Consider the following 67,278-nt stretch of genomic DNA (forward strand, 5'->3'; position numbering starts at 1 on the left):
CTTCAGGGGGAAGTAATCGAAAAGCTGGCAAGAGAGTTCATGTCAGAGAGAATGCCTACTCCCCTTATTAAGGGACCCACATGAGACCTGAGCTGCCCATCAGCTATAACTTTGTAGGAGGGCTAGGTTCAGTCCATGCAAGGTCCTTTGTTGGTGCTTCAGTCTCAGCAGGCCTTTCTTGCCCCTGGTTTGTTGTCTCTGTTGGTCTTCTTGTGAAGTTCCTATCACCTCCAGGTCCTTTTCTTCTTCCACCCACTTTCCACAAGGTTCCCTACACCTCGCCCAATGTTTGGTTGTGAGTCTCAGCATCTGTCTTGAGGCACTGCTGGGTGGAGCCTCTTGGAGGACAACTCTGCTTGACTCTTGTCTGCAAGCTTAGCAGAGCATCATTAATAGTGTCGGGGTTTGGTTATCTCCCATGGGGTAGGTCTTGGGTTGGGCCAGGGATTAGTTAGACCATCCCTCAATCTGTGTTATATCTGCTCTATCTTTAGCTCTGCATAGCTTGTAAGCAGGGTGAATTTTGAGTCAAAGATTTTGTGACTGGGTTCTTGTTCACCTCCCTCTACTAGGAGACTTGTCTAGTTAGAGGGTGTCCCCTGCCACTAGGAGTCTCTGCTAGAGTTCCTCTCTTACCTCCCCACCCCACCCCAAGGAGCCTACCGTGACTCAGGTCTCAAACTTGTCATGAAGATACCTTCACCACAGCTTCTCTTTTCTCTACAGGCCTTTTGACAACACTCTCCCCAGGTCTGATCTCCTGTCATACCCTCTGTGTTTCCTCTCCCACTTTGTTCCCTCTCTTCACCCATTACCTCTGTCTATTCTGTTTCCCCTTCTGAGTGAGATTTAAGCATCCTCCCTTGGATTCTCATTTTTACTTACCTTTTTAGAGTCCATGCATTATCCTATGTTTATCCTATACTATATGGCTAAAGTCTACTTAAAAGTGAGTACGTGCCATGTATGTCTTTCTGGGTCTGGGTTACCTCATTCAAGATGATATTTTCTAGTTCCATCCAAATTTGCCTGAAAATTTCATGATTTCCTTGTTGTTAATAGCTGAGTAGTATTCCATTGTGTAAATGTACCACAGTTTCTTTATTCATTCTTCAGATGAGGGGCTTCTGGGTTGTTTCCAGACTCTGGTTATTACAAATAAAGCTGCTCAGAACATAGCTGAGCAAGTGTCCTTATTGTATATACCTTGTATATATACCCAGGAGTGGTAAAGCTGGGTCTTGAGGTACAGCTATTCCCAAATTTCTGAGAAAGTGCCAGATTTATTTCCAAAGTGGCTGTACAAGTTTGCCTTCCCACCAGCAATTAGGCTATGGAAAGTACCCATCTTGTTTTGATCAGCTAGAAGTTCAGGTAAGAAAACATCAAAGCTTTATTTTTAACCTCAGAAAACTTGGTTGATATACCACAGAGTAATGTCAATGGTGTGGTTTCTCTAAAACCCGTACCTTGTATCTTAACCCCTTCTGCCTCTTTCCCATCTTTAGATTGTTGTCTGTCTTTCATCTTTGTCCAATAAATTACAGGCATATCTGTATTCTTTGTGTGGTAGTTGATTGACTTTATGACAACAACTTAGGTACTTGAGGTGTCCCTCAAATAAAACAGCAACACTAGTCTCCATCCCTGGCTATGTTTATTGTTTAAAGGGTTGTCCCATATCTAAGCAGATTATATCTGAGAAAATTGTATTTGCGTGGAATATTTATGCACGATGTGTGGCCAGATCCCAAAACAAGAAGGTTCCATTATCTGGTCTGAGCAGTGCAGGATAACCAAGAACAATAACATCACAAAACACTATCGAGTACCTAGTTATCTCTGATGCCCCACTCCCATCAGTACCTCCTAGAGCACAGAGCACTAAGACAGCTTCACTTTCTGCTCACACTATCGTGGCTGAAGAAGCTGTACGGATCCTGCGATTCTGCATCATCACCACCAAAGCCGCTGTATTCTGCCAAGCCCGCCTTGCTGCCTGTGAACATCTTTCAGTAATAGAATTGCGGATGCGGTGACTTCTTGATTAGACGGGCAGGTTTTCCTCCACTTGGATGTCTTTTGCTCCCTAGTCAGGTCTCCTTTCAGATGCTCCATCACCATCAGGCTCCCATTCATTCCAATGCCGGGGTCACTGGTATTCCTGTGCTCTCAGGAGGCTCTGCTTTACCACGCAGAGAACACATTCGCCACCATTCTGATGACATGCTATTTGTTAGGTGTCTAAATTCCCCTGGAGCTTATTAAACGCCTTGGGGAGGAGATTTTGTGGATCATTTTTAATCATTTTATCTGTGGCCATAGTATTAGTCATCCATGATAAGCTTTACCTAAGAAATGTCGGTTAAGTCATACAGATGAAGTTTGATCCCCAAGGGTTCATGCGATAGAGGCTTTGATTCCAGTATAAAAATGGTGAGGTAACAGTACCTCTAAAACAGCACATCTCAACTTATGGGCTATGACCCCTTTAAGGTTTGAATGACCTTTTCTCAGGGGTTGCCTAAGACTATCTGAAAACACAGCTATTTACATTACAATTCATTACTAGCAAAATTACAGTTATGACACAGCAATGGAAATAATGTTATGGTTGTGGGTCACCACAACCTGAGGAACTGTATCAAAGGGCCACAACATTAGGAAGGCTGAGAACCACTGCTCCAAGAGCGAGCCTGCAGGTACGGCAGCCCGGTCACTGGAAGCCTTCCTTGCCTTAGAAGAGATGAAGGTAGTGTTGTCCAACCCTGGTTAGTTCTTGTGAGGACACATTGTGATACCAAGGGAACCTTGGGCCTTGCTCGCTCTCTCTCTTTGCCATGCAGTAGTAACCTCTCTCGTTTCCAGCATTTGACCTTTTACATTGTGACTCAGCCGGATAACCTTCACGAGAGCTGCCAATTTCTGTGGTCATGCTTTTGGTTATGCCTCCACATAATGAGTTAAATAAATCCCCTTTCTTCATAATCGCTCAGCATCAAACAGTTCATCAAAGTAATGTGAAGACTTTTGATTTTATGTGAAGAACCTTAGACTAACAAGAACATGCAATAAATGACTGTGGTTGAGTTTGTTTTAGAGGATAGGCCTTTTCTAGATGCTTCCAAGACCCAGAAAAGGACTGTATTCATCGTTGCTATGCAAAGATGATGCTCTCATGGTGAGTCTCCAAGAGCAGAGTTTCATGCACACTTAACGCATTTAAACTCTCTATACACAGTTCTCTAGAAAAAACCACTTAACAGCAATGTGTGAATTTTTGCAAACAGATTTTGAAAGGCCATGTAAATGACATAGTCTGAATATGTTGTCTTTAAAATTATATAGTTATAATATTTTGGTATGTCTGCCTTGCTTGGTTTTGATTTTGCTTTTTATTAATAAATAATATACAAAATAATGGGTCATACAACATATTTGTATATCATAATATTTTGTTTATATTCCCTTGACAGAGTTCTACAAAATGTAAATCTTCAAACTTAACACCATAATAAGCAATATTATTTTCTTTTGGAAAACAAAAACAAACAAACAAAAAAAAAAACACTGTTAGTGGGAGCAACCTCTTTTGAGTATATTTCACATTGAATAAAACCCCAGGTGAGAAATCGAAAGTTAGTTAACAGGAAGTAGCTGTGTTTTTTCAGAAGTTCATTCCTTTATAATCTACAGAGATGCTAGGAGAAACACGCACATTTAAGCCGAGTGAGGTGCTGGGTGTGGGGTGGTCTCTAGCGCTGAGCAAACACTCTGAGGTGCTTTCCCAGAGCCTGGCCCTCTGCAGACACCGACAGCAGCACTGCAGCCTGGAAGGAGGTAGGTGCAGGATTTGCCTCCCTAGCCTTTCAGCATGATGGCTTTAAATGTAATGGGTGAATATAGGACATCTAGATGGAAATATGAGAACAAGGAGATCACCTTTCACTACACAAACTAGTGTTCTGAATTGGGGTAGAGTGCACTTAAGTGCACCTGAGGAGGCAGATTTTGATGCAAAGAATAAGGACAAGGAAAAGATAAAGGCTTGGAAAAGTGACACTAATACCTTCTCCTCCAGGGTCTAGGACCTCACCAGCCACAGGTGGGTGGTTAGGGGTACAGTACCAGACATGAATTTCCTCCTATTGCATATTCTTTAAGGCCGTTTAGACAGCTCTTGACTGCCTCCAAGGTGTAAGTGTTACTCCTGTGTTCTTGAAGATAGCTTGTCATGTTCACTCTTAGATTAAAAAAATATATATATATATATAGGCAATTATTGACTACTAAAGAGGAAGAATCAGTCTTCTCCAGCAAGAAAGTTCACTGATTGGGTTATCCAGTCCTAACCCCCCCCCACACACACACAAGCAGCATTAAGTAGAGCTGTGTGTGTAATCATATACATATGTAACAATAATAATTAAAGAAAAAAGAGATCATGAATATGAAAGGGAGTGGGGGAAGATAGGAAAAGTTGGAGGGAGGAGAAGGTGAGGTGGAAATGATGTAAACACAGCACTCAAGTATGAAATAGTCAAAAATAAGATGAAGAATAATATACAAAAGAAAAGAGAAAGGCTTTAAGAAGGCCCCAACTGAGTACAGTATAAAGTTGTTTTACTTTCTATTCTTTCTCTGTCCCCAGGGCATCAAAAACCTGAAAGCAATATTTAAATTATTGACTGATCATTTCACACACATTCTTAATAAACCTCTTTTGTGGTATTAATCTGCCTCCTACATATTATTTCAACAATCCACCAGTTAAGACAATCTGCTCCACGCATATTTGGTGGAGATGCATAGGATGGAGGCTGAGCCCCAGCCTAACATGCTTAGTCTGCTCCTGAGATGGACTGTGACCTGGACTAGGTCCCAAAGCATTGTTGGCTTTACTGGGAGACACACAGGCCAGGAGCTGAAGCTGCTGCTGCAGATGTTTATCATTGGAAGATACTGGGAGGTTTCTCAGCAGTGTGAAGGTCAGAAAGAAGCTTGGAGGCAGATGCGCCCAATGCACTCTTTCACAGACAAAGTCACAGTAGTCCAGAGAATGTTAATAACTAGAAATTCACACCTCAATGAAAGGACCAGGAGAACACTCCAAATTATTGGAGCTTTTATGTGTACAGGTGTTTTGTCTACATGTATGTCTGTGTGCCACATGCATGCCTGCTGCTCAAAGAGACAAGAGAATACCAAGAATTAGTTACAGATGGTCGTGAGCAGCCACATAGGTACTCGGAATTGAACCTGGGCACTCTGGAAAAGCAACCAACTCTCTTAATCACTGAGCCATAACTCCACCCCTAGAATGTTGGATCTTAGATCAGGCCGTTCCCTGCTCAGATTTTATTTTTGTATCACCATTAATTACCAATAACCTGTTGAGACTTAGGCTTTTGGAGGAGGTCTTTATTTTCAGTTTGACAAAAGAGAGGCTCACCTTTTAGATTCCTCTCTTTATTCTTCCCCTTAAGAAAGGACACCTGAGGACATCCCTGAAGTCTAAAGTTATTCCTGAGAGGCATGCCATGGGCTCTTTGTAAAAAAAAAATGAATAAGTTGTGCACTTGAGTGTATTCACCTTGGGTTCCCTTAAGAGCAGCTTGGTCTTCTGGGGCAGGAAGGGGGAGTACCAGACTTCCCTTGCATTTTCAGGTGGAGTAGTTCACAGGCAGAGGGAAGCTGTATCTGCTGAAGCCAGAGACTGTGTGAGGAGAATGAACAGATATTTCTTTGTTGTGGGAGCAGATCGTGAAGTTGGGGAACACCTTCCAAAAATGGGGCCAACTTGTACAGATGCTCCAACTACTGGTCTAAAAACTGAAGTCCAAAATATCTGTGGCTGTATGAAGAAAAAGTGTGAGCACTGAAGATACTGCTAAGAAAATATAAATGGAAGAGCTTCTCTTCCAAGGCATTAAACTATTTTTGTAACTTTTCAAAACTAGATTATTTTTAAAAAATATATTATTTTAACATAGGATGATTTCATAAAGCCAGAGCCTGGAATTGAGCCATTTCCAGCCATTCTAGTTCATCCAAAATTTCATTCATATTTTAGCACTGTTTCTGCTACCATGGAAACCATTCAAGGAATAGAACAGACCATTACAGGGGTGGTCCCTGGAGGGACTCAGCCCTCGAAGAAATCTGTTATAAGGTCTCAACTGTGGAAGGAGAGCACAGAGAAGTTCATAAAGGGGGAACCCAAAGTCCTCGGGGTAAGACATCTTTGGATCTGGGGGGAGAATGATACTGTAAATAAATGATAAAAAGAAGGTACCCCCCATGCTCTGTTCCACTAGCCAGGTGGTATATCAACACATGTACCATGGTACTTTCCTGGGGCACTAGCATTCGATTTTCTAATTTATCATTTGAAGTTTGATATTTTAGTCTATCACATCAGACTTGCAGCTTAATTATTTTTAAAACTTAGATATGTCAGGTGTGTTCTAGGCTGTGGATCATCCAAGATGATCACGTCTAACTCGGTGCAGAGAAAAAGCTGTGCAAAGTTGCTCTGTGGTCCAGCCGCTGGCCTGCCCACTCATGGACAAACCCATCGTGTCCCTACACATTTCCAGTACCTTTCTTTAGCCTGCTACTCAGATGATGAGAAATCCTCTATCCCCCATTCACTTCTGTCTTCAGGGGAGTATGCCCAAGCAATAGAGAACCTCAAAGAGTAACATCCTAGGCAGGTTAAAGGTCACGGAATGCAGAAGATGCTCACTGGGCCAAGCTTCCAACCACTGGGCAGCTGTCTTTAGACAGACATGTTTCTTTTCTACTTCACAATTCTAAATCTCATATTGTGAAGAATGGTCATTTTTCATGACCATTTTAAACATGGAATATGGATATCTAAAATATATCAATAAGAATTTTAAATTGAGAGCAGTTTTACATGTACAGTGAAATGGAAGGGGAGATAAAGGTAAGCACACTCTCCAGTGCTATGAGATTTGAGCTTGGCGCATTGTTTTCTATTAATTCTTTCAAATATTAATTAAGAAAAATCATAATAACAAGCAATATCAATTCTTTTCAAATTTCAAGACTGTTCACAGTGGCTACTTCTTTTTCTGAGGTTTGCTACCTGGTCTTCTCAGGCATTTCTCTGTTTCCTCTGTTATTGAATTGGTTAGCCTCTTCTCTTGAGTTTCCCACAGTGCTAACCCTCGAATGATTTCTGGTAGAATTAACTACTTGTCTTCCAGTTAGCTTGGCTAGCAAGTAATAGATTTTATCTATTTATCTGTAAAGAAAAATAAAACTTGGGTTTTTAAGTTCCTTCCATTGATTCCCTGTTTTGAATTTTAGTGATTTTTTTTTTGTTGTTGTTGTTCCATTAAATTTTTTCCTTTGGATTAAATTACTGACCTTTTGTCTTTGTCTTTTCTCTTTTAAAGAGTCATAGAAAAACATATTACTTTTGTGTGTTTAAAAATATATTCAGTAAATATTAAAGAAGTCTTTACTTTTAATTCATTTATTTTTTTATTAATTACAGTTTATTCACTTTGTATCCCAGCTGTAGCCCCCTCCCTTATCTCTTCCCAATCCTAACCTCCCTTCCTCCTCTTCCCCTATGCCCTTCCTCCAGTCCGCTGATAGGGAGGTCCTCCTCCCCTTCTGACCCTAGCCTATCAGGTCTCATCAGGACTGGCTGTATTGTCTTCCTCTGTGGGCTGATAAGACTGCCCCAGTCCCCCAGAGGGAGGTGATCAAAGAGCAGTCCACTGAGTTCATGTCAGAGACAGTCCCTGTTTCTAAGGAATACACTTAGACACTGAGCTGCCATGGGCTACATCAGTGCAGGGGTTCTAGGTTATCTCTATGCATAGTCCTTAGTTGGAGTATCAGTCTCAGAAAAGACCCCTGGGCCCAGATTTTTGGTTCTATTGCTTCCCTTGTGGAGTACCTGTCCCTTCCAGGTCTGTCTGTATCCCCCTTATGTCATAAGATTCCCTGCACTCTGCCCAAAGTTTGGCTATGAGTCTCATCATCTGCTTTGATACACTGCTGAATAGAGTCGTTCAGAGTCCCTCAGTTGTAGGCTTCTGTCCTGTTCCCTGTTTTTCCCTATTCCAATGTCCATCCCATTTGCCTTTCTGAATGAGTGACCTTTCTTTCTTGATTGCCACTAATGAAAACATAGGGAACTAACTCATTTTCGATGGCTCTCTTCATTTTAAAAAATTATTTAAATTTGATTACATGCTTTCCCTCTCCCTTTTCTTCCATCAACCCTCTTGTTCTGTCCCCTCCTTTTCAAATTCATGACTTCTTTTTCTTTAAATATTATTGTTGCATATACACACATATGAAAATAAATATGTTTTCCAATCTTTCCATATGGCCCTATACCTTCCCCCTATGAACTCCTCTCATTTCCTCCAACACATCTTCATAAGTTGTTTTCATTTTCTTTGAGTCCTTACTAAAGAGGAAATTATACTCAAATTTCCACCATTTTTAGCTCACCATATTCAAACTCCTTCCTCATACTCCAAAGAGTATGTGTACTCAAAGAGTATGTGTACCCAAAGAAGATCATGTATACTGTTCATATTTTCCTCATTCTGCATATAATTTTATTTATTCAAATTGTTTCTTGCTGGAATAATGTCTTCCTCGTTCTCAAGTCTTTCTTATGTGAGCATGTGACAAAGGATAACAACAGTGGTAGAGATGCATCATGGGTATGCACCTCTGGGAAGAACTTCATAAATTCCCTCTAACTTTGAAATTGCTTGAACAATTGTATGTGTTTGTGTGTGTGTGTGTGTGTGTGTATGGTGTGGTGTGTGTGTATGTGTTTCCAAGGGATGATTTACAAGTTAGAACATCCCATCCATATATGTATGAAGACAATTGACAAAATAGTATTTCAAAATTTATCTTTGACTATTAAAGGATAGAGGTAACTTAGTGCTTTGATAGGACTTTCCATGGACATCATTTTGTAGTGGATAATGTTTTACTTTCTTATGTCTAGGCTGTACAAGTTATGATTGCTCTCATAAACCTGAGCATAGGAATAATATTGATCTGCGCATCATTACATGTTCGACCACCTATTTCAGTGATGTTAGGGGCCCCAGCTTGGGGGTCACTGATGGTGAGTAACATACCAACTTATGTGGCTGGAGGTAATAACACCCTGTTGAGACTATACTAACCCTGGGTGGAACCTTCTCTCAATGCTTTCAAGCAGTCTATGAGGTTGAGCACAACATACTTAAACCTTATTCGGTTTTTCCTTGTTCATGTTTCCAATATCAACATACCATTCATGTAAATGAGGTAGACTGATTATTTAAAATGTCACTTAGGATATATTGTGACAGCACGTAGTCATGCACTCCCCCAAGAGTTACTTAAACCTTGACACAACTGATTTCCTCGGGAGTCTATGGCTAGTCATTCCTAGGGATGGTTATTTGGTGGTACAAGAATGTCACCACATCTTTATGACAGCAATTTGACTTGTTGACATATCTGTTTCACTGTTACTAAGACTTTCACAAACATATTCTCAAACCAAGGATAATTGTCTTGCTGTCCTTAAGTTGAAGAACTGAGATTCACTTTTCCAGCTGGGAAGAGATCTCTAACTTTGAAGCTCATAAAATAATGAATGAAATGAGGAAGGGTGTTGTTAGCAAGGAGGAGGAGACAAAGCTGAGCAGGTGGTTAAGAACTAACCAATCTCAATAAATGCTTAAGAGAAGAGGAAACTGTAGAAAATTTTGTTTCAATTTTTTAATAAAATAATGAATAAAAATGAATAAAAATTTTTAAAAGTTAAAAACATTTTCTCTATAATAAAACCTAAGAGAGTTTTTTTAGTTCAGAGTGTCTATTACATATAAAATATCAAACATTTTATACTTAATGTATTATGAACTGACAAAATGCACAAATCTGGCTATTTGATACTGGAGAGTCCTATTCAAGTGTTGCAAGGTTGTTATTTATTGATGAATTTGATAATGAGAAAATTTAGTTATTTTGTAAACCTGGTACTTTAATTTTCTCTTCCTATTTTACAACAGGTTTTTAAGATTTGAAGAACAAGCCCCCATGCTTTTCAAAGTTGCATAATACTCTAAATATAAATAACAATAACAATGATAATAATAATCCCACAAATAATACCAGTAATAGTATTTCACTATGATAACTTCATTTCACTATAATCAGGGCACATTACTAGATGTTTAGTATGTAGTGTTCCACCGTGACCAATCATGACAATTTCTGAGAGATTTGTCTTCGTCATCATTGTATAATTGAAAAAAAAATGAACTAGGTAATGTTAATTTACTCAATATGACTAAATTAATGAGGACACAAAATCTCACTTACCTCCTCACTATACCTTTCCGCTTCAATCATGATTTCCTACTCAATACTATCTAGGAAAACAACTTCCATCATCTATAACGAAGGACGGAACTCAATGGCTCAGGCATGCATGGGAAGCAATCCATTGACAACCATTTCCCCGTTTCCCCTAAACTGAAACTTCATTTTAGTTTCAATGATGTATTCTTCATGATGCTCCCATTAACTTTTAAATCTTCTAAACCAAAATGTGAAAAGCAAATAACAACATCCATATATTTAGCTGAAGAGTTTTAAGAGGTCAATTCAATCAAGTTGACAGCAATAATTTAGAACGAATTTTTGAACATTCTCAAATTGTTGGACTCAAATGATCTATAGTAATCTCATCATCATCATAATTTTTCCATTATTTTATTTACATTTTTCAATACGCATTTTCAACAGGATAATTTCTTTTCTGTTTTTCTTTGACTAACTTCTTCAGTTTGGGATCATGTTGACAAAATCTTGTCCTAAGAATTGGGGAGTTTTAGTCTACATTGCTCTTAAACCATTTTAATAGGATAACAGTTGCATAAGTTTTTTTTAAACCTTGATTAAAAATATGCAAAAGAAACTGAGAATATAAAATTTCAAAAATTTCTCAGTTTGTCTTCAAGTCTATGGAATCTTATCTCCATTTAAAGTGACCTAAATATAAAATAAACTTTTCCCTGGAGTGAGAGACTTCAAACTGCTTTATCAGTGTTATTAGGAAGATTAGTATTCTAGCCACAGATGTCTAGCGGGTAAAATTACACCAAAGAAGGACATGCCTTAGTCCTCTTTACTAAAAGCATAGAAAAATATTCACATGTTGAGCAAGAGCTGGCGGCTCACACCTGTAATCCCCCTTCTTGGAAGGCATGAGCAGGAGAATCACTTCAAGAACAAGACCAGCCTGTTTTAAGTAGCAAGCTTCTGGCCAACCAGGACTACACAGCAAGACCTTGTCTCAAAAATCCAAAATAAATAAGTAAAATAATCTGCCAAAAACAAACAAACAAACAACAACAACAACAACAAAACCACCTCATTTTACTTTTACTCTCCACTCTTATGGGTAAGGGAAAGGTAGGTTTTTAGACTATTGCTCCCTTTAATAGAATCAGTTGATTTAGAAGTGAGCTGTAGTACGCTATGATTTATACTGTTTGAAGACTTTTAACATGGATATTTCCTCTTGCTACCAGTTCATAATCTCAGGATCCTTGTCAATCGCTGCAACAGTAAAACCTACAAAGAGACTGGTATGTATTTCGTTTAATTTTGCTATCAAAAGAGAATAACTTCATCAAATACGTATTCTGCTAAGATGTAAAAGGGGTTCATTCTCTTTTCCTAAAGCCAAGCCTATTAGTTTTAGAGGACCTGATTTTCAAAAGTGTAGCTGAATTACTGGCTCACAGTGGGTTTCATCACATCAGACTGGATATCGTGTCAAGGCAGTTGTTGGAAGAATCTCTGAGCTGGTGCAGTGATTCCTGGGGGAAAAATGTCAAGTGGAATTTACACAGTTGAACCTTGAATCTTCAAGGTTCAAGGATAATGACATCCAAATATTTGCAATGGCAAAAAAATAATCATTGGTTTACAGATTAAAATGGCTTCAATAGATATATTGAAAATAAGAGGTTTAACATTTTTTTACAAAGGACAGAGGGATAGCTCAGTTGCTGTTACAGAGGACCCGGACTTTGCCCCAAGCACCCACTTGGTGTCTCACAGACACCCATAACTTCAGTTCTATGGGATCTGAAGTGCTCTTCTGACTTAGGCAGGCACCAGGCACGCACATGCTACATATACATGCAGACAAAACATTCATACACATAAAGCAATAAACAATTTAAAAAAGACATTTACAGCGAGATCTCTGTCACAAAGCTGATGAAAGGCAATAACCAAGAATTCAACAATTATTTCATTAACTAAAAATTCATTTGAATTTCACTAATGGCAATAGCTAAACATCAGCTTCTGTAGCACAATCAACTCGGGCTCCTGTCTGCCTCCTTAGCATCTTTAACCAACACTGACCCCTAAAATGTACCTCATGTTATAGATGAGGCAAACTTTCAGTTTCCTAAGTAGTTCTACTTCTTACAATAAAGCTTATTTTAGTGAACCATGAGAAGAGAATTGTGGGACCAGATCCACACCATACGGGAAAATAGGCAAGAGGGACACCAGGAAAACACTCAGGCATTTGCAGCAGAGTGTGGTGTAAAATGACACACGGGGCTTTCCAGATAATGTATCAAAGATTTTGAAACAATTTATTCCAGGAAATTTGGAGAGCATCTTGTGCCCTTGAAATTCTCACCTGGAGAATTTAGTCTTAGGAATTACAGTACTGTTTTTATGTTGGCAAGGGACTATAAGTGAAGGCAAAAAGAGGAAGGAATGCATTAACAAGGTCATGATGTACTTTGAATATTGGAGGGGCTATTCCAAAGGATGCTGTGGAATTAATTGACTTTCATTCCTTTCTAGGTCACCGTCAGTCTAGTTTTCAACACCATCAGCGCTGTGCTGGCTATAACTGCAAGCACAATGGGTATCGTCAGTGTGCTTGAGTGTTTGTATTCTTGCCATCTTAATTTAATAGCAGTGAGTACTTCCTCTGATGATGGGATGCCCTGGTGTGGGAAGGGCTCATTGGCTCTTGCAAAAGCAACAATCAACACTCTGATTCTAGGATCACTTTGGGAAGTTGGAAATGATAAGGAAGTAGGACAATAATTTTTAGGGATCAGGTGACATCTCATTGTTTCTCTTCTCTCTATAACTAAGTAGAAAGAAAACCACTAATGTGGTTGGTTCTCAGACTTTGGGCCTAAGTGCCTAATGGTGGGAGCCTCCAATCCTTGTGATAAAAAAGATATACTGTATAGCTTGTCATTTTACAAAACAGGTTTAAAAGAGTGAACTCTTTGTAAGAATGAACAGATAGAGTGCATGCTATCTGGAACCATCAGAACAAGCCACATGGAATTGCCAAGGATAAGCCAAAGTGAGCTAGAAAAATAACAAATTCCTACAGGTTAGAGTAGCATATTATAAACACATATACATCAGCTTCTTATGTTGAAAATCTACCTTTTGCTTGTTTCTGTTGCTGTTTTCAGTGTCTGTGTTTGTTTCATATTTCCAGAGATAGGAATCTTGCTATGTAGCCCAGGCTGACCTTGGATTAAAAATCCACCCTCTCCTCTCAGTGTTGGGATTATAGTTATAAGGCTCCAGGCTCAGCCTGTACTTATTTATGTAAGAGTCAAATTATATCTTATGTGAGATTGCCTATGGATCATCAGAGAGTGCTTGAATGTCTATAAGGGAGAAGATGAAGCGTGCAGACCTAACATCAATACCCTCTAATCCTCAGAGGATCTCAACCTACCTATCTAGATGGTCACATTGCTCAGATTAAGACTACCATATCTTCTACTTGCTGTTCTCTATTTGTGCCTGACACAACACCTGCACAGAGACACTATTGGATCTGTTGAGGCAGGAGCAAGGATAGCAACAACAAATTCAAATATTCCCAGGGCCTATGAACCAGTATGTCTCATGTGCCCAGCTCCCGGTCATTTGACTAATTCACAGCAGAGGGATCATCTCTGATCCCTGAGAGAAAAAACACAGGATATTTAAACCAGCAATTCTAGGCACCATCAAGGAGGGAGAATTTAGAACAATGTGCCCTTTGTTCCTCTGTTTTGGTCTGTGGTCTGGTGAAGATACAGGCAAACCCACATGTTCTGAACACTACTAAGGAGCGTGGTACTCAGCACTCCAGTGCTATGCCATATCTGTGACAATCGCTACCAAGTTAGTGCACAATCCAGATGTATTTTATTGCAGGGTGACAGAAGATCAAAACCAGTCTCACTGCATAAAATCAAAATGTTGGCAGAGCTGTTGTCCTCCCTGGGAGATTTAGGGGAAAGTAATTCTCTTGGCTTTTGTGTTTCCACCTTCTGTCTACTTTTCTTGGCTCATCATTCTGTCCTCTGTTTTCAAGGCAAATACTGAAGCACTCCCATTCTCTTGGACTTTGATTACTCATCATCTTGTGAAAATGTTACAATAACTTAGAGTCCCTGCACAGGCCAAGATATTCTGCTTATATTACCTAATAAACAACCTTTGTTCCCACAGCAAACTAGGATATCCCCGTTCTGGGGTTTGGTTAGAAACACAACCTCTTTACATATGCAATAGAATTATTGTTTTCTCCATGTGAGATGTCTAGCACCAGAGCACGGGAGCCTTGGGGCAAGGGGTCACTGATCATTTTTTATTAGTAAAACAGTGAGAAAATAAGTGACATTCAGGAGACCAATAAATTGTATAAGGGCTGGACGGTATCAAAAGCTGATTTCCAAACCCCTTGCCAGAGCCTTTTTTTTTTTTTTTAACCTTTTTCTTTTTGACACGTTAATCTTGGTGTGTGTGTGTGTGTGTGTGTGTGTGTGTGTGTGTGGGCATATTTCAAACTTGTTATCTCCATCCTCACATTCCTTGGTATGAATCTATTTCTAGGGTTTGGATTCCTTGATGCTCATTTTAAATTTGCTAGAATTCTGCATTGCTGTGTCTGTCTCGGCCTTTGGATGTAAAGTAACCTGTTGTGACACCAGTGAGGTGAGTGGCACTCCCTTCAGGAGGATGTCAGTAGGTCTCTCTTGCTCCATAACCAGTTGCAGGAATCTAGCAGCTTATAAGGACACATCTTTATTGCTTCTTTTAACTTCCTCAAGTCAAGACCATCAACAGCTTAGCTGGGTCCTCTGCTAAGTCTTAAAAGGTTGTTACCAGGGAAACTGAGGTTCCCTTCGGGGTTCTTGATTTTATTAATAAAAGAGTTTAGAAACAGACTCAGAAGAAAGCTCAAGGACACTCTTATGACAGTTTGTAAAAGAGAAAAAAAATAGGACAGACAATCTGAAAATACCTGCAGCCTCCATGCGGAGCAGAGGTGGAGAGAAAGTTGGAGAAATACTTTCAGGAGTGCCAAGCCACAGCTCTGAGTTCAGAGGTTCAGAGGTTCCCGAATTCCAGATCTCTGTGCTGAAGAGCAAAGGACCCAGAGACCCAGTGTTAGAAGCAGAGACAGTGTATGAAGAAAAGAACAGCATTTCCAAGACAGGAAGTGGGCTGGGGAGGTTTAGAAAGAGCGTGAAAAGGTGTGCAGCCACAGAAGGTAGCACCCTCTTTAGGATCCTGCATACCCTGCCTCTTTTGTTTGTGCCTGGAAGACTCACTGCCCCAGATCCCTACCCAGCATGCTGTTTTTCAGGTGAAGACCAGGTGTAGAAGGATTTAGACTCTTCCTCCGTGTGCTGGTTTCTTTCATGTGCTAACCTCTTTTATTGTTTGAGAATGCCATACCTGCATATAATGTGTTTTAATCAAATCTAGCCTCAATTTCCCCAGTCTAATTCCTCCATTCCAGCCCCCATTCTCCTGCCTAAACTGTGCTCATGGAGGTGACAGGGCCACTGTTTATCAGAAACTTTCAGTGGAGGACTGCTTGAAGATGCTCCTGAAAAGCGAGGAGGAAGAAGGTCAGGTAGATATAAAAAGACTTAGGCAGATAAAAAGGCCAGGCAGTAGACCATGAGAACGATATGGCAGGTGTGTCCTCATCGCTGCAAGCAGGGAAAGAAGCTAGTGAGAGCTGTCACCTGCTCCCCAGAACTGAGCAATGCTGTTCCTGCCGACCTCCTGTGTTAACCGGGAAAGCAGCGCTTTGGTGCATGTGTTGCTCGTGTATCACATCGTCATTCTCCTGCTGCCCCACGTCACCTGAGTTTGGGAAGAAAGAATGTTCCCAAGTATTACGATACTTCTGCCATTCTGGGCCACCGTCCTATATGCAGAATTTGTTCACGGCCTCCATGACAAGGTCTGGATGTGCTGCTATCAGCAGGAACAAACTAGTTGGAAGGAATATCATTGTCATTTTTTTCCCATAACTCCTTTGTTCAAGTAATTCACATGGAAGACTGATGCTCTAAGATGCAGCTGCAGATATCAGCTCCTCTGGTCAAGCTCTGCCACAGAATGAGTGTCCTAGGAGTACAATGCCTGATCCAAGCAGCTCCCGAGACACCCCCCCCCTCCAGGGTGATGTGTGGTTCAACTCAGTAGAGACAGTGTAGATGCTAGCAAAAGTGACATTATGTTATAAGGTAAAGAAAGAAGCTCTGGGTATGCTTGGTAACCCAATGTCGTTTGGGTTCATTTCACAGGTTGTTGTAGTTCAACCATCAAATCCTGCTATGACAGCAATGGCACACCCTGTGCTACTTCAACCATTGGCACCACCAGAATACCAAGGAATAAATGTTCCACAAGGAATAAATGTTCCAGAGAATATTTCATGGACCCCACTGGAGAATGAGTCTAAGTCTGATGCATGTGGGGTAGTGGTAGGTGGGGGGTTGTGATTTCAAAATCATATTCTCATTGTTTGTTTTCCTGGTAAATTAACTCCTCATTGCACTGATTTTTGGTAGGTGTATCAGTCATGCTATACATGCATAAATCAAGCATTTACTGTGTCAATAACATGTTAACATCTTCCACTCATTGTGTGAACAAGGGGTATTGAATTGGCAAAGAAATCTTGAATGCAAACTGAAAACAAAACAAAACAAAAACAACCATGTATTAGTGAAATAAAGTCCCCAAAGAGTGATGACTGCAGTTTGTATTTTATTTGGAACTTTTGCTAAATCAGTAGATTTAGCTGGTCATGGTAGTGTACAGACACTTAAATTATGTAAGACCATAGGTATATTCAATAACTATAGCAGCTAATTTTAATCTCTATGCTCATTTACATTACATAATAACAGTGTATACTTTAATTGCTGTGGTGAAAGTTACAATAAAGAGAAGTAATTGAAATCTGAATGCCTGATCCCTAAACACACACACATATGTGTATATATACTATATGCATATATAATACATTTGTATATAGATATAAGCATTCTATATATACATATAGGATATAGGTATATAGATATATGTGTGTATATATATGTAGACATAAGGTTATTGTGTAACTCAAATGCTGATTTCTGTATTCCTCATATGTGGTTGCAATCCTTGTTCTGAGATCCTCTTATCTCGATGCTGTGTAAACACTGCTCCCCAGTTGTCCCCTGATACACCAATAAAGCATCATCCAGCCAATAGCTGGGCAGGGGAGAGACCAGGGTTGGACTTCCTGCCAGCCAGGGGAGGAGGAGTTAGAGGAGGAAGTAGGGGATTCAACCACAGGCAGAGGCGCAGGAGCCTTCAGGAGAGAGGAGCTTGGGCAGGGGTGTACGCAGGTAGAAGGCCAAATTAGATTAGAAGGATGTAGAGTAATACATGCTCAGGATTGTATGGTGAAGCTTGTTAACATAATAGAGTCTCGATGATTTGGGTGATAGCAGTATTAAGAGAGAAACTGAGGGGGTGGAAGAAGATGGCGGCGGCTAGTGTGCACCTTAGCTGAAGGGCAAAGGACCTGCAACACTGAAATTGGTGAGTGAAGGGGCTGATCAACCCTGAACAGAGTTATCTAGACTTCCAGGAAGAAAGAGATTAACTATGAACTGAGTCCGTCTAAAATCAGGTCACGGCAGACTCCTCCGGGAGGAGACACCCAGGGATGTGATCGCTAGGCACTTCCTCGTATCCAACTCCCTTCTCCCTCTTTGGAGGAGGCAGGAGGCGGCCAACAGAACCCACCACAGACCACACTGTCTGTACCCCAGCCCCAGCGAGTGCTGCAGCTTCCACCAAAAAAACAAACAAACAAACAAAAAAAAAAAAACCCGAGATCTGGGGCTGAGAAAAACCAATCCTTTCGGGCACTCCCCCAATAACGCCACCATAACCCTGCCCCAGTGGAGTGGAAGGATAGAGAGGCGCACAGCGGCTTCACAGCACCCGGACCCCAGTGCTGCCAGCTGCTCCTAGCAAACAAACTTCAGCTCAGGATCTGGGACTGTGGTCATTCAACACGTCCAGACACTCTTCCGGGTCCAGCGCAATAAGGCCTAGAACCAAGTCCTAGCACCAGTGGCCCCCGGTCCCTGGCAGAGAAACCCCCGGCTCAGGATGGGGGACTGAGAATTCCCAACCCCTTTTGGCATTCGCCTGAGAGCACCGCCATAAGTTTGCCCCAGTGGAGGGGAAGGTCAGAGAGGCAGCCTGCCACAGCCTGCCACAGGCCACAGCATCCCCTCTCCAGTGCACCCAGCAGCCCCTGACAGAGAAACCCGAGTTCTGAATCTGAGGACAGTCAACCCTACCTGGTACTCTCCTGGAACCACCGACATATGCGCTAGCACCAGGCTGCTTCTGGCCGAGAGATCTGGGCCTGGGATCTGGGGTTGAGGACACTCAACCCAACTCTTTCTGGTGCTACTCCGGGACTAGCCACCATAAGACTTCCCTGATGGAGGGGAAGGTCAGAGAGGCAGGACACAGTGCAGGTGGACACCAAGTTCTGCTGCTACAGTGCCACAGAGCTGACTGTTAGCCTGCACCCGCATTTGCCCCAACAGGATCAAATCGGAGAGTAGAGAGCAAGGGGAACCCCTGTGCAATCCAACTGGTCCTGCAAGGGAGTCAGTGTGCCTTCTAGGGAGTGTTTGCCCAAGACTCAGGACCTATCTCTACCCAAGCAACCAGACAGGAGATCCCTGCCACCCACACCCCTAGTGTGGGCACCATAGGGATTCTTGGGATAGCAATCCCAACACTGAAGCCTCTGCCTTGCAGGACTACCAGTGAAATCCAGGCAAACAATCCCTGGATCCCAGACAGAGCTGCATACTAGTGGCCTGAAGGCCACTGCAATAGTCAGGGAATCCGGACATACACACAGCACCTGCTAAAAGCACATGCAAATAGCGCCAGTGTCACATTCCTTACTTAGGTAAAACTGAAACCACAACACACACTCCCAAACCAGTGAACCTCTCTCATCTTCTTGAATAAACAGTCCAGAAAACAGAAAGAGACAATCTTATCCTGAACTACAAACTCCAGGAGCAAACAGTGAGTGTTATAGATAACCAGATGGCCAGATGCAGACATAAGAACACAACCAACAAAAATCAGGACATTATGGCTTCAACAGCAACCCCACAAATCAATGGACACTTCAATTCACTAGATACACAAGAAAACGACTTTAAAACTATGTTTTTCCAGCTATTAGAGGCCCATAAAGATGAAATGAACAAAGCCCTCAAAGAAATACCCACAGAAATCAAGACAAACAAGGAGGAAATAAATAAATCTCTCAGAGAAATGACCACGAAAATTGAGGCAAACAAAGAGGAGATGAACAAAGCTCTCAAAGAAATACAGGCAAGTACAGCCAAACAAGTAGAGGCACAGTTATCTATATATAGATAGGAAACGGACAAAAAAAAATAGAAATCATCATTGAAAAGCAGGAATCCACATTCACACAGATGAAAGAAATGGTGCAAGACATGAAAACAGAATTAGAATCAATAAAGAAAACACAAATAGAGAAAAACGGAGAACATAGAGAAAAGATCAGGAACTACAAAGGTAAGCATCACCAACAGAATAAAAGAGATGGAAGAAAGAATCTCAGGTGCCGAAGATACACCTGCAGAAATTGACATGTCTCTCAAAGAAAAAATAAAATCAGAAAAGTTCCAAACACAAAACATCCAAGAAATCAAGGACACCATGAAAAGACAAAATCTAAGAATAATAGGAGTAGAAGAAAAAGAAGACATCAGGCTCAAAGGTCCGGAAAATATTTTCAAGAAAATTATAGAAGAAAATTTTCCCAACTTAAAGAAAGAGATGTCCATAAACATAAAAGAGGCCTACAGAACACCAAATAGACTAGACCAGAAAAGAAATTCTTCACATCACATCATACTTAAAACAATGAATCTGCAGAACAAAGAAAAAATTTTAAAAGTAGCAAGGGAAAAAGGCCAAGTAACATATGAAGGTAGGCCTATCAGAATCACACCAGATTTCTAAACAGAAACTATGAAAGCCAGAAGGGCCTGGACAGAAATCATGCAGTCCTTAAGGGACCACAGATGCCAACCCAGACTACTATACCCAGCAAAACTTTCAATCAACATAGACGGAGAAGTCAAAATATTCCATGACAAAACCAAATTTAAACAATATTTACACAGTAACCCAGCTCTACAGAAGTTACTAGAAAGGAAACTCCAACCCAAAGAAAACAACTATATCTAAGGAAACAGAGGAAATAGATAACTACACAACAAAAAACCAAAAGAATACAAGCAATGAAGCTCAGCAACACCACCAACCCCACATCAAAAGAAAGTAATAATTATTGGTCACTAGTATCTATCAACATCAATGGACTCAACTCCCCAATAAAAAGACAGAGACTAACAGAATGGTTGGGGGAAAAAGATCCAACATTTTGCTGCATCCAAGAAACACACCTATGTAACAAAGATAAACACTACCTCAGAGTAAAGGGCTGGAAAAATGTTTTTCAGGCAAATGGTTACAGAAAACAAGCTGGAGTAGCCATCCTCCTATCTAATAAAATAGACTTTCAACCAAAATTAACCAAAAAGATAAGGAGGGCCACTATAATCTCATCAAAGGAAAAATCTACCAAGAGGACATCACAATTTGAACATCTATGCACCAAATACAAGAGTGCCTACATTCGTAAATAAAACATTATTACAGCTCAAATCACACATTGATCCTAATACCTTAATAGTGGGAGACTTCACCACCCCACTCTCACCAAAGGACAGATCAACTAGATGGAAACAAAATAGGGAAGTAAAGTCACTTACAGAGTGCCTAAATCAAATGGACCTAATAGACGTCTACAGATCTTTTCACCCAAACTCAAAAGAGTGTACTTTCTTTTCAGCACCACATGGAACCTTCTCCAAAATAGACCACATAGTTGGTCACAAAGCAAGCCTCAACAGATACAAGAAGATTGAAATAATCCCTTGTATTCAATCTGACCACCATGGTCTAAAACTGGACCTCAACAACAACGGAAATAACAAAAAGCCAACACGCACATGGAAACTGAACAACTTGCTACTCAGTGACAGCTGGGTCAAGGAAGAAATAAAGAAAGAAATTAAAGACTTCCTAGAATTCAATGCATCACACTCATGAGGAATCTCAGCACTTTGCTCAGCTTCCTCGCATGTTATTCTTTCTTTGTTCTTTGTGTCACTTCCTTTGTGTTCTTCTCATTACGGGAAGTGAGTTCTCAGCTATGGATGGGATGTCCCAGTCGGTCAATGAAAGTGCCCATGCTAAGCTCTCAACCCTTTGTTCTGCAAATCTGGTCAACACTGGAGCAGGTGGCCAGGCTGTATTTGCAGCCTCATCTTTCCTATTGCCCAATGTCAATTTAGCCACAAGACATTATGAGCAACATTATTGCAAAATAATGCATTGTTTCTTCTCCATTTGATGCATTTAGGATTTTTTTTTTTACTTTTTCCTTTACCAAGAGAATACAAAAGAATAGTGGAAACGGTAAGTAAGGGAAAAAAAGCATTTTTCCTATAGCTACAAGGTTTCATTTACTAAAACTGTAAAGAATTTATTCAATTTTCTTATTCTGTCTCCAATCTTACACTGCAAGTCTGCTTGGGAGAAAACACAATTCTGAGTTTTTCTCTCAAGAGGACAAGAGGCCTGGCTCATTGTGAGGTGGTCTAGGAGGCTGTTTTCTGTCTCATTGACACAGAAAGATGACAGGAGATAGCACAGCTTTCACACCACTCTGGAGCCCCACTGTCTCCCCACTGGGGAGACTGTGGTTCCACAGTGACCAGGGATCACTGTAGATGCTGAGTTCTAGAGGATAAACAGTGAACTGACTTACCTGGAAATTTTCACACACAAGCCACCTCAACACTGTTTCTGAGTAGTTCCAAACCTTCTCTTTTTTTCTTGAGTGTGTGACAATCTCACACACATCCCCTCTGGAAATTCAGGGAGGCATAAGTGAGATTTTATTGTATGTGTACAACTATGGGGAAAAAAAAAGAAAAGGAGGAAAGTGGGCTGAGAATTTAACTAAACTCAGATAATCAGGTAATATGTGGCTCTTATCATTACCAGCTTTTTGATCACTTCCCCCTGACAGGATTGCCTTGCCAGGCCACAGCAGAAGAGACCTAACTCAGTCCTGATGGGACCTTATGAGCTGAGGTGGGTGGGTAGAGGAGCTTCCCTTTTCTGAGGAATAGGGGAAGGGGAGGAGGGGAGTACTGGAAGTACCCACTTGATGGGACAGTGAGAGTGGGTGCTAGAGGTTGAAGCCATGAACCTCTGGTACCCTGAAGGTATCTAATACTCTGGACAGTGAGCATGGGCTCCTGAGTTTGGAGTGAAAGCTGCAGGTACCCAGAGGGTATCCACAGGACAGTGAGAGCAGCACCTGAGGTTGGAGCCTCGAGCTGCTGGTACACGGAAGATATCCACAAATGGTGGGATTGGATGGGTGGTCTGAGGCCTCCCATGCTAGCAGGAGCCCAGGAACTTTTCCCAGGATTAGACGGGTGACCTGAGGTTAGACCCATCCATTTCCCTCCCCATGGGCTCTCCTCTCATCTAGGAAAATCAGATGCTGGGGTTTGGAGATCCACAGTATGGCCTGTCTGTCGGTCTCTCTGCTCTCACTGTTGTCCTGCTATTCAGAAACCTTGTGTAATCGGTGCCACCATATCGGGTCTCTCCTATAGTTTATTTCTTTATTTCTTCCCTACCCAGTGGTCACTGAGTAGAGTTTTCATGAGTTTGTAGGCTTTCTGTTGTTTCTGTTGTTGAGGAGTTCCAGCCCTAGTCCATGGTGGTCTGATAGGATACAAGGAGATATTTCAATTCTTTTGTATCATTTGAGGTTTGTTTTATAACCTAGTGTATGGTCAATTTTGGAGAAGGTTCCATGTGGTGCTGAGAAAAAGGTATACTCTGTTGTGTTTGGGTGAAATGTTCTGTAGATATCTGTTAGGTCCATTTGATTCAAGGTGTCAGTTAGTTTCAGCATTTCTCTGCTTAGTTTCTATTTCATTGACCTGTCCATTGGTGAGAGTGGGGTGTTGAAGTCTTCAGTTATTAATGTGTGGGGTTCAATGTGTGATTTAAGCTTTAGTAATATTTTCTTTTATGAATGAGGGTGCCCTTGCATTTGGGGCATAGATGTTCAGAATTGAGACATCATCTTGGTGGATTTTTCCATTGATGAGTATGAAGTGTCATTCCCTGCCTCTTGTTTGCTTGAAAGTCTATTTTATTAGATAGTAGAATAGCTACTTGTTCTTGTTTCTTGGGCCCATTTGCTTGGAAGAGCTTTTTCCAGCCATTTATTTTGAGGTAATGTCTATCTTTGCTGCTGAAGTGTGTTTCTTGTATGCAGTAAAATGATAGAACCTGTTTTTATTGTTCATCCATTTTGTCAACCTGTTTCTTTTTATTGGGGGAACTGAGTCTGTTGATGTTGAAAGATATTAATGAGTAGTGACTGTTGATTCCTTTAATTTTTATATTGGTGATTGTAGTGGGCATGTGTTTGCTTCCCTTATTTTGTTTTTGCTGGTGTGAAATTAATTATTTCCAGTGTTTTCTTGTTATGTTTTTTTTTTCCTTCTAGTATCCTCAGTTAGTGGAACGATATTGTTTAAATTTGGTTTTGCCATGTAATATCTTGTTTTCTCCATCTACAGTAATTGAAAGTTTTGCTGGGATTAGTGTCTGGGCAGGCATCTGTGGTCTCTTAATGTCTGCAAGATATTTGCCATGCCTTCCTCATTTTAAAAGTATCTACTAAGAAGTCTGGTGTAATTCTGATAGGTTTGTGTTCATATGTTACTTGGACCTTATCCCTTGTGGCTTTTAATATTCATTCTTTGCTCTGTACATTTAGTGTTTTGATTATTATGTTGCAGGAAGACTTTCTTTTTTGCTCTAATTTATTTGGTATGCTGTAGGCTTCTTATATATTTATAGACACTGATGGGTTATCTCCACCAACAAAATAAGCCAATCTAAGCTAGATTAATAGTATAAAAAGGACAGGTGTATTTGGGAACTGAAGCTCCGGGGTGAGTTCAGCAGTCTCAGAAGATGAGGCCAGAGGAAGTCACACCCAGGCTATGAAGGTCAGGACTTTTAAGGATGGTAGGCAAAGGAAAATGACGTGTCTGCCATCTGCTGGACTGGGGGAGCCGGTGGCTCCAGGTGAGGTGGGGGTCGGATTGAGGTGGTCCACAAGAATGCCAGGAACTGAGAGGCTTTCCTCAAAGGGGGCAGGGTTGGAGAGAAAGTGGGATTTATGGATCATGGCAGGAGGGCGGGGTGAGAAACAGGAAATGCCAACAGAACAGGCATTGCTTTCTTTAGGTTAGGAAAATTGTCTTCTATGATTTTGTTGAAGATATTTTCTGGGCCTTAGAGCTAGGAATTCCTATTCCTATTACTTCTATTCCTATTACTCTTAGGCTTGGACTTTTTATGGTGTCCCAAATATCCTGGATGTTTTGTGTTAGAAAGTTCTTAGATTCAGTATTTTCTTTGAACAATGTATTGATTTCTTCTACCATATTTTCTACACCTGAGAGTCTGTCTTCCATCTCTTATAGTGTGTCAGTAATGCTTGCATCTGTAGTTCCCATTCTCTTTCCTAGGTTTTCCACCCCCAGGACTGCCTTCAATTGTGTTTTCTCTATTGCTTCTATTTTCCCTTTCAGGTTTTGAACAGTTTTATTCACTTCCTTCTGTTTGCTTGTATTTTCCTGCATTTCTTTGAGGAATGTATTCATTTTCTGTCTAAAGGCCTTTACATCTTTTTTGTTTGTTTGTTTTGTTTGTTTTTTTTCAATGCAGTTTATTCAGGAACCTTGAACAATCATCTGACCCTGGGGAAAGCCATCCCACAGCTTAAATAGCCTCTGGGTAGCCAACCCCAGCGTGCCATGTGGGCAATGCAGATAGGTCCACATACATGGAAGCAAGCCAGATCCTCAGCCTTAGCCAAATGTGGAGTTGTTCGTGACAGAGAGCACTCACCATCGGGAAGGTGGAAGGCGGAAACCAGCTCCATCTTTAAGGCGCAGCATTCCGCAGCTCTCTACAGTTCCCCCTTTTTGTTTTAGACGCATCAGGCAAGAGTAGAGGTCTGATCTCTTTATAAGATGAGATTTAGGGTCTGTGTGTCAGGCTTGTTAGGATATCCAGGGCTTGTAGTAGGCTAGCCTAGTGCTGGTGGTGCCATATTGCCCTGGGTCTTGTTGAATGTGTTCTTACACTGCCCTCCAGCCATCTGGTTGTCCCTGGTGGCTGCTGCCTCTGGTAGGTGCTGAAGGCTGCTGCCTCTGAGATTGCAGGCAGATCTGGGACCAGTGAACTGGTGCATGGAGGGGATGGGGAAAACCTCCCCGCTGCTGGTGGTCCCCACTGGCTGCTGCTTCTGGAAGCCCAGGCAGAGCTCTGCTGCTAGTCCCTAATGGCTGCTGTCTCCCGGACTGCAGGCAGAGCTGGCACCCGGGAATAGGGTGCAGGTCACAGGATAGACCTCCCTGCTGCTGCTAGTCCCTAATGGCTGCCACCTCTAGAACTTCAGGCAGAGCTGCCACCCAGGAACTGGTGGTGTGGAGGTCATGGTACAGACCTTGCCACTTCTGGTCCAGAGTTAACACCTACCTGAATACTGTTTTCAAACATTGTGCTGTGCTTAAATATGGCTAAAGCAAAATAATCTGGGCCAGACTCAAAGTCGTGGTCCCGAACTAGTTACAATAAAATCATACTGAGCTGAGTTTCATTCTTGTCTGTTCGTGTATCATTTCCCCCTTGCCCGCTGTGAAGACTGCAAAGACTCACCACACACAACACGCTGATGTGACAGTGACAGCACATGCTGAGTCTTTTCTGGCTGATTCCCGGGAAAGGAAGAAGGAAGTTTCCAGAGTGTGGCTGTTCAGCTGCCACAGCTGGCCCCGGTTCCTCTGTGCAATGAATTATATCAAAGTCAGCTGCTGAACTGTGCCCACCCAAGGGCCTGCACGACACAGGGACACCTGTCTTCATGACAGCATCCTGAGGGCAGGATTGTCAAAGTCATTCATAGTGGGGGAAACTTCCCTGCTTGCTCCTTTCTTCTTCTATGACTTTCTCAGGAGGGCCCAGTGATTCCCTGGGCCCCTCCACGGTCGCAGAAGTCCAGTGGTCTAGAAGCAGGCTAGAAGAAGGAAAGGAGGAGGGATCTAGTGTGAGTAGAAGTTAGTGAGTGCCGCTTGCCACTTTTTCAGAAGCCGAGGAATTAGTGGGGAAAAGTACAAAGAACAAAGTACCCAAAACGCTGTAATATGTTCAATTATTAGAATTAATTATATATTACCGAATTATCTATATATATTAATTAAATATTACTGAATAGTCCTTTGTGCCTCAGATTATTATACTTCATTATATATTGTGAAAGGTGTTGTTATAAATGTATGAAAATCCCAACCATTCTATCTTACCAGTAAAGACTCAGGAGCCAGATGCTAGGGTGGAAACCTGCTGGCTTAGAGAAGCAGAGAAAGCACCCAGCTGACCTCGCTTGTCAGCTCACATTCTGAGGGAAAAAGGCCAAAAGGCTCACTATCTCAGCCGACAGGCCAGAAAGAAAAAGCCAAAAAAACCCAAGGCCAAAAGCTTACTAGCTCAAAGCTCAAAAAGCCCAAAAAGCCAGAGAGCTAAAGCTCAAGAGCTAGAGAGCTAAGAGCTCCTTCTGCTTCTACACGATGTCTTAAATACCCCTCAACTAAAGTCCTTCCTACTCTTTCATCCCGGTCAGCTGGTTTCTTGCTCTGCCTCTTGACCTGGGGTTAACTTTATTAAATCCTGTGTACAGAAATCTCTTGTATTAAATGTGTGTGCTAGGGAAGGCTGAACCACACCATAATCACCTGTTTACAAACAATAGAAAGTTCTCCTCAACCACACCAAACAAGAAACAGTGTTTTACAGTTCACAATTTTAGGGTTTAAGTGGGATCAAATATCCTGCCACAGAAATGTTTTATTTGTCAATATTACTATGACTGGTAATATTATTACTAATCAAGACAGTTCGTTCAATATTACTTAGAAGTAATTTAGGCCTTTCAAAGATACTTCCTCTCATCTTCATGCATTTTCCCAGCTTGTTACTGTTCTCTGCTTAACACTTAGACAACTGAGGTTTAAAAATGTGGACTTGGGTAATACACAGCTCTGGAAGGTGTTGGAGCTAAGTGTCCCACACTCTCCCAGCACTGGTTTTGTTAGTGATTTTTCGGAAGTTACTGGGAGTTTCTGAAATAGGAAGTGCCAACTTCATCCACATGTCCACAGTCTCTAAGCAACACATCCTGTGTGGTAGTGAACACTGAAGGAGGAAATGCTCGAACAGTCAGAAGTTCACAAGTAGGAACAAGGATCAGACTTCAAGAACCCAGAGGAAAAGCTCTTGCGCCTCCTGAGAGTCCAGCTGGGAGCAACTGGGAGGCAAGGCACACAGGCTCAGGTAGGCAACCCTTGAGATGCTTTGCTCTGCAGTGTTGTGTTTCCGGGTCTGCATTAGGAAAATTTGTTGGTCCTCATGAAAGTGATGGAGACACTGAGGCACTTCAGAACTGAATGGGCAAAGGGATGGGGCAGCTGGCTTACCTCTGTCCCTGCTGTTTTTATCTGCATGATCTTGGTGGTCGCTGAGCTAAGGTCACGTGATTAACAGGAACAGAGCTCTTATACCTGCAAAGGCTCTCAGGGTGTTCACTAAATGGGCAACCTAAGGACGAAGAATGGCACAGAGAAGAGAGAGCCAGGCTGAGCTCAGAAACCAGTTCCACAAGCAACTCGCTCCTTCCAACTCACAAGGACACAGTTCTGACCTTGAACCTCAGGTTATGACTCCAGGACTTCACACACAACTGCATTCAGCTGCTTCTCCACAATGAAGTGACTCAGGCACAGGCTGCCATTGGCAGGTGGAAAAACAAGGAGATGAATCTGAGACAGAGACAGCTGGGGTGCAGCACCCAACTGTGTGTAGGCGACTGGCAAATAACGAGAACTTTAAATATTTATTTAGCATTGATTTTATGTCAATGTACAAACATAGAGGATTGTTTGTAGGACTAAAAACAGTATAAGATCACATCTACTAAAATAGGACAAAACATGAAATGCTACTTCTAAAAATGTTTTCATTAGATACACAAAATAGACAAATGGTGTTAATTATTTTGAGTGGTATGTAGCATGAGTTAGAAAGTGCTGAAGGTTGAATTTTAATATGTCATGCCTACCAGAGTAACCAGAGGGTGAAAGTTATTGAATTTTTAAAATGTGCTTGAACTATGTAGAATTGAAGAGTGAGCCAGAGCTACACAATTTTGCAAATTTTGTGTGAATATTTGAGTATGGGCACAGGAACCTCTGGTGATTCAGGCTGTCCCTTTCTGTTGTGTTTGTTATCTAAAATCAGTGGGCTGTTGTAGAGGAATGTCTTGTGTGTTGTATGAATGCAGCAGCTGTCAGTAAAAATCGGATTGGCTCATTAGCTAGGCTGAGAGAGGAAGGTGGGACTTCCTGAAAAAGAGAGTGGGGAATATTGGGAAGGAGAAGACTGAAGGTCTTTTCAAGGGAGAGACAGAGTTGCTGATGGCCTGGGAGGGTAACTGGACATGTGGCTGGATGAGGCAAGGCGGACTGGTTAGCTTAGATGAGCTAGGTGACCATCTGCCCAGCTAAGGTCTGACCCTTGAAAATGTTAAAAGGTCTTGGTATCTTCATTCTTATGGTCTAATGGCCTCCTTGGGGCTTAGGACTTTCTTCACTAGGAGACATAAGCCCCGGACTTCAACAGGCCGACTTCACATTATGCAGAAAGGTCTCATGAGTCCGAGGTGTGGTGGGTTTTCATTTCTCTGTACCACCAGTTTCTTCTGCGGGAGGACAAGTCAAGAATGCACAGAGGTGCACAGTCTGGGAGGTGGGGGCAGACCATGGGGGCACAGTTTGTTTGTTTGTTGTTGTCAGAGTCAAAGCATTTGATTTATTATTAAAAATTCATACAATATATTCTGATCATGGATTCCCCTCCCCTGTCTCCTCCTAGATCCCCCCTACCCATCCAGCTTCGCACATTCTTTCCTCTCTCTCCCTCTTTAGAAAACAAACAGGCAAATGAAAAAGAGAGAGAAAGCAAGCAAACAAAAAACAAACCTCGACAGTGAGCACTGTTCTTTTTGACAGCTGAGTCCACTTTCTCTTCCAGCTGTGGGAGCTCCATCATGATTCCACAAGTAGTGACCAATGAGGCTGCCACGGTGATTTCACCAAATGGAATCCACTTTCCCCAAACAGACAAAACCCAGCCAACCCACCAGAAGCAAGATAGCCTGAAGAAACACCTAAAGGCAGAGGTCAAAGTGTTGGCGGTAAATCCCACCCAGACCACCCTGGGGGCAGGGAAGGGCACAGGGAGGAAACTCTGTGTATTCAAACTGGAAATAGATTTGGGGTGTGAAGTTGACAGAGTGATCACGGAGTGGTCTGTGGCCTGGTGGAAGCCCTTTGGCAAGCTGCTTACACCTCTAAGACTTTCCGTAAATTGGCAAGTATTTGCCTTTAATTTGTTGTACCTGGAATGAACTCCAATGAGTCACTGAGATTTTGTTTAATTAATAATTAATTAATTGTTTTCCTTTTTGGAGAGCACTTGGTAGTATTTTAGTTCTGGAAACAATTTGTACACACATTCTAGGTGCTCTCTGAGTGTAGATGCAATGACACAAAAGGACCATTGGTTTGACTCTGTGCTCATCCTGGACTTACTAAAGGGACTTTGTTTTGGGTAAAGGAAGGAGCTGAGAAAGAATGGATGTTCTCTGCTGTGAGGAACAATGGAGTTGTTTTTCATACTAATACTATCTGCATGGGTGTCTGTGTTATCCAGTATCAGAACTGAATGGAACTGATGGCCTTGCCTTGTGCATTTAATCCTCTGGATTCCTTTCAAGTACATGTAACAAGTTTAGAAAATTGCTTAATTAAAACTACAAGAGTTGTGCATCTGTGAGGTGAAGAAAGTGTCAGGAAGACAAATTTCCTTCTGAAATGGAGGCAGGGATCAACAGAATGGACACCTGGACTACAGGTGCTGTGGAGCTGGCCCGAGAGGCTGCCTCTATGTGGTGTTCTATGGATTCTGGGAGATGTGGGAAGAGGTTCTCATAGTCTAGTGTTCACAGTAGGAGGGCTTTCAGATCCTCTTCTTCCCACAAGAGGGAGCAGCAGACTTGCTAAGCACGGACTCATAGCTCAGCCCTAGCCAGCAGCTGCTAGGAAGGGCCTTGAAGCATACTAGTGATTCCTGGACAGAAATACCTGAAGGTGGCCTGAGGCTGTGGCAGAACCACACCCCCTCCAGAATGAACTTTCCTCTCTCACCCCAGAGCTTTTACAATGTCTGTGTGTTCGCTGGGAAATTGTAGAAAGACACAATCGTGAGCACTAGCACTGTGGGAGAAGTGGAGCAATGCCAAACCCGCTTGCCACTGCTAGTTTAATCTTCAGTCTCTCTTCTTTCAACAGGCGATCCAGATCATGTGTGGTGTGGTGGTGTTGAGTCTGGGCATCATTTTGGCATTTGTTCCCCATGCCCAACATTTTACCTCAGTGTTTTCTGTCCTGTTAAAATCTGGCTACCCATTTGTAGGAGCTTTGTTTGTAAGTAGACTTCTGTGGGGAGGGCAGGGAAGGGAGCTGTCACCTGCCTGCGTTTCTGTGTACTGGGAACAAGAGGTTGATGGTAGATCTTGTTTTTCTGTGTGCCATCCACAGAAAGTCTTAGTGTAGACGGGCCGTAGGTACGTCATTTACTTCATATAACCACGTCTTTGAACACCAACTTTTTACCTCACCCATTGAGTTATGATGACCTTCGGGGGCTCTTGGGTTTAGGGAAATGTCCAGGAATTGGGATACAAATGACCCAGAGCTTCCTATAGAGTTCGGTGATGGCCAGGGCACCACCTGCAGAAAGGAACATTCATGCTTATAATCTGCCATTGTTGGAGACACTCAGGGTGATAGGATGGACAGTCCTCACTCAGGGTGATAGGATGGACAGTCCTCTGAGACTGTCCCCGTCTGGAGCATGACAAGAAATGGAATGTACAAGCCAACATCCTAAAGAATGTAGCCCAAAACTCCTCACTAAAATATTAGCATGTTAAAAACTACATATTAAAAAGTTGTTTCAACATGTTCAAGTGAGATTTCCTGAAGGAAGTCTGCATGGTTTATATATGCAAATCAGAGTGCCATAACTATTAAGGAAAGGAGGGACAAAAAAAAAAAACCCATAACAATTTTCCATTCTTTCTCCCAGTAGACCAATGCCTGAGACTCTAAAATCATCTAATCCCAAACTTCCCTTTCCAATTAACAAAATATATTTTTGCTATCTCTTAAAGCCTTTATGAATTTTAATGGGATAGATTTCCGTTCTTATCTACCTTTTTCTTGTCTTTTCTGAATAGCACATGGGCAAAGACACACCTCTGTGAGCCTAAGTGTATGTATCATTGGTCATTTGTTCCATGGGAGATTTGTCATAAACACTAGAGGGTAAACTGTGGTCACTTTGTACATAGAAACTGGCCTGACAGTGTTTTCCTCTTCTCTGAGCAGTTCATAATCTCTGGAATTCTGTCCATCATCACCGAGACAAAGTCAACAAAGGCTTTGGTGAGTACAAGAGCCATAACCCAGAACTGATGAGAATGAGACCCAGAGAGGACACATCAGGGCCAGGCTTTCCATGTTGAAAGTTACAAGTTAAGCTCTACAGTGATTATTTGTTCTATTTGTAAGCTGATTCTGGATTCTCCATATCCCTATATAGGGTACCTTCCTCCTATCACAGTGACCTAATCATATGTACCTAATGTCTGAGAAGAGTACCAAGGAATCTCATGTAAAGATACTGCTTTCTGGCTGGGGAGATGGTTCAGAGGTAAAGAGCACTATCTGCTCTTCCAAAGGTCCTGAGTTCAATTCTCAGCACCCACATGATGGCTCACAACCATTTATACTGAGATCTAATGCCCTCTTCTGGCATGCAGGAGTAGGTGCAGATAGAGCACTCATCTACATAAAAATAAATAAATATATATCTTTAAAGCACACACAATTTTTTAAAAAATACTGTTTTCTTGATGCCAATGTATAAGCAATAGGCTGTGATGATTAATCTTGATCATCAGCTTGACTGGATTGAGACGCACCTAAGAGATTAATAAAGAATACCTCTGGGCATTAGCTCCATTCCTTAAGATAAAGATCCAGGTGAAAAAGAAAAAAGAAATTGAAATGTACTCACCAAAAATATCCTCTCATGGACTCTCTGACCGCTATGTTGTAAGCTGCTCTGCTGTGCCACAAGTCACACAATGATGGGCTGAGCCTCTGAAACTGAGCCAAATATGTATTGTTCATGTGAGGCTTTTTGTCATGACAATAAAAGTTGATAACACCAAAGCTTGCAATTTTATTCTTCAGCAGTGAAGATAATATCTTATTGTTAAGGAGTTGCATTTGAGAATTACCAGACCCCCCAAAAAAATATATGTGTGTGTATGTGTGTATATACATATATATATATATATATGTATATTCATACATACATACATAGAGGTAATGCTCTTGCCAGACTTGAGTATGCATTTTTGAACTGAGAAGCTGTATATTTGAATTATAGAATGTTACAGTCATTTTTATAAAACTGTGTTTGTCTCTCAGGTTTTCTCTTCCCCCAGCTAACACACAAATAGTTGAGACTCTTTTATATTTGTTTAATAACAAGCTTCAGGACACAATCCTGAGAAGTATTAACTCTCTTCTTAACCCTCTAAGCTAATCTGGCTTCCTCCCACCATACATTCCAGAGAAACTTTCAATCTGTAGCTTTTCTTCTCCCGATTCTTCTCCTGATGTTTATTGGACCTCTCCCTGGCCGAATACCCTTTTCCTCTTCTCACTTCTCTATTCTGGGTTGGCAGAAAGTCCAGCCTTATTCTCTTTCCTACTCAGTGATTGGCTGTAAGGTGCTGTATTAACATATTGGGGGACATTTGGGGAGAAGAAAGCTGGACTATAGGAAGAAGCTTTTGAAATCTGTAAAGATTCACCCAGTCATAAGTCAACTCATGCTCCTCAAGGAGTTGATTCAATAAGTCCTGGAAGAGAATGCAATGTAATGCAAGAGTTTAAGGATTTAGTTAGTAAGAACTGACTGAGACAGTCTTCCAATTATGTAGAGTATTAATTACTTTTCTGTTGCTGCAGTATAACATCATGACTAAAAGCAACTGAAAATATAGGTACTCTCTAAGTAGAGAAAGGTTTAGGAAATATGCTTAAACAATGCTAAAGAAGGTTCTTTTCATTCAGTGAATGGAGACTAAAGAAGAATGCCAGCTAGAGTGAACCTAGTGTGTTCTAAGAGCAGATATACTGTCAGCATCCTGATTGCAACTATTATTCAAGGCGTCCAAATGTTTTATTTTAGTCACTGTTTGTGGAAAGTGGCATCCAAGTGAGTTATACAATCTGTCTAAAATACAAGTGTTCTAAGATTAAATCCCACTCCAGTGCAATACAGCCGGGTGCACCCCGGAAATGCCTACCTATCACCACAGTTCTCAGACAGGCTTTCACTCAATTTTTCATTTTCTATAAGTTGAAGAAGAAAGAAATCCACTATTGAGAAAAGTTTATTTTGTTGACACCATAAATGTGGTAGAGAGGAGATCCCAAGTGAACATTGGAAATGATTAATCAAGAACAATGAGAGGCTGAGGACCTCTGGCACTGAGGCTTCAAGTTACCAATATCTAGTCCCATTCTGGGTTGTTTGTATGTTTGATTGTTTGTTTGTTTCTGCCTCACACTGTTTCCACAAATGACAACATACTTTCTCCACATGGCATTAGTTATAGTCTATCATAAGACTTTCCAGACTCTAAAGCCTACATGAGCCTGAGAACAAGGACCCCCTATGGATGTATGCGCTTCTGGGAGAGGTAGTGGGTAAGGAATGAAGTTCTTCACCAGCCTTTTCTGTGTGGTTGATCCATGGGGTAGGGATGGGAAGGATGTGTTATTCTGAGTGTGTCAGCCAGTATTGGGTGCATCCAAATTTAACTCTTGAGATAACTCACAAGCAGGAATGCTTAAACAGGGCTCATATTTTTGAGGATTAATAGTGTCCACTGTTGGTGAATTCATTTTTTCCAAGCTTGTATACAGGCAGTGGGTATGTCATGCTAACAGAGCAAAGACGTGTGCCATATAGCAGCAATGAAGAAAACAAGATGAAGGTCCCTTGTTCTGGTCTACCCCCTTTATGGGCTCTTCTCTGATGGCCAATCTTTGATCCAGAGACACTTTTTAAAAATTCTGACACCTCATGGTATCATCTCCCTGGGGTTAAGTAATTAATACAGGGTGTCTCAGCCACATCAAATTCAAACTATAGCATTGAGAGGACATATAGCATTGAGGGACAGGGAGCAGAGCTGGTGTCTGCACCTCATCTTGAGAACTTTCCAGCTTCACATTACAGTGTTTCATTAAAAGTCATGAGTGAAGTTTTCGCCAGGAAAATATTTTCTTTCTCACCATTGAAATCTTGTTTATTCATCCAATTGTCATTTCGGCTTTGGGTTTGTGTGTTCCTGGACTTTCTTTGGGCCCAATACATGCAGTGGTAGTTGGCTGAAGTGATCTAGCAAATCTCATCTGGGAAATGGAGCATGGGAAAAATAGGGATGAAAAACCAGAGACTCTGCTCTTTCTGGTAGTCACAATTATGAGTTGGGGAGAACAGAGAAATAAATTATTAATCTGTTGTCTGCTAATTAGGACAAATGAAGAGAAATTGTGCAGCATTTTGGAAAAGGGGTATAAGTGATGCCTGCCGCTCCTTTCAGGTAGATGGAAGCCTGGCTATGAACATCCTGAGTGTCTTACTTGCGGTCATGGGCGTTGTCATCCTCTCTGTAAACCTGGCTGGTCTGCAGCCTGCCGCTGAGCAGTGTGAACCCAGCAAGGATATTACACCAACTGCTCAGTTTCCTTACCACTATGGCTACGGGTATGGATACCGCACCTACTGCTCCACCACCAAGGCTGTCCTGGCGGTAAGTGCTCCTAAAGGCTGCGTGGAATATTTTTAGTTTGGGGGGAAATGGTGGTCTTTTTCCTACCTTTTGAAAAATCTTTCACTTTTCCTGGTTTGAAATCTTAGAGAAAGGTCAAAACTGAATAGAGCAAAGATAAACAATGTTAATGCTTTTAACCCCAAATCCTTTTTTATAATCCCTCAAATGATTCTGAGTTAAAAGCATTAATGCGCTTTCCAGAAGGCTGCATATATATAGAGATTGGAAAGAGATTTTTAAGCACAATGGGAGCTCTATACTTAAGTCTATATTTTTTAAGTCTGTACTTAAAGACAACGAAAGGAAATTTAAAATTTTGGTCTTGTGACTACAATAATATTAGCAGTATTTCCCCAGAACTTGATTAATAGCTTATTGGAACTCCATTGACTCTTAAAATTCTAAATTTTTGAAGGAGTATAACAATAGCGTAGCTAAGAAAAGAAATTTGAAGTACACTTCACTTTTTAAATATACCTTAAGTCGTTTTCTTAGACCTCTACAGCTTACATTGCCACACCTTAAAACACTTTCTTAAGTTTAGATCTTTACGATTTGCATCTAAAAACACTTTTTTAGACTTTCAGAACTTACAGAGATCTAGGAAAGTGAGGGTTTGGAAAAGGTGGGTTCCAATAGAGGGGGAGGAGCAAGTGCCTTAGTAGGTAGAATTGCCCTTGTGGTGGGAAACTGAAGGGTGCGTCAGGGAGATGGTCACATCATGGGCACTTCAAAGGGCATAGTAGGGAATTGACCACATGACTGGTCTTGGCCTTCCTGCCCGGGTGAGAAGGTATCCAGGAAACCCACAACTCTGAAGCCTGGGATAGTATCCCAGCTCTGAGGTACAACAGTGTCCAAATGGAAGAGCATCCTGAGACACGGGAGCCCAGGAATGATACAAGTCTGAGAGGAGGCCTCCTCAGCAGAGATATTGCAGCTCCCAGGAGAGGGTATCCCTAACTGAGCTGAGGATCTCAGGTGCCTAAGCTCTGTTTCTTCTCCAGCCATGCAGTTCCCAAGGAAGTGTTTCACCAACCCCTGCTCAGCTGAAACACTCAGGAGCCTAAGCCCTGCTCCTTCTCCACTTCTTTTCTGGGTTTCTTGGCTTCTTCCATTGAAAGAGTCACACCAGGCAGCAAATATCTTAAAAGAGATTTATTGGAGGGACAAATCCAGGAGGGGAAGGATGAATTCAGGAGTGGCTGCCTCTGCTCCCAGGAAAAGATAGCAAAGAACTGAGCAAACACCACCTTTAAGTAGGATGTATAGGGGAACAGAGCTTTCTAGGACAGAGATTTCCAGAGTGAGGATTGGTAGGATTTCTTAGCCCTGAACTTAGGGGAAGCTTAGAAATAGCTGTGGTTTTATTCAGACTTTTCACCTAAAATTAGCATAAATCTGAGAGGGGTCCACTAAGGGGCTGGAGATGGCCATTGTGACAGAGGCTAGAGCTGCCTATTTGACAGTTAGAGAGGTGTGGGGAAGGGGCCTATTACCTAATGCCTCAAGGGGTTTACACAGACTTATACTCTAAGCTAAATGAAACAACTTTCCTTAACTAAACTATGACTTTATACCCAGGGCTCAGACTCCTGGTCCTGGTCTCTGGCTGGTAGTGCTCCCCACCTTGGAAGGATGGCTGTTTTATACTCTGTTACCACAGACAGGGAGCTCACAGACCAGCTCCAGCTGGACACACCTCGCTCACCCTGAGCTCCCTGTCAGCAGCAGCTTTAACTTAGGCTTCAGGTGCTGCTGCTTTCTCTGTGGCTTCAGCTTCTCAGTTTCTTCAAGAGTCTAATCTCAGGTCCCAGGGCCTTGGGGTTTAGCCTCAGCTGTTCTGGAGTCCTGAGGTATGGAGAGGGGAGCAGCACAGCCTGAAAATCCAAGCCCCCCTTTCAGGGGCCACAGGTGTAACAATCAGGAGAAGAGCTGAGGGAGTACCCAGGGAAAGATGTAGGGGGAGTGCAGAGGCAAAGCTTGAAGCACCCAGGCCTGGCTGCTGGAGCTCCTCAGCAGTACACACACACACACACACACACACTTTCCTACGAAGTATACAATGTTTACAAAGCATGCAATGTTAACAAAGGGAGTCTGGCAGGGAAGGCTTTCTGTGCTGTGAATTGCCAACAGTGGCTATCCAAAAAGGCATGACAGAGAGCAGAGAGATGGATGTTTAGATAAGGTGGAGGGAAGAAGGAGCTGAAGAGGCAAGCTCTAGAATCAAATTTGGTGGGTGGTGAAAGCCAGCAGAAAGGAATGATCCATACACACCTCAGGAGAGTCCTATCAGCAGCTTCATTAGGAACAGCAGCATTCCTTCAGGAGGAAACACATTTATGCCACAGCTAGAGTGTCAGTACCAGATGAATGAAAATACAAAAAGGAAACAACATGATTGTTCCTAGGTATGGTGGAAGAGAAGGTTTGTTGTAGACAGAAAAGGAAGCCTGTCATCCAGAGTCAGAGACACCTGGTAAAGTCCAGAGTGAACATGCCCCTGAGCCATGTGGGGAAATGGAGAGGAAAAGGGAAAGGGACCAGATAGGGTAGCCAAGAGGACAAAGGCACAAAAAGGGCAAGTTACCAAAATGGCTGGATTGCATAGGGAGGAGTAAGCACCCACCTGGGCTGGAGAGGTCAGGGTGTGGGGTGGGGCATGCAGACTAGGAGGACCCTAAAACAGGTAGGGGCTGAGGGATGCTAGGAGAACCTGGTGGCCAGGTTCACTCAGGTATGCTAACTAGGCACCTTAGCCTCTTGTCCTAAAGCTTGGGATATAACAAATAAAACATGGAATTAAAAGGCTAGAATAAGGGGTTACATGGTAATAACAAGAAGTTGAGGGGAAATTACTAAATAAATGTAGGTGATGAAACCATAAATATTATTGTTATTAAGAACTGAAAGGAAGTTTTGATTTTAAAAGCATAAATCATGAGAGCTCAAACCAAGAGCCCTGGCCCACAGCTTTGTGAATTCACAGAGGAAAACATACCCCCAAAGACTCAGGTGATTTGGAAATGCCCACAAGGAAGCCATGAACGTGTGCGCACGCGCGTGCGTGCGTGCGTGCGTGTGTGTGTGTGTGTGTGTGTGTGTGTGTGTGTGTGTGTGTGTGGTGGAGGGCATGAAGTGAGCTGAGCAAAGCTCAGCTGAGCACTGAGAAATGGATGGTGGCAGGGGCAAGGGCAGGGGTGTCAGGGTGTCTGCACCCTCCAGTGATCACAGTAGGCAGCACCAAGGCCCCTGTGGAGGCAATCTCACTACTCTTTCAGCACAGTTCACAAATGAGGTGGTTAAATGAAGAGAAAAGAAATACAGAGAGGTGGGGAACAGTAATTGTCGGTGCTGTGAGGAAACTCTATTTTCTTGGAGGTAATGAAATGGGACTAACATGCCTTCAATGAAAAAACATCCAAGGACATGCATTTGGTCCCCAACTCATGGAGAGAAAGTTGGGCAAGATAACAATGAAGAGAGCCTGCATATTATTCATTCTGTTATGAAAATAAGAGTAAGGGGGGTGGGGAAGCTACCCCGGGCAGGTGGCCAGATAATCAGGCTAATCTCAAGCTTTCTCAGATCCTAGTAGAGCTGGGTCCGGTGTGTCATCCTCAGTTAAAAAAAAAAAAAAAAAAAAACAAGAAAAAGTCTACGTAAATTAGATTCATAACAATAGGCTAAATTACCACCTAACTATGCCTGACTTTAGAAGCCTGAAGCATTGAGAAGGAATCTGCACAGAGCACCAAGGAAGATGGCATCATGGGGTAGGTTCACATTTGAAGTCAGAGAATGGGCTGAGCCTATTTGTGTCTAGGTATAGTGTCTGGGCAGTGGAGGCCTGTTCTATCTCCACTCTGCCTGTGTGTGTGTGTGCAGATAATGAAGAGTTTACAACATGACATTCATGTTCCTTTCCATCACGTGACCTTCATGAGGAGCAACCTCAAGACAGAAGTAACACACGGGCTGTGTGTTCTTAACCTAGGCCCTGCTTTCAATTCACTGATGATGTTGCAGACTGTAAGAACTGAATTGATTTTCTGCTTCTTACCATCACAAAAAAACAAATGCACACCAAGGAAGGAGGTTCTGTCAATGCTGACATTTACAAAGAACTTTTACAGTCAGAACCTCACTAACCCTCACAAGTCTCTGCGGAGGAAATATTACAGGCGTGTGATAAGTGAGCAGACAGGAGCCAGAGAAGCATGCTTGCAGAGAAGCATGCTTGCCCGGTCTCACACTAGGCAGCAGAAGAGAGCCAAGACAGCAGTGTTGACTCTGTCCTGGTGGCCACTACTCCTCTCTGCTCCCTCCCTGAGAGAACAGTGTAGTCAGGGATTCCTGCCCAAGAGCAGGGAGGAGAAGCGTCATGAAGCAGCTTTGTTGATTTAGTTTGTCTTCATCACCCACTTCCTCCAGGGACCAGGTGTTTATTTTAAGCTCATTTCTAGGTTAGGGAGGATCCATTTCCTTCTCGATGGTGTCTCTGATGGTGGGGGTGGTTTCATCTCTACAGTCACCTCCCACCAGGCATAGGGCTTCTGCTGAGTCAGTCACACCAACCTCTTCTCTCCTGGATTTAGGGAGCCCTTTCACTGATGCTGATCTGCAGCGTGCTGGAGCTTGGCCTGGCTGTGCTCAGCACCACTGTGGTGGAAACAGCGTCACTCTGACTTCTCTAGGGTGAGTGTGCTAGAGGCCTAACTCAGTCATGTCTGTGGTTTCTTTAGGAGGTGTGGTCTGTGCTGCCATGCTGTCATGAATGGCAGATAGCTTGAGAGTAGTCACCGTGGCGTGAACACCAGGAGGTTTGGACTTGGAGGGAGGACAGCAGATGAAGGCATAGAGGGCAGTTGTGCAGCTGATGAGGACAGAGAACAGGTGAACCCGGCAATCACCTGGTTCTTTCCTTTTCTTCTGCAAACAAAGGAACTGAGGCTCTGGGGAGTTTATGCATCTCCTGGCATCCTCCTGAATTCACCTGTGTTTGTGGTTCTGGAGCCTGGCTGCCTCTCTCCTAACCAGAAATATTTTCTCCAGTAGTGACTAGTCCCTTTAACAGTCTGGACTTGATAAAGACCAGCCGCACACTGGAATGTATTCAGTCAGCATCCCAGGCTCTGCTCTCCTTCCTTCTGATCTTAAAATGTTTTTCCTGTAGCAAAGATATTAAGGAAATAATGTTTAGTAGCTGCATGTAACTTTTCTCAGCCAGCTCTCAGAGTGTATGGCTTCAGTAACTTCGTTCTAACAAGATCCTCAAGTAGAATGTAGAATGAAGATTAGATGATATAATCAATGTGTACATTAATAATTGTGTGATATTCTCATCTTGGAACATCTACAACATTGAATGAAATTCTATCATGGATATACATGTGTCTATATAGCTGTCTAGCTTATGTGCACACACATATGTGTGCTTACATATATATATATGTATATATTCATTTGTAGTCTAAAACAATGTATTTTCTTTATTCTAGAATGTGATTTTTCTGTCTCGTAACTCAAAAAATGAATCCAACATGGAGACAAAGGCACTTTGTAACCCTACATATGAAGAACGAATGGTTTCTTAAGGGGAAAAAAAGGCAATATACAACAGGGAATACATCTTCATGATAATGCAGAAAGCCCAACCATCACAAGGTAGCAATGCTTGTTTCTTAAAATTTAGGTTGTTTATACATTGGATAACAGTAATGAGTTGAATGCGTACAATAATACCCTATTGATTTTCATGACCTTAGACTCAGCCAAAGCTCAGTCCTGCAAAGAGTGCCCAAAGGTTCCCAGATATTACTCAAAAAGTTAACAGAATGTTTCAGGAGATTGTGGGGGAGCAAAGTGGCAATATTTTCTTGTCCCCTGCAATTAACAGCAATAGTTAACTATCAACAGCCCCTATGTTCAGAATCCCTGTGATGGCATGGCTTTTTCATCATATCAATTTTATTCATTAAAACATAGAAACAAGGGACCAGCAATGAAGTCTCAAGAAGTAGACCTGTTGTTGGTTTCAAAATAAAGCCTTTGTGGTTATGTTTTATTTGTGTAAGAGTGTTTTCTTTGTATGTTTGTTTTGCCTTTAAGCACAGATCAAGTCGAATTCCCCTGTGATATATAAACACACCAGCTTGATATCCCCTTGTGCTTTATCAACCAAAACCAAATCAAAAGCCCAAAAAATAAAAACATGGGAAAAACAACTGGGAATCTCAATTTCTCTCTCATGTATTTTGGATGTACCAGATAACACACTTATTTCTATGATTACCACCACCACAACAAAAAGACATTTCTTACTTCTTCCAGGAGGCTGGAGAGATGTTTCAGCAGTTAAGAGGACTGACTGGTCCTGTGAGAACATGAGTTTCATTACCAGCACTCCCATGGCAGCTCACAAATATGTGTCACTTTGGTTCTAGGCAATCTGACACCCTTTCTGGCCTTTCTGGGCGCTAAACACACATGTAGGGAGCACATCCACATATATCCAGCTAAAATGGCCATACAGCATAAAACATGTTTTTACAGAAATTTATAGGAAGGGGGCTACAATGGGGATACAAAGTGAATAAATTGTAATAAATAAATAAATAAGTACATAAATAAATAAATATTTGGAAGAAAAAGAAAATATTTTATAAATAACAGCATATAAAGCATGGTTTAAAATATGATGAGATGAATGTTTGTACTCATTATTTTATAACTTAAATATTCGAGTCTTTAAAGTTTGATGTGCTCTCTTTCCAATAGCCTGCCCTTGGGGATTATTATAGGGCATGCCAGTGGGGTGTGAGATGTTGAAACCCAAAGACGACCTTTTAAAAGCCTTAGAGGTATACACAGGAGCCTTGTCTGTTTCTTTTTAAGCCCTTGGCATTCCCAAACTTGTAAAACAAATATTCTACCACATCCTTGAAAGCTTCTCCGGATCTAGCAGAAGCACAGACGACATGAGAAAAAGTACGAATCACAGGGGATGAAGTGGCATGGGGAGAGCGCACAGTGGGGCTGGACACACTGAGCAGTTCCACAGGAGCACAGGAGCAGCTCTGAGGGGAAGATGAAACTGAAAACAGAGCTCAGCAGGAGTGGGGTGATGTGATGTGTAGCTCTGCTGAGCTGCCTGCAGAGAGAAGGCAACAGCCCTTGTCAAGGAATCAAGTTCACTCTTTTCTTCATGCACAGGACCAGGAGGCATAGAAAGAGCAGGAGCAGGCCCCACAGAGAAAGGGTGACTCCTAGACTGAAGCCAGGCTTACAGCTCTGGGGGCTAGGCAAGTAGAGCGGAATGAGCAGAGGAAAGTTGGGCAGCTTAAATGTGTGGAAAAAAAACCCTGACTACATATTGTGAGTTACTATACAGACCACAAGGCTTACCTTTTAGTCTCTTGAAGACAGTAATTACTGCCATCAGCTCCACCCACTGTTTGGAGGTTTCTTGCATGGGGAAAGAGGCTTAAAGCAGCCTGAGACAGAGCCAACTAGCGTGTATAGTTAGTATAGCAACTTTCTATAGTATAGTGTAGAAAGTGTAGCAGGAGGCATGACTTTATCTCCATTCTCAGTGTACCAGTTTTTCATTTTAATTTTATTTTTATTAATTACAATTTATCCACTTTATCCTAGCTGTAGCCCCCTCCCTTATCTCTTCCCAATCCCACCCTCCCTCCCTCTTCTTCTCCTATGCCCACCCCCAGTCCAATAATAGGAGAGGTCCTCCTCCCCTTCCATCTGACCCTAGCCTATCAGGTCTCATCAGGACTGGCTGCATTGTCTTCCCTTGTGAACTGGTAAGGCTGCAAGGCTGCTCCCCACTCAGGTGGAGGTGATTAAAGAGCTAGCTCATGAGTTCATGTCAGAGATTGTCCCTGTTCCTATTATGGGGAACCCTCTTGGACACTGAGCTGCCATGGGCTACTTCTGTGCAGGGGTTCTAGATTATTTCCATGCATGGTCATTGTTTGGAGTATCAGTCTCAGAAAAGACCCCTGTGCACACATTTTTTTGGTTCTGTTGCTCTCCTTGTGGACTTGTGGAGCTCCTGTCCTCTCCAGGTCTTTGTATCTCCCCCTTCTTTCATAAGATTCCCTGCACTCTGCCTGAGGTTTGGCTATGAATCTCAGCATGTTTTGATACCTGCTGGGTAGAGTCTTTCAGAGGCCTCTGTGGTAGGCTCCTATCCAGTTCCATTTTCTCCCTCTTCCAATGTCCGTTTCATTTGCCTTTTTGAATGAAGATTGAGCATCTTACCCAGGGTCCTCCTTCTTGTTTAGCTTCCTTAGGTGTACGGATTTTAGTATGATTATTCTACATTGCATGTCTAATATCCACTTACAAGTGAGTATATATGATGTGTGTCTTTCTGCTCCTGGGATACCTCACTCAGTGTTCTGCCTGCATGTACGCCTAAACACCAGAAGAGGGCACCAGATTTCATTATATCAAGTAGTTCCTGGGAATTGAACTCGGGACCTCTGGAAGAGCAAGCAGTGCTCTTAACCTCTGAGCCATCTCTCCAGCCCTGCTGTACTGGTTTTTAAAATCTGTGCCTATTGTGTCCTATCTTTCTGCATCTAAACTTCGCTAGTCTGGGAACCAGGGCCTGGCTGACTGCACAAAGTGGAGAAAATCTGAAAGCTGACTAGCATTTGCCTTAATTCCTCCTTTTGTAAGTACATGCTGCATGATCCCCATAACCATTTCTCTTAGATTCTATTTCTCCCATTCTGAGGGAAATGGTAGCACACAATCACACAAGAATCAACTTAGATTACTCACTTGTCCTGACCAGGCACTTATTAATGTGGGGGGCCTCCTGCACCCTAGGTGTGAAATTTCTTTCCATGCCCTGCATAGGGAGTTTACTTTCCTCGGGTCCCTCTTCCAGGCACCCGATGTCAAAGACAAACTTTGGCATCGACAGGGTAAACTGAGGCAGAACATGATGCTGGCATTGATCACTCACCAGCCTTTTCTCTGAGAAGACAAACCTTGATTCTCTGGGGCCAGTGGAGAATTCTCCTCAGGGCCTGGCAAGAATCCCTGGGGCTACCTAGAAAGACTAGGGGCCAGATAAACTCTCTGGGGCCAATGAGAAAAGGAGGGAAAGAGGGAAAGACTCATACACACACACACACACACACACACACACACACACACAAGCTCCAACCAGCTTCACATATACACATGTATACATACACATATACACTTTGGGATGATAGAGCAAAGCTAATTTCACACACACACATACATTTGGTGGATGGTGAATGCAGCAACGCTCCAACAACTTTATTTTTTCTCCCACAGCTTCTGTATCCCAGCAAGATCTTCCAAGCAATAGAAAAATTACAATATAGCTACATTGTATTTTTCTTTAAGTGAATAATTACAATGAGCATAGATAGGGGAAAAAAAGCATGTCCCACAATGCCCTCATATGCTCAAGAGCTTTACATATTATGGGTAAAAAGCAAATTATTCTCAAGAACACACGTACATTCGTAACTAATTAACATGCTATAGACTAACAAAGTGTAAGCTAAGTGTGAGGGTACTTTTCTCAGCCGTTTTCTCTTACTGGCTGGCAGGTTGCAATTTGTGGTTACAAAGGAAGAATCAACTGTTTTATTACTTAACTTAAAAAGTAATCTTTTAAAAATCTAAAAATCCTAAAAGAATCACAAATATAAACTTTTCTATAAAAACAGTCCTTTCTGCTTTAACTTCTCAGAGGGCACATTCCACCCATTGATGATGGCTGAGGTGGGAGGGGAGGAAGTGGCAGAATCAAAAGTCTCTGCCTCCGACACAGTGGGGGAAATCCTGCCACAGTCAACCGGTCTGGGACCTCTGCAGTGGATCAGCCTCCTGTGGAAACACAAGGAAAGCTTCTCCCTGAATAAGTCATCTGGTCCTTTCCATTTCCTGGTTAGTAACTCTTTTTTATTTTACTTGAGGTTTAGGAATTAATTTTGTTTTAAAATGTGTTTTAGAGACATACTTTTTCTGTAACATATTATGATTAATAACATGTAAGGCATGGTTTAAAATATGGTGGTGGGGTGCATATTCGTGATTTTGGTTTTCTGAGTTAAATATTTGAGTATTTAAAGTTTGATGTGCTCTCTAAAATAGCCTGTCCTTGGGGATTACAGGGAATGCCATTGGAGTGTGCAATGTTGAAAGCCAAACACCATTTTTTAACGCTTTAGAGGTATAACCAGGAGCATTGTCTGTTTTTTAAAGCCCTTGGCATTCCTAAACTTGCACAACAAAGGTGTGCCACATCTTTGAAAGCTTCTCCAGATCTAGCAGAAACACGAATGACATGAGATCTAGCAGAAGCACAGGCCTCTCACCCTTGGGAGCATGCACTGGGGTGGGTCACACTGAGCAGGATTGCATAAGCAGCTTTCAGGGGAAGAGGAAACTGAAAGCAGATTGCAGCCCGCCATCCCTCATATTCTCTGACCTCAAAAAATCTCTCCCTCAGTTATCAAGAGTGTGCCTTTCTGAACTTCAAATTGTTCTCCAGGATTTTCTAAGTCAAAGCTACTAACAAAAACACTTTAACCTAATTTTATTAACATCTCCAAATTCCTGCTTTTTTTTTCTATTTTGGCTTTGTCGGGTTTTGGTTTTTGTTTCTTTGTCTTCTTGCTTGCTTTTGAAACAGTGCTGCTCTGTGTAAGAGCCCTGTTTCTCCCAGACTCACTTTGTAAAACAGGCTGGCCTCGAACTCAAGAGATCCTCCTGCCTCTGCCTCCTGAGTGTTAGGAGTAAAGGGGTTTACTACCACACCCGGCTTTGGTTTTCTTTCTAAGATTAGTGGTTGGATAATTAATCTGATTCATCAGTATAACTAGAAAAGCTCAATCACTAATATTGGAAATGCCAATGACACCGTTCACTGAGGGGCTGGAAGCCACCTTAGAGTTTTCATACAACCCATAAATTATGAAGGAATGTGATGACTTCAAGGGTCACAAAACATCAGGAAGTCTTCAGAACACATCATCCTCAAGATGCCACCTCTCCAAGGTACAGCCATCTTGGTTGTGCTAACAGATGGACCATACTACACCTGTTCTAAAGCTGCTTTGGTTGTTCCCTGGCACAGCCCCAAACACTGTTTCTAGTTTTTTGTTTTCTGTTTTGTTTGTTTGTTTTGCATAGTTTAAGAAGAATTGGCTATAGCTCTTCTTTACCAGTGTCATATAATTACACTATGAATTCATCTCCTCCTGAATTGGTTTTTTTTTTTTTTTTTTTTTTTTTGGTTTTGTTTTGTTTTTGTTTTTAAGCTACAGGCTTTTTATTACCATTTTAATCCACTTGCATAAATGCTATATTTTGTATGCTGGAGAAATAAAATATTGGTCACACCACAGTCGGATTTCCTGGATTGAGATGGCATGGTGTTCTGTCTCTCAGAGAAATGACAGTCTTCCTCCTAGGACTGTGCTAATTCAGCATTTCACATCCTAATGTTTGATTCTTAATGCAGAGAAGGCTTGTCATGAGTCCCGGAGAGTATGTGCTGTGTGACACCTTGTGAACTAGAGATAGCCTTGACTGAACCAAAGAGTTGCTCCTCCAATGGCCTGTTCTGACATAGCTTTTACTTCTGAAAAGCTGGAATTTGGCTGATATATGTGACGCTACTCTCTAGACCAGACTACAAGGGCTTCCTGCCTTGCTGCCACCAGAATAGTCGTGTGGGCTCTCTGTTACAGAGTACTCTGCTTCCCCAGTGTGTGGAGACATTTCTGAACCCCTCCCTGCCTCTAGGCCCAGCTAACACAAGCTCCAGGGTCATTGCTGAGTGGTGTTTCAACAACTGGGTCTCCAGCTGACTCCATGCCCTGTGAGATCCAGAACCTAAATTACAATTTCATCCATCTCTCCGTGGATCCTGCCTCTGCTTCCATAGGCATGCTGGGATCTGATATTTCAGCCAATGTCAGAGTTATAGCACTACTCTTCCCCCAAACAACTGGGCACCTGGCATTCTCCAGAGTCTCATACTGTATGTACAGACCAGACTGTATCACCCTGGAAAAAGAACAGAATCTAAATTCCAGATAAGAATAGCTTGATGGATTCCAGACCCAGGACCTGGTTCCCTGGCTCTGAAGCTGCTCTGGAAACTCAAAGGCTCCCTTGTCTGGTCTCCGCAGTGCAGGAAAAACAAGAACAATAACATCACAAAACACTATCGAGTATATCTCTGATGCCCCACTCCCATCAGTACCTCCTAGAGCACAGAGCACTAAGACAGCTTCACTTTCTGCTCACACTATCGTGGCTGAAGAAGAATCCTGCGATTCTGCATCATCACCACCAAAGCTGCTGCATTCTGCCCAGCCTGCCTTGCTGCCTGTGAACATCTTTCAGTAATAGAATTGTGGATGAGGTGACTTCTTGATTAGACCGGCAAGTTTTCCTCCACTTGGATGTATTTTGCTCCCTAGTCAGATCTCCTTTCAGATGCTCCATCACCATCAGGCTCCCGTGAGCTTTACCACGCAGAGAACACATTCGCCACCATTCTGATGACTTGCTATTTGTTAATTGTCTAAATTCCCCTGGAGCTTATTAAACTCCTTGGGGAGGAGAGTTTGTGAATCATTTTTAATTATTTTATCTGTGGCCTGTAGTATTAGTCATCCATGATAAGCTTTACCTAAGAAATGTCGATTAAGTCATACAGATGAAGTTTGATTCCCAAGGGTTCATGCGATAGAGGCTTTGATTCCGGTATAAAAGTGGTGAGGTAACAGTACCTCTAAGACAGCACATCTCAACTTGTGGGCTATGACCCCTTTAAGGTTTGAATGACCTTTTCTCAGGGGTTGCCTAAGACTATCTGAAAACACAGCTATTTACATTAAAATTCATTACTATCAAAATTACAGTTATGACACAGCAATGGAAATAATGTTATGGTTGTGGGTCACCACAACCTGAGGAACTGTATCAAAGGGCCACAACATTAGGAAGGCTGAGAACCACTGCTCCAAGAATGAGCCTGCAGGTAGGGCAGCCCGGTCACTGGAAGCTTCCTTAGAAGAGATGAAGGTAGTGTTCTCCAACCCTGGTTAGTTCTTGTGAGGACACATTGTGATACCAAGGGAACCTTGGGCCTTGCTCGCTCTCTCTTTGCCATGCAGTAGTAACCTCTCTCGTTTCCAGCATTTGACCTTTTACATTGTGACTCAGCCGGATAACCTTCACGAGAGCTGTCAATGCTTTCATGGTGAGTCTCCAAGAGCGGAGTTTCATGCACACTTAACGCATTTAAACCCTCTATACACAGTTCTCTAGAAAAAAACCACTTAACAGCAATGTGTGAATTTTTGCAAACAGGTTTTGAAAGGCCATGTAAATGACATAGTCTGAGTATGTTGTCTTTAAAATTATATAGTTATAATATTTTGGTATGTCCACCTTGTTTGGTTTTAATTTTGCTTTTTATTAATAAATAATATATAAAATAATGGGTCATACAACATATTTGTATATCATAATATTTTGTTTATATTCCCTTGACAGAGTTCTACAAAATGTAAATCTTCAAACTTAACACCATAATAAACAATATTATTTTCTTGTGAAAAAAAATGCTGTTAGTGGGAGCAACCTCTTTTGAGTATATTTCACAATGAATAAAACTTCAGCTGAGAAATCGAAAGTTAGTTAACAGTTTTTATAAAAAAACAGGAAGTAGCTGTGTTTTTTTCAGAAGTTCATTCCTTTATAATCTACAGAGATGCTAGGAGAAACACGCACATTTAAGCCGAGTGAGGTGCTGGGTGTGGGGTGGTCTCTAGCGCTGAACAAACACTCTGAGGTGCCTTCCCAGAGCCTGGCCCTCCGCAGACACAGACAGCAGCACTGCAGCCTGGAAGGAGGTAGGTGCAGGATTTGCCTCCCTAGCCTTTCAGCATGATGGCTTTAAATGTAATGGGTGAATATAGGACATCTAGATGGAAATATGAGAACAAGGAGATCACCTTTCACTACACAAACTAGTGTTCTGAATTGGGGTAGAGTGCACTTAAGTGCACCTGAGGAGGCAGATTTTGATGCAAAGAATAAGGACAAGGAAAAGATAAAGGCTTGGAAAAGTGACACTAATATCTTCTCCTCCAGGGTCTATGACCTCACCAGCCACAGGTGGGTGGTTAGGGGTACAGTACCAGACATGAATTTCCTCCTATTGCATATTCTTTAAGGCCATTTAGACAGCTCTTGACTGCCTCCAAGATGTAAGTGTTACTCCTGTGTTCTTGAAGATAGCTTGTCATGTTCACTCTTAGATTAAAAAAAAAAAAAAAAGTATAGACAATTATTGGCTACTGAAGAGGAAGAATCAGTCTTCTCCAGCAACAAGCTTTCTGACGATTTTCCAATCCTAAGTGCTCATCCTTAAACACGTATACATATGAGCAACATTAAATGGATCCAACTGTGTGTGTGTGTAATCATATGCACAAGTAACAGTGATAATTAAAGACAAAGAGGTCACGAATATGAAAGGGAATGGGGTAACATCGGAGGGAGGAGAAGGTGAGGTGGAAATGATGTAAATACAGCACTCAAGTATGAAATAGTCAAAAATAAGATGAAGAATAATATACAAAAGAAAAGAGAAAGGCTTTAAGAAGGCCCCAACTGAGCACAGTATAAAGTTGTTTTACTTTCTTTTCTTTCCCTGTCCCCAGGGCATCAAAAACCTGAAAGCAATATTTAAATTATTGACTGATCATTTCACACACATTCTTAATAAACCTCTTTTGTGGTATTAATCTGCCTCCTACATATTATTTCAACAACCCACCAGTTAAGACAATCTCTGCTCCATGCGTATTTGGTGGAGATGCATAGGATGGAGGCTGAGCCCCCAGCCTAACACGCTTAGTCTGCTCCTGAGATGGACTGCGATCTGGACTAGGTCCCAAAGCATTGTTGGCTTTACTGGGACACACGCAGGCCAGGAGCTGAAGCTGCTGCTGCAGATGTTTATCAGTGGAAGATACTGGGAGGTTTCTCAGCAGCGTGAAGGTCAGAAAGAAGCTTGGAAGCAGATGCGCCCAATGTGCTCTTTCACAGACCAAGTCACAGTAGTCCAGAGAACGTTAACAACCAGAAATTCACACCTCAATGAAAGCGCCAGGAGAACACTCCAGATTATTGGAGCTTTTATGTGTACAGGTGTTTTGTCTGCATGTATGTCTGCATGTATGTGCCACACACATGCCTGCTGCCCAAAGGGACCAGAGAGCATGTTGGATACCCAGCAATTAGAGTTACAGATGGTTGTGAGCTGTTAAGTCCTTGCTAGGATTACTTTGAGGATTAAAAGTCGGTCCTCTAACAAGGGAAGTAGGGACGCCCTTGCCATCTTTTTGATCACTTTCCCCTGGCAGGACAGCCTTACAGGCCACAGGGGAAGAGAACATGCTCAGACTTGATCCAACTTGATAAACTGAGGTGCCTGGGAAAGGGAGCTCCCCTTTTTCAGGAAGAGGCTAGGGTTGAAGGGGAGAGAGGGAGGTTGGGACTGGGAGGGGAGGGGGGAAGGGGCTACAACCAGGATGTAAAGTGAATAAAATAAACAAATTAATTAAAAAAAATACTACAAGGTCACGTCTACAAAAATATGACAAAATACAAAATACTAATTCTAAAATGGTGCTGTTAGACACACAAAATGTACAAATTGTGTTAAGTATTTTGAGTGGTATGTAGCACAAACTGGAAAGCGCTGAAGGTTGAATTTCAGTAACTCCTGACTAGCAGAGTATCAGGAAGGTGGAAGTCACAGAATAAAAAGAAAAGAAAAGAAAAGAAAAGAAAAGAAAAGAAAAGAAAAGAAAAGAAAAAAAGCTCTTGAATGCTTTGAATTGAGGAAAGAGCTGGAGCTACATTTTGCAAATTTTGTGTGAACATTTGGGTATGGACATAGCAATGTCTGGGGATCCAGGCTGTCTCTTCCTATGATGTGTTTATTATCTAAAATCAGCGGTTGTGTTTAACATTATGGGGAAAGTGCCCTGAATCCAAGGCAGGGCAGGTTTTCATTTCTCTGTATCACTGGTTTCTTATGCCAGAAGACAGGTCAAGAATTCACAAACATGCGCAGTTTGGGGGTTAGGGGCAGAACCTGGAGGCATGGTTTGTTTTGTTTCTTTCTTTATTATTGAAAATGCATACAATATATTCCAATCATGGATTCCCTTCCCCCACCACCTCCTAGATCCTCCCTAGCCAACTAACTTCAAACCTTCTTTCTCTGTCTCTCTCTTTAGAAAAACAATAGGCAAATAAAAAATAGAAGAAAAAAAACAAAAAACAAAAAAACCAGAACATCCAACCCCACCAAAACATAATCATGAAACAAACCAACCAACCACTACAGTGAGCAGAGTTCTTTTTAAGAATCGAGTCCATTTTCTCTTCCAGCTGTGAGAGCTCCATCATGATTCCACAAGTAGTGACCAATGAGGCTGCCATGGTCAACCATTCCCAAACAGGCCATCCACAACCTACCCACCAGATGGAAGGCAGCCTGAAGAAACGCCTAAAGGCAGAGGTCAAAGTGTTGGCGGTAAATCCTACTCAGACCACCCTGGGGTCAGGGGAGGGCAGGGGAGGAGACCAGAACTAGAGATAGATTTGGAGTGTGGGAAGCCTTCCGTTTTGACACGGTGATCATGGAGTGCCCTGTAGACCAGTGGAAGCCCCTGGGTAACCTGCTTTCAGCTCTAAAAAGTTCCGCAAATGGGCGAGAATTTGCCCTTGATCTGACGTACTTAGAGTGTACTCCATGACTATATTCCACAAGACATTGAGATTTTGTTGTTTAACTCATTTCCTGGACTTACTAAAGGGACTTTGTTTTGGGTAAAGAAAGGAGCTAAGAAAGAATACATATTTTATTCTGAGAGGAAAGATAGAGCTGTTTTTCAGTGTTGCCTGTACTAACACTATCTGCATGGGTCTCCTTCTTATCCAGTTTCAGAACTTAATGGAACTTGGGCATAAAATCTTCTAGATTCCTTTGAATTACATGTAACAAATAGTTTAGAAAATTGCTTAATCCAAATTACAAGAGCTGTGAGTCTGTGAGGTGAAAGAGGATGTCAGGAAGACAAAATTTCCCTTTCAATATGGAGGCAGGGATCAACAGAATGGACACCTGGGCTGAAGGTGCTGTGGAGCTGGCCCGATAGGCTGCCTCTATGTGGTGTTCTGTGGAGATGAGATCAGCAGACTTGCTAACCATGGACTCATAGCTCAGCCCTGGCTAGAAGCTGCTGGGAAGATTTCTTGAGCATCCCAGGGCTTCAGAGACAGAAATACCTAAGATGGGCTGCAGCTGTGGCAGAACCACACCCCCTCAAGAATGAACTTTCCTCTCTCACCTCAGAGCTTTTACAATGTCTGTGAGGCTCACCATGACATTATAGAAGGAGACAATGCATGAGCTCGATGGGAGGAATGGAGAAGTTCCACTTGCCACTGCTGGTTTAATCTTCAGTCTCTCTTCTTTCAACAGGCGATCCAGATCATGTGTGGTGTGGTGGTGTTAAGTCTGGGCATCATTTTGGCATGTTTTCCACCTGCCCAACATTTGACCTCAGTGTTTTCTGTCCTGTTAAAATCTGGCTACCCATTTGTAGGAGCTTTGTTTGTAAGTAGACTTCTGTGGGGAATAAACTGGGGAGGGCAGGGAAAGGAGCTGTCACCTGGCTGCGTTTCTGTGTACTGAGAACAAGAGGTTGCTGGTAGATCTTGTTTTTCTGTGTGCCATCCACAGAAAGTCTTAGTTTAGGGGGGCAGTGGGTATTTCATTCTAAAGATCTTTTCATCTATTTCAAATAAGCATTTCTTGTGAACATCACCTTTTTACCTCACCTAATGAGTTGTGGTGAGTTTAGTGGCCTCTTGGGTTTAGGGGAAAGTACAGGAATGGGATCCAAATGATCTAGAGCTTTCTATAAAGTGCAGTGACACCCAGGGATACACCTGCAGGAAGGAACACTCATTTTTAGGCTTTGGCTCTGTTGGAGGTACTCAGGGTGATAGACTGGACATTCCTCTGAGACTCTCATGTCTGGAGTGAGGGGGTCATCACGGTTCTTCTCTCAGAGGACAGCTCTCCTCTACATTAGAGTGGATGAATCTTGCTCACAAGTGAGGTTTCCCATCGCTGTGGCTTCCCATTTGCTCACTGCAGCCCAGTAGCAGTTTTTTGGTTTTTTTTTTCCTTTCCTGTGTTACTTCCTTCGATGCACCCGCAGCTCTGCCTTTCCTTCTGTTGTGTCCGTGGTTTCAGCTTCAGCCATCTCAGGCCAATCAGTGTCTGGTTTCAACAATTTTCCGTGAATGTCCACTGTTTCCATTCAAAGACACAGCATTTCACCAGTTGCTCTATCTCCAGAACTAGACTTCCTGATTTGGACCTTTACAGACTTTCCTTGCCATTAGAGATTTTGACAGATTCTGGGTTGTGCTGGGCTGGATTTTTGTGAAATCTTTCTAAATTTAAGTTTGACTGGTTAATCTGTAATTGAGCACAGAGTGGGGGCTGTTGAAGTGACAGTGACAGCAGTGACTTGCCATACTGTTAAGGTCCCATGAAGGGTTCCATCATTTCACCTACATCCTTTCACTGTTGACTTAGCGCTGATCATGGGGCTAATGTGGTGATTTTTAGGCCAGTGCTGTTACTTTCTTCTTCTCTCCTGACCATACTGTACTCTTTACACTATGTATCCTTTGCATTAGAAGAGGCACTTAGTTCCTTTTAGTTTTATTAAGACTCTACATGTAGACCTTCGGGGTTAGCTCAGCAGTAGAACACATACACGGAATGTACAGACCCTGTGCATCTATCCATAGCACTATAGAGATAAAAACTCAGTGTGTATTTATATGGATTTATATTTATATGGAGAGGCTCTTTAACTTTGGAGAATAGAAATCACAAATTTTCTAACTTTTTTAAAACTTCTAAAGAGTGCTTGCTACTGGTTTCCTTTAATTTATTGGATGAGAGATTTTTTTTTCTGAATCATATTGAAGATTTCTCACAGTGAAACTCTGCTTCCTTTTGTTCTCATTTATATTCATCTCTAGGATCAGTTACTGAAAGTCCCTTTGTTTTCATCCGATCTGTGTTTGTTAATATCTTCCCTTATTTCTTTTAAAAAAAAACTAGTACAAATAACTCTCAAACTATTACCAAAATCTGAAAGAAAGAGGTATGTTTCCAAATCCATTTTAGGACACCAGCAATATCTTGATGCCAAGATCATGGTATAATGCCAGCCAAGAGAATGGCAAGAAAAGGACAGTGCAGGCCAACATTCTAACGGATATATCTGCAAAACTCCTCACTAAAATACTACCACATCGAAAATTGCAAATTAAAAAGTTATTTATAAATGTTCAAGTGAGTTTTATTGAAGACATCTGCCTGATTTGTATATGTAAATCAGAGTGCCATAACTCTATTGAAAGGAAGGACAAAAATCCTGTAGCTATTTTCCATTCTCTCCTCTTGTAGACCAAAAAGCATCATGTAGATTCTAAAAATCGTCTAATTCCAAATTTTCCTTTTGAATTAACAAAATGTTTTTGCTATCTTGTAAAGTATTTATGGATTTTAATTGATAGTTTTTGTTCTTATCTACTTTTACTTGTGGTTTCTGAACAGAGCACATGGGTTAAGAGACACCTCTATGAGCCTAAGAATATGTATCATTGGTCTTTCATTCCCTGAGTGTTTGTCATAAACTATGGTCACTTTGTACATAGAAATTGACCTGACAATGCCTTCCTCTTGTCTGAGTAGTTTATCATCTGTGGAATTCTGTCCATCATCACCGAGACAAAGTCAACAAAGGAGTTGGTGAGTACAAGACCCATAACCCAGAACTGATGAGAATGAGACCCAGAGAGGGCAAGTCAAGGCCAGGCTCTCCGGGTTGAAAGTTACAAGCTCTGCTCTACAGTGATTACTTCTCCTATGTTTGTGAGTTGATCCTGGGTTCTCCGTATCTCTGTAGAGCACCTTCTTCCTCTCACGGTAACCAAAACAATAGTGTGTCTGATGCCACAGAACAGTGCTAAGGACTCTCACGTAAAAAAAAAAAAAAAAAAAAAATGCCGCTTTCTTATGATGCCAATGTGTAGGCAACAGTTTATAATGATTAATCTTTATCATCAACTTGACTGGATTGAGAAGCACCTACCTGACTAATAAAACATACCTCTGGAGCTGTTCTATTTCCAAAATGATTTGGCTCCATTTCCTAAGATAAGGACCCAGGTGGAATAAAAAGGAGAAAATGAAATGTGCCTAGCAACAGATATCCTCTCACTAGGCTTCCTGACCATGTTGTGAGCTGCTCTTCTCTGCCACACATGTCCATAAATGGTCAGCTGAGCCTCTGAAACTGAGCCAAATATATATATTTGCTTTCCCACTTTCAACATTTTCCAGAAGAAAACTAAAGTCATGGGGAGAAGAAAGCCGGACTATAGGAAGAAGCTTTTGAGATCTGTAAAGATTCTCCATCAGTCAACTCACATCCCTCAAGGTGTTGATTCATGGGAGAGAATGCCACATAATGCAAGAGTTTAGGGATTTGTTTAGTAAGAGCTGACTGAGCCAGTCCCCAAATACGCAGAGTATTAATTATTTTTCTGTTGCTGTGGTACAATAGCACGACTAAAAGCAACTGAGAATATACGTACTCTCTAAGTACCATAAGCCTCATGAAAGATGCTTACCCTATGCTGAAGAAGGTTCTCTTCATACAACGAATGGAGACTAAAGAAGAATGCCAGCTAGAGTAAACCTAGTTTGTTCTAAGAGCAGACATACTATCAGCATCCTGATTACAACTGTTGTTCAAGGCATCCAAGAAATTGATTTTAGTCACTGTTTGTGGAAAGTGGCATCCAAAAGCTCCAAGCTCTGAGTGAGTTATACAATCTGTCTAAAACATAAGTGGCCTGAAATTAAATCATGTTCCAGTGCAATACAGCCGGGTGCACCCAGGAAATGCCTACCTATCACCATAATTCTCAGGGAGGTCTTAGCTCAATTTTCGTTTTCTATAAGTTGAAGAAAGAAATCCACCGTTGAGAAAAGTTTATTTTGTTGACACCGTAAGTGTTGTAGAGATAAGACCCCAAGTGAACACTGGAACTGAGTAATCAAAAACAATGAGAGGCCAAGGACCTCTGGCACTGAGGCCTCAAGTTACCAGCCCCTGTTGGTAACTTGTTTGGCAACTGTTGGTAACTCTGTTTCTTTCTGCCTCACCCTGTTTCCCTAAATGACATCTTTAGTCACATGTCCAGGTTTATGTCTGCTGCCATCTCCACTTGGCCTTACTTGGAGTCCATCATAAGGCTTTACAGGCTTCAAAGCCTACCTATCACTGAACACCCTTGGTGTATGAGCTTCTGAGAGAGGCAGTGTGTAAGGGATGAAGTGCCTCACCTGCCTTTTGAGTGTGGCTGATGTATTCCTGTGCTGGGGCTGGGAAGGATGTGTTTGTTATTCTGAAGGCATTAGTCAGGATCAGGTATGCACAAGTTCAAGTCTTGAGATACCTCAACTCAAAAAGAGCAATAGGTTAGTTGGACCCATGTTTGGAGGCCGAGTTCTGATGGCTGTATTTGTTCTGAGCTTGTAGACAGGCAGTGAGTGTCTCATGTTACTAGAGCAAAAACGTGTGCCACATGGCAGCAACAAAGAAAAATGGCTAAGATGACGGTCTCATGTTGTGATCTGATCCCTTCACGGGCTCCTCTCTAAGGACCAACCTTCAAGCGGGAGGTACTTCCTATAGGTTCTGAAAGCTCATGGTATCATCTACCTGGGGATTTACATCTTTGGTACCTGAGTCTCAGGCCACATCCGATCCAAACTGAGAATGTTGAGGGACAGAGAGCAGAGCTGGTATCTGTTTCTCCTCCTTTGCTCCGATGTCCTGAGAACGTTCTAGTTTTAAATTATAGGGTTTCATCAAATGTCAAAAAGTGAAGATTTTGCCAGGGAAGTATTTTCTTTCTCACCATTGAATACTGTTTATCCATCCAGTTGCCACTTAGGTTTTAGGTCTGTGGGTTCTTAGACATTCTTTGGGCCCAATACATGTGGTGATGTTTGGGTGATGTTTGTGATCTAGCAGATATCATCTGGGTGAAAGGAGCATGGGAAAAATAGGGATGAAAAACAAAGGACTCTGCTCTTTCTGGTGGTCACAATTATGAGTTAGGGAGAACAGAGAGATAAATTACTAATTTTTTTGTCTGCTGATGAAGACAAATAAGGAGAATTTGTGCAACATTATGGAAAAGAGTTATAAGTGATGCCTGATGCTGATTTCAGGTAGATGGCAGCCTGATTATGAACATCCTGAGTGCCTCATTTGCGTTCATCGGCATTATTATCGTCATTGTCAACCTGGCTGCTTTGCATCCTGCCTCAGACCAGTGCAACCCAACCAATGAGTTTATACCACTTTTTCCCATCACATACCACCAGGAATGCTCCGCCGTCAAGGTTGTCCTGACTGTAAGTGTTTCTAAAAGCTGCATTCAACGTTTTTAGTTTGGGGAAAATAGTGAATTTTTTTCAACCTTTTGAAAACCTCAAACTCTGTCTGGTTTGAGATCTTTAGGGAAAGGTCAAGGCTGAATAAAGCAATGGTAAAAAATGTTAATGCTTTTAACCACAAATCATTTTTAACCCCAGCATGATTCTGAGTTAAAAGCATTAACACATTTTCCAGAGGGCTGACTATATAGACAGGACAAAGATGTTTTTAGCACATGAGAAGCACTTTTAAAGTCTATGCGTAGAAGACAGCAAAAAGATATTTAAAATTTTCATCTTGTGACTATTATAATATTAGCAGTATTTTATCCGAGCTAGATTAATAGATTACCAAAATTCCATTGGTTCTTTAAACTATTGATGTAGTATGACAATAGCATAGTGAGGGAAAGAAAGATATTTTTTTAAAAAAAAAAATACCTTAAATCACTTTCTTAGACTCTACAACTTTTATTTCCACACCTTAATACACTTTCTTAGACCTTGATAACATTCAGGGTGAGCAGCTGCACACCCCTTTAATCCTGGAAGAGAGAGCATATGATATAGCTTTGGGCTACCAATCATCTTCCTCCACACCGACTCTGAGCCTGCCATTGGTTGTTGGTCTCTGGGTAGACTCTCCAACGTAAGGTCACCAGGCCTTGAACATTCTGCCTGCAACATACTTCCATAGTCACATCAGGGGAAGCTGCTCCAGGCCACGAGCGCTAATGGTCCTTTGCCAGGAACGCCCACAAGTAAAAGTTCATTTTCCTTCTCAATGATGCCTCTGATGGTGGAGATGGCTTCATCTCTGCAGTCACGTCCCATCAGGCATAAGGCTTCATTCACACCAACCTCTTCTCTCCTGGACTTAGGGAGCCCTTTCACTGATGCTGATCTGCAGCGTGCTGGAGTTTGGCCTGGCCGTGCTCAGCGCCATACTGTGGTGGAAACAGCATCACTCTGACTTCGTTCAGGTGAGTGTGCTAGCAGCCTCCTTCAATCTTGTCTGGTCCTTCTTTCTGAGGTGTTGAACTGTGCTGTCATGAATGGCAGATAGCTTGAGAGTAGTCACCGTAGCGTGAACACCAGGAGGTTTGGACTTGGAGGGAGGACAGCAGATGAAGGCATAGAGGGCAGTTGTGCAGCTGATGAGGACAGAGAACAGGTGAACCCGGCAATCACCTGGTTCTTTCCTTTTCTTCTGCAAACAAAGGAACTGAGGCTCTGGGGAGTTTATGCATCTCCTGGCATCCTCCTGAATTCACCTGTGTTTGTGGTTCTGGAGCCTGGCTGCCTCTCTCCTAACTAGAAATATTTTCTCCAGTAGTGACTAGTCCCTTTAACAGTCTGGACTTGATAAAGACCAGCCGCACACTGGAATGTATTCAGTCAGCATCCCAGGCTCTGCTCTCCTTCCTTCTGATCTTAAAATGTTTTTTCCTGTAGCAAAGATATTAAGGAAATAATGTTTAGTAGCTGCATGTAACTTTTCTCAGCCAGCTCTCAGAGTGTATGGCTTCAGTAACTTCACTCTAACAAGATCCTCAAGTAGAATGTAGAATGAAGATTAGATGATATGATCAATATGTACATTAATAATTGTGTGATATTCTCATCTTGAAACATACATAACAGTGAACAAATTTCATTATGGATATACCTGTGTCTACGTATCTTATGCACACACACATGTGTGCTTATATATATGCATACATATTCATTTGTAGTCTAAAACAATGCATTTTCTTTATTCTAGAATGTGCTTTTCCTGTTTCATAACTAAAATTATGAATCCAACATGGAGTAAAAGGCACTTTGTAGCCCTACATATGAGGAACGATTGATTTCTTATGGAAAAAAAAGGGAATTATACAACAAGAAATACATCTTCATGCTAATGCAGAAAACCAACCATCACAAGGCAGCAATGACTGTTTCTTAAAATGTAGGCTGTTTATACATTGAATACCAGTAATGAGTCGAATGGCTTCCATAATACCCTACTGATTTTAACCTCAGCCAAAGCTCAGTCCTGAAAAGAGTGCCCAAAGGTTCCCAGATATTTCTCAGAAAGCCAACAGAATGTTTCAGGGGATTGTGGTGGAGAAAAGGGGCAACATTTTCTTGTCCCCTGTAATTAACAGCAATAATTAGGTATTAACAGTCTCAGTGTTCAGAATCCCTATGGTGGTACGGGCCTTTTGTCATGTCAATTGTGCATAGAAACAAGTAGCCTGCAATGAAGTCTTAAGAAGTATACATGTTGCTGGTTTCAAAATAAAGCTTTTTTTGTGTGATTACATGTTTTATTTGTGTAATGGCTTTTTGTTGTTGCCATTGTTGTTTTACCTACAGGCATAGAAAAAGTTCCCAAAGAGACACAACATACCAGTTTGATATGCTAAAAACAAAACACAAAAACATGGAAAAGACAACTAGGAATCTCTCTCTCTCTCTCTCATTTTCTCACTTTCCCTCTCTCTTTCTCTGTGTGTGAGTGTGTTATGAATCTGAATGAACATTATTCAAAGTTTAGCAATATACTTTGGAAGTAACAGGTAACTTACTTATTTCTAGGGTTACCAGAGCAAAGAAGAGATGTTTCTTACTCCTTCTAGGAGGCTGGAGAGATGTTCCAGCAGTTTCAAGGACACTCCTGTAAAGACATGAGTTTAATTACCATCCCTCACATGTGTAAACTGAGGCCCAGGTGATCTGACACCTTCGGGTCTTTCTGGGCACTATGTATACATGTAGGGCACACAAACACGCACCCAGACAGCAGAAAACATATTTAAAGAGAAGTTTATAGTGAAATACAAAAAGTAGAAAATGATAATAAAATTAGGACCATGTTGTATACGCCATTAAGGCCTATTTTGAGTTCATAAGAAAAAAATACATACTCTCTCTCTCTTTTTTTTTTCCCTCAGAACAAAGCTTGCAACCAGATTTGGGGGAATACATAAAACAGCATTGAATTACACAATAACCTTATGCCTACAGGTAAAGACCAGCTTTGCCATCCAAGGTAAACTGAGGAGGGCCTTAGAGTCAGTGATTGATAACTCAACAGAGTTTTCTCTGAGGGAACAAAGCTTGATTAGCTGGGGCCATCAAAATACTCCCTGTAGCCTTTGAGGAGCCTTTGAGGGGCCAGTGAGAAAAGGAGAGAAAGAATCATACACACACAAACACACACACACACACACACACACACACACACACACTTGGTGAATGAAACAAGCTTCAACAAGCTCTAAAAATTTCACATATTACATGCAAACATACATACTTAATTACACACATACTTAAATACATACATATTTGGTGGATGGATCAAAGCTCCAACCAAATTCACATATATTTACACACATATACACAATGGGTGGATGGAGCAAAGCTCCAACCAACTTCATACAAACATATATATTTGATGGACCATATATTCAGGCACAAAGCAAGATTCAACAGATACCAGAAGCTCAAAATAATCCCTTGTATCCTATCAGACCACTATGGCCTAAAACTAGACCTCAACAACAACAGAAATAGCAAAAATCCTACATACACATGGAAACTCAACAACGTTCTACTCAATAGCAGCTTGGTCAAGGAAGAAATAAAAAAAGATATTAGAGACCTCCTAAAATTCAATGAAAATAAAGGCAAAACTTACCCAAACTTATGGGACACAATGAAAGCAGTGCTAGGAGAAAAATTCATAGCACTAAGTGTCTCCAGAAAGAAGTTTGAGACATCTCATATATGCAACTTAACAACACACCTAAAAGTCCTAGGGAAAAAAAAAAAGAAGAAGAAGAAGCAGACACACCCAAGAGGAGTAGACAATTGCAAATAATCAAACTCAGAGCTGAAATCAATGAATTAATAACAAACAAACAAAAAAACAATGCAAAGAATCAATGAAACCAAGAAATGGTTCTTTGAGAAAACCAACACGATAAACAAACCCTAAGCCAAAATAACTACAAGGCTGAGAGAAACTAGCCAAACCAGCAAAATCAGAAATGAAAGGGGGATATAATGATAGACACTGAGGAAATCCAAACAATCATTAGGTCTTGCTACAAAAGCTTATATGCCACAAAATATGAAAATCTAAATGAAATGGACAATTTCCTTGATAGATTCCATTTACCAGAATTAAATCAAAATCACATAAATAGATTAAATAGTCCTACATCCCCCAAGGAAATAGAAGCAGTCATAAAAAGTCTCCCAACAAAAATAAGTCCAGGGCCAGATGGTTTCAGCACAGAATTCTTGGAAGTGCTAATTCCAATTCTCTTCAAATTATTCTACAAAATAGAAACAGAAGGAACACTACTAAACTCATTCTAAGAGGCCACAGTCACTTTGATACCTAAACCACACAAAGACCCAACAAAAACAAAAAAGAACTTTAGACCTATCTCTCTTATGAACATTGACGCAAAAATACTCAATAAAATAGTTGCAAACCAAATACAAGAACATATAAAAGATATCATCCACCACGACCAAGTAGGCTTCATCCCAGCCATGCAGGGGTGGTTCAACATATGGAAATCCATCAATGTAATCCACCACATAAACAAACTGAAGGAGAAAAAGCACATGATCATCTCCTTAAATCCAAAAAAGCATTTGACAAAATCTAACACCCATTCGTATTTAAAGTCTTGGACATATCAGGGATACAAGGCAAATACCTAGTAAAAAACGATATACCGCAAGCTTATAGACTACATCAAACTAAACAGAGAGAAAGTTAAATCAATCCCACTGAAATCAGGGACAAGGCAAGGTTGTCCACTCTGTCCATATCTCTTTAACGTAATACTTGAAGTCCTAGATAGAGCAATAAGACAAGTAAAGGAGATTAAGGGGAAACAAACCAAAAAGGAAGAAGTCAAAGTATCACTATTTGCAGATGATATGATAGTATACCTGAGTGACCCCAAAAATTCAACCAGAGAACCCCTTCAGCTGACAAACACCTTTAGCAAAGTGACTAGAAACAAAATTAACTCAAAAAAAAAAAAAATCAGTAGCCTTCCCGTATACAAAAGACCAAAGGGCTGAGAAAGGAATTAGGGAAACTACACCCTTCACAATAGACACTAATAAATACAGTACCTTGGCGTGACTCTAACCAAGTGAAAGACCTTTTGAAAAAAAACTTCAAGTCTCTGAAGAAAGAAATTGAAGAAAATATCAGAAGATGGAAAGATCTCCTGTGCTCATGATTGGTAGGATTAACATAATGAAAATGGCCATCCTGCTGAAAGCAATCTATAGATTCAATGCAATTCCCATCAAAATACCAACACAATTCTTTACAAACCTTGAAAGAATGATTCTCAACTTCATGGGGGAAAAAAACAGAATTGATAAAACAATCATGTACAACAACAGATCATCTGGATGTATCTCCATCCCTGATCTACAGAGCAATAGTAATAAAAACTGCATGCTACTAGCATAGAATCAGAATGGTGGATCAATGGAACCGAACAGAAGACCCAGAAATAAACCCACACACCTATGGATACTTGATTTTTTACAAAGAAGCCAAAATCATTCAATGAAAAAAAGATAGCATCTTCACCAAATGTTGCTGGTCTAACTGGATGTCTACATGAAGAAAAATGCAAATAGATCCATATTCATCACCCTGCACAAAACTAAAGTCCAAGTGGATCAAAGACCTCAACACAAAACTAGATACCCTAAATCTGTTAAAAGAAAAAGTGGGGAATAACCTTGAATGCATTGGCACAGGAGACAACTTCCTGAACAGAACACCAACAGCACAGGCTCTAAGAGCAACAATCAATAAATGGGACCTCATGAAACTGAAAAGCTTCTGTAAACCAAAGGACACTGTCATCAGAACAAAACGACTGCCTACAGACTGGGAAAGGATCTTCACCAAGCCTGTATCTGACAGGGGGCTAATATCTAGAACATATAAAGAACTCAAGAAGTTAAAAAGCAACAAATCAAGTAATCTAATTTAAAAATGGGGTACAAAGCTAAACAGAGAATTCTCAATAGAAGACTATAGAATGGCAGAGAAACATTTAAATTAATGCTCAACATCCTTAACCATCAGGTGTCGCGTGCAATCCTTCGCCGATAAGGAAGACGCGGCAACCGAAGATTTGTCCAGCAGAATCTTTATTGTAGAGCTCTTGTAGGTAGATGGAGAAGGACCCCAAACCCCAAACGCGCTCTGCTTAAATAGCCTGCAGGGCGGCGTGCTCGTCTGTGATTGGTGCTCCGCACAATACCCAATTAGCATGTTTTCTCTGATAGGGAGAGCACTCAAATTCGTATTAGCATCATGTGGCGCATGCGCCGCTGTAAGGCGAGTTCTAGCAAGAAGAACCAGGAAGCAGGAAGCCAGCGCCATCTCGTAATGGCGAATGCGGCTCCCGACATCTCCCCCTTTCTTAAAAATTACAAGCAAAGCCAAACGGTACACTATGAGATTTCCGATCAGCTCACTGACTCAACAGTATAAGCGATTGAGGAGGTTACATAGTATAAGAGACCCTTTGCACCTTGAACCCCGTGCAATGGGAACCTGAGCCCTGGGAGATGCAAAGGTCTGATCAGAACAGCATCCCGGTGCAATGGGAACCTGTGCCCGTCAGGAGTGCCATGAGTTCTGACAGTGTCTCAACGGCTAAGCATGTTTAACCAGACTTGAGGGGATGTTCCCTGTTCGACAGCCAGCATAGCCTGAACTATGGCCACATTCTTTGCATGTTGTTGTCTTTTGAACTTGCGAAGCAACCAAAAACAGAGGAGCAGTCTTGCAACCAAGGTTACTCCAAACATTCCCACCCCCACCCAATCTGAAGTAAGAAAAGGCAGAAGAAACCCAGGGTAAAATTAGTGGTCCTCCTCGCTGTCCTTGATTCTTTAAGCAGTAGCAGGTGTGTCTGTTGAAAGATCATCTTCAGCTGTCACGAGCTTTCGCGTGAGGCACTCCGGTACCCAGAATGGATTGTTTTCTTCCTGTGGAAAAACACAGACAGCTCCCCTGGATCTTATTAAAATAGGATCCAGTCCTTTCAGCAAGTTAGAAGTCTTAACCTTTCCTTTATCTTTACTCTGGCTCTTCTCCTCAAGCAGAGGCACTGTCGCACCATACCCTGGCGCATAAGGCGGAGGAGGGTTTGGGCCATATCTTTCTGATTCATATTTGGCCGCTTCCTCATCTAATTCTGCTTGTTCAGCAGGATCAAGCCCTGCTTCCTCCTCAGAGTCAGATGACTCTTGCTGATCCTCTCCTTCGGAGGACGTCTCCTCCTCGGAAGAGGACGATATTGTATTAAACTCAGTGAGGAGAGGATACAATTTAGGGTCCTCCTCATCTTTACTTACCCCTTTCTCAGAGGCAGACAACAGCTTTAAGTTTTTTGCTCGCTGTTCGAGCTCTTCTTCCTTCTTTGCAAGTTGCTTTGCCCTTTTTTCAAGTTCAGCTAGCTTATCTTTACCTTTTACTTTCTTTTTTATTGGCTTTCTTTCCTGCCTAGCCTTTTTTCCCTTCTCAGCTTCTGATAGACTATCCTGATGGTCTGACAATGCCCGTTGGCCTTCCTTGATTTTTTCCTTACATCTTTCATCCTTAATGCAAGATTTTAAGTTTGTATAGTGGCCACACCCCTGGTTTCAGGGTCCCCTGTTCTTTCTCTCGTGTCAAATCTCCTCCTAACTTATCCCACGATCCCTTAGAAAGGGACCCAGAGACCACAAACCAGGGAGCCACTCGATCAACCTCCTTAAGAAAGTTCTGCAGCACCCTGTCAGGGATTTTTAAGTCCTTTTGCCTAAGCAGCGCCTGCGCTGCTTCCAAGATCGGTTTAGTTGGTTGGTTACCCATAGCTCCTTTATCTACAGGGGAGAGCGTGGCGGCTCAGTTATCTACCTGAGTCTTATGGCCAATTATTCAAAATTGCAAAAGGGACAGATGCAAGTTTTATCCCGTTTCCCACAATTAAGACACAGACAACACAGTAAAACAAAAACGAAACTAACAACGAGAAACAGAATACACCAGACCACAGAAATCATACCTTGCTGAAAAGTGCTGCAGCTTTTCACTCTGCTGGCTTGAATCTTCCTCCGACGAGCAGTCGGGGGTCCTTCGAGTCGTTCCTCTGCCCGGGGTCGGCGAGTTTCCGGGTTTCGGCACCACTTGTCGCGTGCAATCCTTCGCCGATAAGGAAGACGCGGCAACCGAAGATTTGTCCAGCAGAATCTTTATTGTAGAGCTCTTGTAGGTAGATGGAGAAGGACCCCAAACCCCAAACGCGCTCTGCTTAAATAGCCTGCAGGGCGGCGTGCTCGTCTGTGATTGGTGCTCCGCACAATACCCAATTAGCATGTGTTCTCTGATAGGGAGAGCACTCAAATCCGTATTAGCATCATGTGGCGCATGCGCCGCTGTAAGGCGAGTTCTAGCAAGAAGAACCAGGAAGCAGGAAGCCAGCGCCATCTCGTAATGGCGAATGCGGCTCCCGACAATCAGGGAGATGCAAATCAAAACGACCCTGATGTTTCACCTTACACCCATCAGAATGGCTAAGATGAAAAACTCGAGTGACAACACATGCTGGAGAGGATGTGGAGAAAGGGGAACCCTCCTCCGCTGCTGATGGGAATGTAAACTTGCACAACCACTTTGAAAATCAATCTGGTGCTTTCTCAGACAATTAGGAATAGTGCTACCTCAAGAGCCAGCTATACCACTCCTAGGCATATAGCCAAAAGATGCTCAAGTATACAACCAGGATATTTGCTCAACCATGTTCGTAGCAGCTTTACTGGTAATAGCTAGAATCCGGATACAACCCAGATATCCCTCGACAGAAGAATGGAT

General features: G+C 41.9%; 1 protein-coding gene and 1 pseudogene across 2 annotated transcripts; both read left to right on the forward strand.

Annotated features, from left to right (window-relative positions):
• The first annotated feature begins 3,667 nt into the window (after positions 1-3,667).
• LOC110541261 (membrane-spanning 4-domains subfamily A member 4D-like) lies at positions 3,668-17,122 on the forward strand. Of its 2 annotated transcripts, XM_060386783.1 has the most exons (8): positions 3,668-3,840; positions 6,074-6,233; positions 9,017-9,139; positions 11,604-11,660; positions 12,907-13,023; positions 14,962-15,063; positions 15,875-15,991; positions 16,674-17,122. In XM_060386783.1, the coding sequence occupies exons 2-8, from the start codon at positions 6,090-6,092 to the stop codon at positions 16,869-16,871; spliced, it is 858 nt and encodes a 285-aa protein (XP_060242766.1). In that variant the 5' UTR covers positions 3,668-3,840; positions 6,074-6,089; the 3' UTR covers positions 16,872-17,122. The 2 variants fall into 2 exon arrangements, with proteins under 2 accessions (XP_060242766.1, XP_021483717.2); XM_021628042.2 differs by lacking the exon at positions 15,875-15,991 and having other exon boundaries at positions 3,676-3,840.
• A 10,726-nt stretch (positions 17,123-27,848) lies between these two features.
• LOC110541260 (uncharacterized) lies at positions 27,849-60,681 on the forward strand (annotated as a pseudogene).
• The last annotated feature ends 6,597 nt before the right edge of the window (positions 60,682-67,278 follow it).

The sequence above is a fragment of the Meriones unguiculatus genome, chromosome 1 (genome assembly GCF_030254825.1).
Source record: "Meriones unguiculatus strain TT.TT164.6M chromosome 1, Bangor_MerUng_6.1, whole genome shotgun sequence".
NCBI classification, from domain to species: domain Eukaryota; kingdom Metazoa; phylum Chordata; class Mammalia; order Rodentia; family Muridae; genus Meriones; species Meriones unguiculatus.

Coding starts and splice junctions, on each gene's coding strand:
- LOC110541261 (XM_060386783.1), top strand. CDS start 6,090: ATGGAAACCATTCAAGGAATAGAACAGACCATTACAGGGGTGGTCCCT. Junction 9,140..11,603: donor CAGCTTGGGGGTCACTGATG/GTGAGTAACATA, acceptor TCTTGCTACCAG/TTCATAATCTCAGGATCCTT. Junction 15,992..16,673: donor GCGAGGAGGAAGAAGGTCAG/GTAGATATAAAA, acceptor TTCATTTCACAG/GTTGTTGTAGTTCAACCATC.